Source organism: Euleptes europaea, chromosome 8 (assembly GCF_029931775.1).
Source record: "Euleptes europaea isolate rEulEur1 chromosome 8, rEulEur1.hap1, whole genome shotgun sequence".
Classification (NCBI taxonomy): Eukaryota; Metazoa; Chordata; class Lepidosauria; order Squamata; family Sphaerodactylidae; genus Euleptes; species Euleptes europaea.
Genome location: NC_079319.1, coordinates 7,388,446 through 7,460,359, shown reverse-complemented (window position 1 = coordinate 7,460,359; position 71,914 = coordinate 7,388,446). Strand labels below are relative to the sequence as shown.

The following is a 71,914-nucleotide window of genomic DNA, read 5'->3' as shown; positions in this document are numbered from 1 at the left end:
GCAATTGAACTATACGGCATTGAAGTCCCTCCCCTCCCCATACCCCGCCCTCCTCAGGCTCCCCCAAAAAACATCCCGCCGGTGGCGAAGAAGGACCTGGAAACCCTACCTCTGGTAGATATGAGAGTGCAAGGTTGTGAAGGGCTTCAAAGTCAACACCAACGCCTTCAACTGAGCATAGAAGGAAATTGGAAGTCAATTGAATGATATGAAACTCGGGGTTTGGCACATTTCTAACTCCTGAACTATGACAACATTCTAAACACTTTCTTCTGCACCAATTTTACCTTCCGAATTGTCTTCAAGGGCAGGCCCACACAAAGCATGCTATAGTAGTCCAGCCTTGAGTTTACTGTAGCATGAATCAATACCATATGAAGTTAATACAAGGCACTTTTTGCAACCAAATTTATTGGCTTTTCCAGAAGAGTTGGATCCAGCAGAATTCCCAGACACTTGAGTCTCTTAATCATACAGGCATACCAGTGGTTAGTAATTCCCTCCAGAATCTCAGCCTCTCAAGTGCTATAGAAACAAGATGGCCATGAGAAAGCAGGAAAGCAAAAGCTAGGGGGAGCCATGGATGTCTTTACTGAAGAGACAGGAAAACAGCAGAGGGTCAGAGTAAAAAAAGAAAGGCACAAAAGAGGCAAATAATTGATAATTAATAATTGACAAGTATTTCATCAGTAATCGGGGTGCTTTCGTCTACATGGATACCATATCTTGGCTTTTTCTAACAAGTAGCTTCCCCACTTTGGGATACACGTTATATGACACCATTTCAGAATTCTCCAGTCATCACGGGTTGCCAGGTTCCCCTATCCACTGGTGGAGGGTGTGTGTGTTGCCATCTCTAGGTTGGGAAACTCCTGGAGATTGGGGGTAGAGCCTAAGGAGGACAGGGACCCCAGCAGGGTACATTGCCATAGAGTCCACCCTCCAATGCATCCTTTTTCTCCAGGGGAACTGATCTCTGTAGTCTGGAGATGAGCTGTAATGCCAGGAGATCCACAGGCCCCACCTGGAGGCTGGCATCCCTGTCAGGCTGTTGTACGTGAATTATTTTGGGAGCTGAGATAGCCATTTAGGCCGAATTTTGATTCCTGCCTCCTCCAGAATATTGCTCATAATTCCACTACACCACGCTGGCTCTCACGTGACCTACAAAGTTCCAAATTTGTCTCAGAAACAGTCCACTCCAATGGTTAGAGCTACCTGGCCATGGACCATTAGGACTTTCCAACAAGGATTTTAATGTCATTTAACATTTTCCCCTTATTTTAATTAATTCAGTGTTGTATTGATTGTCTGACACCTATATAAAACCCCTAAGTGATCCATGCTCCCCAAAGCACCAGGATTGGGTCCAGGAGAAGTCTAGCATTTTTACTCTGAGGAAGAATCTTTAAAGAGAAGAAAAAGAGATGGTTTCCTTTCTAAAAGGGTTAGAGTAGCATATCTTACCAAGTGTCTTGTAGTGTCATGAGACTGGAGAGGAGAATTCCTCATTGATGTTTACCAAGTTAGGCCAACTAGGAAAATTATCCATCCATGGTGTAGAACAGAGATATTTGTGAAGATATTTCTATGTCTATAAGTGGTTTCTAGATCAAATCAAGCCTGAACTGTCCCTAGAAGCTAAAATGACTAAACTTGAGAAGGCAAGAGTCACTGGAAAAGACAATTGTGCTAGGAAAAGTTGAAGGCAGCAGGGAAAGACGAAGACCCAACAAGAGATGGATTGACTCTATAAAGGAAGCCACAGCCTCAATTTGCAGGACCTGAGCAAGGCTGTTAAGGACAGGATGTTTTGGAGGACATTGATTCATAGGGTTACCATGAGTCGGGAGAGACTTGACGGCACTTAGCACACACATTCTATGTCAGCTCCCCCACAGCAACATTAAAATGTTTAACACTGTGATGTCATAGAGACACTTTGAAATGACAAAGGAGCATGCCTGGTATTTTTTTCAACAGTCTGTAAGCATAGCCACGGAAGCATAATCGGTGAACCCGACAAGGTTCATATATTTTCCCTGTAACATACAGGTGTGACCGGGGTCCAGGGCCTATGGTGCAGAATGACCCCAATGGTCAGACACCTACCCAGAAATTCCCAGTGCTCATGAGCTCACCTCAGGGAGAAATTCTGGACTTCTAGTGGCAGCCTGACCACCAGAAGACCATATGAATAGTGCCACTGGCAACTTATACCGGACAAAAGCAAAATGATATGATTCTGAAGCACGAGCAGTTAGTAAGAGAGAACTTATTGCATTCTCCTCTCTCAGGAATTTCTGCATATTGTATCTCCTGTCCATCTTCTTCTCTTTTTCTCCAGAGTGCTCCTTAAGTAGCCTGAATGCATTGTTCAGGAACTTTGGCACACACAGACCTCTGCTTATGACTAAGAAAGAGCTGAATGAATCTGGAACTTGATCTCTCAGGGAGAGTTGTGGATCAGAGTTGGGAGTTGTGGATCAGAGTTGGAAGTTGGGAGCTGTGGATCAGATTTGCTTCAAATTGCCCCCAAATGACAGGTAATCCTGCACCACGTGGATCTGTTTTTGTCCATTTTCCATCCAATGCAAGGGAAATGCCAATAACAAAAGAACTGACTGTTTAGAACAAAACATTTCAATGAAATTGATTATGCCTTAATGTAAAGAAGAAGAAGAGTTGGTTTTTATATGTCGACTTTCTTTACCACTTAAGGAAGAATCAAACCGGCATACAAACACCTTTCCTTCCCCTCCCCACAACAAACACCCTGTGAGGTAGGTGGGGCTGATAGAGCTCTAAGAGAACTGTGACTGGCCCAAGGTCACCCAGCTGGCTTCATGTGGAGGAGTGGGGAATCAAACCTGGTTCTCTAGATTAGAGTCCACCACTCCAAAATACCTCTCTTAACCACTACATACAACCACCATAGTGTATCCTTTTACTAGCCTAGTATCTAAAGATTCATTTGCCTTTCATGGAAAGTTTGTGTGAAAACAGCACTAGACATTCTATTGAAAGTTTCCCACACTGGTAACAGATTTTAAAAATGATAAAATGGACTAGACCAACACAGAGTTGAATTCTGGCTGCATCATTATTTCATCTTTGCAGCAGGAACTGACTTTCCCTCACTTTGTATGTTTTATTTTAGCTGGAGTGTCGATATAGGCAGAAGAGACCCCTAAGAGCACATTCGAAGCATGATGACCAATTCCAGCCTGACAGCTCACATCCCAACAGTGGCTGGACAAGATAATGATATCTACTACTTGTTTAACAACACCGAATGGGAGCAGAAAATTTATGAGTATGTCGAACAAAGGATTTTCTTCGTCTTTGTTATTTTGGTCAGCGCTTTTGGATTTCTGGGGAACGGATTTGTCATCTGGCTTCTCGGCTTCCGCATCAAGAGGAATTCGTTCACCATCTACATCCTGAACTTGGCTGTGGCTGACATGGGGGTTCTCGTATCGATGTCGATATTTTTTGCCGTAGGACATACCTTTTCGACCTCCCTCTGCGAGGAGTTCATCATATTCACTTACAGCACTGGCCAGTTTCTGCTGACCGTCATCAGCATTGACCGGTGCGTGTGCGTCCTCTTCCCCTTTTGGCATCAAGTCCACCGACCGCCTTACTTGTCCTTGGTGGTGTGCGCCGTCATCTGGGCCCTCTCCTTCCTGCTTAACGCAATTCACTTCGCCCTCCTCCAGAATAGAAAGCTGGGAAATAATAACCATGTAATGTACTTCCAGTTTTTTGTCAATTCCCTGGTTTGTGTCCCATTCATGGTCATCTCCGCTGTGACCCTGTTGGTCAAATTTTTTCTAAAACGGCAACAGCGCTGGCGAGGGAAGCTTTTGACGGCCATCTTGGCTACGCTCCTCTTTTTTCTTCTCTTTGCTTTTCCTCTGAACGCCGTTTACTTGCTCTCTACTTTGACCCAAAAAACTCTTCCGACTTCCATGCGGTATGGCTTGTTATGTGCCTCACTAAACAGCAGTGCTAACCCACTGATTTATTTCCTTGTTGGGAGGAAGAAGAAGAAACATCCCAGGGGGGGCATGAAGGCTATCCTCCAGAGAATATTTGAAGATGAATAAAGCCGTGGAGAGCAATTAGAGTTCCCAGTTACAATACCTCAATCAGTAGGGTTGCCAACCTCCAGGTACTAGCAGAAAATCTCCTGTTACAACTGATCTCCAGTCGATATAGATCAGTTCACCTGGAGAAAATGGCCGCTTTGGAATTGAAGTTCCTCCCCCCAAACCCCGCCCTCCTCAGGCTCCGCCCCAAAAACCTCCCGCCAGAGGAAAAGAGGGACCTGGCAACCCTATCAATCAGACCCAACACTTCAAACTTTATGAGTGTAATAGAGATCCACAAAGGTTGCCAATTCCAGTTTGGTCAATTCCTGGAGTTTCTGGGGGTGGGACTTCAATGCCATAGAGTCCACCCTCCAAAGCTCCCATTTTCTCCTGGAGAACTGACCTCTTGTCATCTGGAGATCAGCTGTAATTCTAGGGGTTCTTCAGGCCCCACCTAGAGTTTGGCAACCATAACATCCACAGTTGTGTGCAAAATTATCTTGCACATTCAAATTATTATTTTTAATACAACCTGGTCAGAGGGTGGCTTACACTCATGACATTTAAACAGAGGAGAATACACTGGGCTGGATCCTACCCCGTCCTCCCACTCCACTGAGAAAAGTTTGAAGCCTTCTTCATGCATAAGAAACCTGCTTGCAACTTCAGTGGCACTCCTGTTGGAGGAAGAGCCACTTACGCTGGACAGCATTTCAGGTGGGTAGCTATGTTGGTCTGCCATACAAGAGCAAGATTTGAGTCCAGTGGCAACTTAGAGATCAACAGTATTGCTGGACAGAAGCTTTAGAGAGTCAAAACTCTGTTCGTCAGATAAGTATCTGATGAAGGGAGCTTTGACTCTCAAAGGTCAATACCCCAGAAATCTTGTTGGCCTCTAAAGTGCTACTGAACGTGAATCTTGTTCCTAAACCGGACAAACAGTGCAATACTGTGCTGATTTACCCCAAGCTACGCTCCTTGAAATCTATGGGTTTAGCCTGGAATAACACTGTATAGGATTGTACTGCCAATTTCCTTAGGCTGTAGAAACGATGTTGGAAGCTGGATAGATCCACCCCATTATGAGGAATTATCACGGCTAAAAAGGGAATTCCAACAAAAGGCCCTTTCTACCTTTCGGTGTACCATAATCTCCAGATGGGCAGCTTTCCCCATTTATTTCCTATCTTGTTTTCAAATTTGATTTTCTATTATTCCAGTTTAAGATTTCTACATTGATTCCAGAATATGGCATGTAGCTTGCTGCAGTTTTCCCAAATGCCATCTCTCCATTTACACTTTTCCCTTTCATGCTACCCATTCTTTTGTGCATATTGATCAAATATTGCAACTTCCTCCAAATAATAATGAGTGAAACGTTCATATTATTGCTTCAATGTGTAAGAATTTGTGTGCAGTCATTTACTCCTGCTCATTGGTAAAATTGTTCTTGAACACATGAAGTTGCCTTTTACTGAATCAGACCCTCGGTCCATCAAAGTCAATATTGTCTACTCAGACCGGCAGCAGCTTTCCAGAGTCTCAGGTAGAGGTCCTTCACATCACCTTCTTGCCTGGTCCCTTTAACTGGAGATGTCAGGGATTGAACCTGGGACATTCTGCATATTTCTACCACTGAGCCACAGCCCCTCCCCTCTTACAATTGTATATCAAGGTTGTTTTTTACTGGCTATTGGTCAATGAATACTTACATGTAAGTAAGATAAAGGAGAGGTAGATGCACCCAAGATCAAGTTAATTCATGCCATAGTATTCCATATTTATGCATGGGTGTGAAAGTTGGACAACAAAGAAAGCTGACCAGATGAAAATAGATTCCTTTGAAATGTGGTGTTGGGGCTTGGCAAAACTATAGAATATTATGGAGCGTATGTGTGCACCTTACTCTTGTATACAGTACATTGTTTGATTTTTTTCGTGACAGCATAGCCATACTTTGAGGTCAATTGGACAACTTGTAATAAAAAAAAACTGATTAAAAATAAATATGGTGCTGGAGGAGAGTGTTATGGATACTGTGGACTTCCAAAAAGTCAAATCATTGGGTTCTAGACCAAATCAAGCCAGAACTTTCCCTGGAAGCTAAAATGAATAAACTGAGGCTATCATACTTTGGTCACATTATGAGAAGAGAACACTCACTGGAGAAGACAATAATGCTAGGAAAAGTTGAAGGCAGCAGGAAAAGAGGAAGACCCAACATAAGATGGATTGACTCTATAAAGAATGCCACAACCCTCAGTCTGCAAGACTTGAGCAAAGCTGTTAAATATATGATGTTTTGGAGGACATTGATTCATAGGGTCGCCATGAGTCGGAGGCTACTTGATGGCACTTAACACAAAGAGTGCACATAGAGCAGAAAAATGGCATTTACACTGCATTGTGGGAATTAAAGAAGCTTGCTCCTCAATATCTGGGAATGGATGGTGCGATTGGTCATAGCCACATGGAGGAATGGAGCATGGGGCTCATGTGGGAAAAGAGCTGCATCATTGCCTCATGCAGCCCTTCCAGTAGGATACAAGGCTGGGACAGCTTCATATGCTCCCAATACTTTCTGAGTGCAGACTTTTCACCACAGCTCCTGACCCATCAGCTCACCTGCCCACAGCTCCTGACCCACCCGACCAAGAGGGACTACCTGGTCACTCTTAGTAGCCAATCAAATATTGGGGGGGGGTTGTTTCGGTTGATACAGGAGGGTTTTTTAGGTGTGTTTTTGTTTTGCCTATTCCACATTCATTTCTGAATTTAGGCCGATAATTACAGGAAGAAGTGGGTAGGGTCTAATTAAGAGGGCAGGAATAATGGGGATTGCTATTTTATCCGTAGGGCTACCTAGCTGACAAGCACCCAGAGACATCAAAGAATGACTGGATTTTTACCCCCAAACCAGCCCTTCATGGGCTTATTTGACAAGGGCAGCACTGGTCAAACCCTTAGTTGCTTGAATAACACGTTGGTATAGGATTGAGGCTTAGCATCTCTTGGGAGAGTTTTCTGTGTTGGCTATGATAAAGCTGGTGGCAGCATCAGTTGAGTTTTGAACAAGAGTAAAGTTGACCAAACGCTGGCAGCCAGAATAGTCTGCTTGTTGGTATTAACCCACTGTAAAGGAGGTGTATATAGTGTTGTAGATCAGCCATGAATAAAACCAAGTTTAACTTACAGTTTTGTGTCTTGCGTCTTCATTCAGGAATGGTAAGGGCAAATGCAGAAATATGGTGTATTCCTAAAACACATCTTCCATGGCAGAACAAGGTGAGGAACATGCTCCTTTGCCAGATGTTGGCTAAAAGACAGAAGTAATGTTGGTTGAGAAGGCCTTAAAAGACATTGTGCTCTCCACTTCTGATGGAGTTCAACTGACCCTTGCTGACTTGGTTAAGAGCCATGGGGTTATACTGGACTCAGTGTTATTGCAGGAGAACCAAGTTAATGCAGTTGCAAAAAAGTATTTTTCCCAACTCAGCCTAGCTCATAAGATGGCCCTTTACCTTGATGTGGCCTATCTGGCCACCTGGATCCATGCCATGGTGACATCCAGACTAGACTACTGTAATGTGCTGTACATTGGACTTCCCTCAAAATCCTTCCCATTGTGGAGATATAAGGGGGAAAGCATATACGGTAGCTGCAATGAAAGAGGTATAGACTTACTTAAAAAAAATAAAAGATGAGAATTCAGAGAATCTGGTATGCATACTGTTGTAATGTTACACTGATATTTAACTGGTGATTTAATGCACCAAGTGGGGCATGGGGGGTGGAATGACTACTCTTGGGGGATGAGGATGGAGAAACTATGGGGAAACCTGCCATGTGAAAGACCATTGCCACTTTGCATTATTGACAGAATACTAGCAATGGAGGAACTACACACATCTGTGCATTCCAAAATTACTAAGCCAAACATATACTCACAAATCACTGTTTTCAGTTGACTATCTATAATGGTAACGCAAATCCCAAATTCTTAAGCATTACAAATGGTCTTCCTCCTAAAATTCATGTCATTTTTTGTGTTCAGGTCCTTGCCATCTTAGCAGAAATTTTTCTTTGATTTTCACATGAAGAAGAAGAGTTGATTTTTATATGGCGACTTTTTCTACTACATAAGGGAGACTCAAACCGGCATTCAATCACCTTCCCTTCCCCTCTCCACAACAGACACCCTGTGAGGCAGGTGGGGCTGAGAGTGTGTGTCTAGCTCAAGGTCATCCAGCTGGCTTCGTGTATAGGAGTGGGGAAAACAAATCCAGTTCACCAGATTAGCCTCCGCCGCTCATGTGGAGGAGTGGGGAATCAAACTCTGTTCTCCAGATCAGATTCCACTGCTCCAAACCACCACTCTTAACCACCACACCAAGCTGCCTTATACTGAATCAGACTCTTGGTCCATCAAAGTCAGTATTGTCTGCTCAGACCAGCAGCGGCTGTCCAGGGTCTCGGGTGGAGATCTTTCACTTCACGTATTGCCTAGTCCTTTTAACTGGAGAAGCCGGGGATTGAACCTGGGACCTCCTGCATGCCAAGCAGATGCTCTTCCACTGAGCCATGGCCCCTCCCCATTCTCCTGATTTCCTGGGCAATGACATTTCTTCCTTCCAACGGGATCCTTGTAAGGGATTATCAACGCACTCCCAGCCAGTCACCATTGGAGATGAAGTTTTGTTAAGGTGGCTCTCTGTTTGCAAAGATTGCAGGGACAAGCCACACAGGGTCAGTTCTGTACAAATGAAGATTTCTGAATCCATGTTTTTTAAAGGAAAAGCAATAAGAGACCACAGCAAGAAAGAATTGCAAATGCAGAGTTTTCAGCACAAAGGTATTTTTTTTTTAATAGTCAATCACTGAAAAATTACCTGAAGGTCATAAGAACATAAGAAAAGCCCTGCTGGATCAGACCAAGGCCCATCAAGTCCAGCAGTCTGTTCATGCAGTGGCCAACCAGGTGCCTCTAGGAAGCCCACAAACAAGACGACTGCAGCAGCACCATCCTGCCTGTGTTCCACAGCACCTAAGATAATAGGCATGCTCCTCTGATACTGGAGAGAATAGGTATGCATCATGACTAGTATTCATTTTGACTAGTAGCCATGGATAGCCCTCTCCTCCATGAGCATGTTCACTCCCCTCTTAAAACCTTCCAAGTTGGCAGCCATCACCACATCCTGGGGCAGGGAGTTCCACAATGAAGTTCTCCTCATTCTTTCTCTCTCATTCTCCACTGGGGCAAGCCAGGTTCAGTCCCATGGCTATTCAACATGGACATAAACATCTCTCTCAGGAGATGTATCTTAGCATTATAGAGAATGAGTTCATCAAGAGAGTGCCAATGAGAATATATTCAGCATTGAATAATCCTAGCAATATGTGTAGAGACTGATTTGTTCAAATTAGTAGTTCAGTTAATTGTAACAAATAAATGTATTACATACCAGTTTTACGTAACTTATTTTTGAACTGTCTTTTTGGCTGTCACTGGGGAAATTTATGTTTGAGACAAACTGCCTTTTTAGGATATAGACTTCATACATAACCATAGCCTCCTCCTCCTAAATCTACTGATTGCTGTCTTCATAGCTGATAAGAAAACTGTTCCATGTTTTGTCATATGATATTGGCACGCAGCCCAAGAATAGTCAAAGTATCGGTTGCATCTCCTATCCATTTGCACTGAGTTCAATGAGAGAGACATTTCCTCCCCTTTTGACTTGTGAAATTTCTTGCAAGTCTTCACCTTCCCTTTCATCACCTTCCTTTCCATCACCAAATACCAGGCCAGTTTTGAATTCCGCTTGCCATATCTGAAGATCTGTAATCTGCGACTGCGCACAGGTATGTGAAACTCTCAACTTGAATTCGTTGATTTTTCAAGGCAGAAGAGATAGAGTAATTGGTTACAGACAACCCCTTGATCTCTCCCTTGCCTGTCCTTTGGTCTATTTCATGGCATAACAGATATTGAGTGTCAGGGCTAGGGAAGACGCTCTGTTAGACCTTGGAGACAGATCACAATGGGTAGCCATGTTAGTCTGTCACTAGCAGTAGAAAAGAATAGGAGTTCAGTAGCATCTTAAAGACTTAACAAATTTTCTGGCAGATTATGAGTTTTCGTGATCCGCAGCTCACTTCTTCAGATCTGAAGAGCTGTGGCTCACAAAAGCTCATACCCTGCCAGATATTTTGTTAGCCTTTAAGGTGCTACTGGACTCCTATTCTTTTCTGCTGTTAGACCTTGGAGAGCCAATGACAGTCAGAGGAAATGATTCTGCGCTATCCTCTAACTCCGTAATATTCAGCTTCATGCTTTTGTGTATTTAAAGACAATCAACTGTACTCCAAGGCAAAAAAACAAAACAAAAACCCAACAACATGGAATTGGAAGGGAATCACCAGGGCCATCTAGTCCAACCCCCTGCACAATGCAGGAAATTCAGAACCTCCCCCCCACACACACACACCCAGTGACCCCTACTCCATGCTTCTTGCTCCCATTTGGTTGGATTCTTTGTTTTTGTCTACTTGTTTCCCTTAACGGGACACAAAGATTAGCTATGCTGCAGCACTTGGAGTATAAACGCTTATGGTTATGCTGGAAATTAGACTTTGGAGAGGAGAGGCACTACATTAACCATTTCAAACCAAAACTGTAATTGGCAGAAAATTCGATGGCTGACATGATAAGAATAGGAAGGTTGTGCTAGGGACATTGAACAGTGGATTATAGGATGAGATAGGAAGGAGAGAGGGGGTGGTAAAGAAGAGAATCACAAATGAGCATTTAATCACTAATGTACCTGTCTTCGACAGGTATGTTATCTTTCACTTTTCTGGGTTAACTGGTTGTATTGATTTCTTGTATTTGATTTCTTAAAACTAATATTACAGGATGTGGTAAAATGACACCTCGCCCACAGACACCTGGGTAAAAATTGCAACTTTGGAAGGAAAATGTTAAAGCACATTTTCAATGGTCAAAGTTAGCCACTTTCACAAGTTGGTGGGTGGCGGGGGGGTGGGGGAGAACTTGCAGTTCATGTTTTTTCTAGCTTAGCCCTTCAGTCTGCTTGGGTGTGGAAGACAAACCTTGTTGCCAACAGATCAAATAAAGTACCTCCCTGAAAAGGAAAGCATTAGGAGCCATTTTTCTTTGTTTATTGAAACATTTATACTCCACCTTGCGCCTTGTGGTTCAAGGCAGTTCACAATATAGAGCAATTAAGTAATATATGTATAAAGAGAGATGCTAGCAATTTTTGAACTGCTAGGATAGAAGAGATCTGAGGGTGCTTAAAGGGATAATATTTCAGAAGTGACCAGTAAAGAAACTGAGGGCGATGGAGATCAGTTCACCTGGAGAAAATGGCTGCTTTGGCAACTGGACCCTATGACATTGAAGTCCCTCCCCTCCCCCCAACCCTACCCTCCTCAGCTCTGCCCCCAAAACTATACACCAGTGGCGAAGAAGGACCTGGCAACCCTACATATCAGTAACCGCACCCTCCCAAATCGAGTCATGCCAGGGCTGCCAACCAGGTTGGGAAATTACTGGAGATTGGGGGTGGAGCCTGGAGAGGTGTGGGATCTCAGAGGTGTAGAATCCCATAGAGCTCACCCTCCAAAGCAGCCATTTTTCTCCAGGGCAACTGATCTCTGTAGTCTGGCAATCAGTTGGAGTTCTGCGAGCTCTCCAGACCCACCTGGAGGATGGCTACCTCATTCAACGCAAAAGGCCAGCAATACCAGCTTGATGTTTTTTTGAGCTGCATTGTTTGTTCAGCTTCGCTGCGAGAACTCAATCTCCCTCCTCTGCCTCCTTTCTCTTTGCAGGGCTGTCGGCCCAAGAAGAGCAGAAATCACCTTCACAAGCCGAAACCTACCATGAAGGATATGTTCAACCTTAAAACCTTTTTCCCTTCCTATGATGACGAAGATTTGCAACGGTACAATTTCATTGGGGATCGAATTATCCTCTCTGTCTTCATTATTTTCTTCTGCATTGTCGGACTGGTGGGGAATGGAAATGTAATCTGGCTTCTTGGATTTTGTATTAAAAGAAAACCTTTCGCCATCTACATCCTGAACTTGGCTGTTGCTGATTTTGGATCCCTTCTGTTTCTGCTTCCTTTAAATATATGGGTCAACCCGCCATATTTCCATGGACATTTGAACCATCCTACACTTGTTGGGTGTTTTCACAGTCTCCACCTATTGATGTATAACAGTTCTCAACTTCTCCTGACAGCCATTAGCATTGACAGATGGGTGTCTGTCCTCTTCCCAAATTGGTATCGATGCCACCGGTCTCCAGCATTGTCCACCACGGTGTGCGCCTTCATGTTTGCTCTCCCTTTTGTGCTTGATGGAGCACGCTTCATTCAAGAATTAACTACGTTGATGCCAGGTTATGAAAACTCAATTCTGGGGGAGTATATTGCGAGTAATTTGATTTGCCCCTTGCTTGTGGTCATCTTCGCTCTGACCCTGTTCATCAAAGTCTTCTTTAAATCACAATGTTGTCAGCGTGGGAATCTTCTGAGAGTGATCTTGCTTATGTTTCTCTCTTTCCTCTTGTTTGCTATCCTGATAAATGTCTCTGTCTTTGTGGAACTCTTCATTCCACTACCATATTATTTCTTATGGGCCTCCCTCAAGAATAGTGTAAACCCACTGATTTATTTATTGGCTGGGAGACACAATGGGGGTAAATTTCAGGAGAGAATGAAGGCTATCCTTCAGAGAGTTTTCAAGGAGGAGAGAGACACCAGGATGGAACTGCAACCACGCACCCAAACACCATCATGAGGCCATGAGAATATCTAGTCTGTAGATTGTAGAACATCGTTAAAATGATCCCACTTCCTTTAGACTTTTCATGTAAAGATGTTAACAGAGGTTGTCTGAGCTGCCACAGATCCCATGGCTAAAAACAAAGATACCAATATGGTCACTCTTCACTTCTCCCATGATGTTCTGATAGGTAAGCTGGAGCACTCCAGACTAGACTCTAGGGCAGTTAGGTGGACAGGTAACTGGTTGGAAAACCACACCCAAAGAGCAGTTGTCGATGGTATTTCATCTGATTGGAGGGAGGTGTCCATTGGGGTGCCACAAAGCTCAGTTCTGGGCCTGATATTTTTCAGTATTTTTATAAATGATCTGGAAGGGGGGGGTGTAGGGTCTACTCACTAAATTTGCAAATGACACCAAAATGAGAGGGGTAGCGAACCCCCCAGAAGATATAGAATTCAACAAGATCTGATCACACTAGCAAATTAGGTGGATGTGAACAAGATGCAATTCAACATGGACAAGTGCAGAGTTTATCACGGAGTACAGCGTGTTTACCAGTTGGTCCAAAACACTCCACCAGACTTCAGCTACTATAAAAGTGCTTAGTTTATTTACAGTGTATAAAATATCCAGCATACACTTCCATTCAGTATATTCTCCAGCATAGCCTCCGGCTTAGTTCTCAGCATAACACCCCAACAATGAGCCCTAGAGGCTATTCACTTATATACATATCACCATCCAGATATCTATCAGGCCACCTGCTGTTACACCCACAGCGTTGCATCACCCTTCTGGCCATATCTGGTTTAATCCAGTTTACACTGATGCTTCAGTCCATTTCAACCTCTTGCATCAGCCCAGATCCTGCTGATCTGACAGGTACTGACAGCTCTCACTGACCAGCTGTCTGTCACAATATTATAGCATGCTTGTATTTCCGACAGAGTTATACATCTGGGTAACAAAAATGAGATGCACACCGCATGGAGGATACACTTCTTGGTAGCACCGTGTATGACCAAGATCTAGGGGTACAAGTGGACTGTAAGATGAATATGAGCGGCCACTGTGATGCAACGGCAAAAAAAGACTAATGTGATCTTGGGGTGTATCAACAAAGGCATAACATCCAAATCACAAGATGTCATAGTCCCGCTGTACACTGCAATGGTCAGGCCACAACTTGAGTATTGTGTGCGGTTCTGCAGCCTCGCTTCAGAAAGGACGTGGACAGAATTGAGCGGGTGCACAGGAGAGCGACAAGGATAATCAGGGGCCTGGAGACCTAGGAGGAGAGGTTGAGGGGCTTGTGAATGTTTAGTCTGGAGAAGAGGAGGTTTGCCCAAACACCAGTGTCCCCATGGTTGTTGGCGATACAGTTACATTACTTCCAGTGCACGCCAAAAATGATGTCATTGCATTTCAGACACCGGAGGCCACGGAGTAAGTTTACTGCTCTAAGTTCCTCCACTGGCTGGCAGAACGGAGCCAGGGGGCGGGGGGCTAAAGCAAGGGACCCCTCGCTAGCAATGGGGGGCTGGCAACCCTACTTCTGTGTGGTGAGTTTTGCACTGTGCCTGAAGAGTTCGGAGATCACTGAAGAAGGTAGTTTAATGCAATAACAAAGACTTATTTATGTACAGATGTGAATTTTCTTTAGAGCTTGTAGGTACCAGGTCTGCTCACCATCAGAGGCAGGCCCCCCAACTCTGTCTTCTCTTGGAAGTAGAGTTAAACCACTCTACCTCACCACTAGCAAGAGCGACGCACACAATTGTCTGCCCCTTGCTGAGGCAATTCCCCTCTCCTGCCTGCGCCTTCCTACATCCTCTGCAGCCTGTGAGCGTGTGGGTCGAAGTGTCCATGCACAGCTCCCTTCTGAACTTCATGTTATGATACACTTATTTCGTAGTTTTAATGTGAGAGACGTTGAAGTGGCTTTCAGATACATATTCAATAAAATTACTTTTTTACAGACTTGGATATTTTGTGTTTTTGGCGCTTCCTTTCAACCTTTTGGGTTTTCCTGATCTGTTATTTGGGTTGTGTTTCCCCCCCCCCCCCTCTGTCTTTGCAGTTGATAGCAAAGGGCATTTGTTTTTTGCCACCAGGTTTACCGGTTTTTCCAGCGGAAGAGCCGTTTTCCACAGAACTCCCAAACTTGGGGAGGGGCTGTGGTTCGGTGGTAGAGCATTTGCTTGGCATGCAGAAGGTCCTAGGTTCAGTCCCTGGCATCTCCAGTTAAAGGGAGTCAAGTAGGTGATGTGAAAGACCTCCGCCTGAGACCCTGGAGAGCCGCTGCCGATCTGAGTAAACAATGCTGACTTTGAAGGACCAAGGGTCTGGTTCAGTAGAAGGCAGCTTCATGTGTTCAAACTTTTAATTGAGTCTATTGGTCATAAAGGTAATATAACCCATCAAAGGTAAGAAAACTAGGTTGCCAACTGTGGTCTGGAAAATTCTGGGAGATTTTGGGGTGATCCCTCTGGAGGGGAGAATTTGGGAAGGGATTTCACCTAGAATCTATATCATATGCTCCCCCTCAGTCCCCCTCACTTACTTTGTGGAGGGCTTGTTATTCTCGGGAGTCTGCTCTGCTGGGAATTGAGGGCACCACCTTATTTGTCTTTTATGGATTTTAATCTGTTTTGTTTGTTTTCAAAATGTATTTGATTTGTTGCTACCTGCCCTGAGCCGTGCTGTAGTGGAGGGAGGGGAGGGGCCGCAACTTAAAATATAAATAAATACATAATTCTGAAATATTGTGGGTAGGCAGCAAGACCCAGAGGTTTCAGATCAGGGGTGGAGAACCTTTTGTCCGCCAAGGGCCATTTGGATATTTCTAACATCGTTCACGGGCCATACAAAATTATCAACTTTAAAATTAGCCGACCAAGCCCCAAGCAGGCAGCTGCCCCAGATGACCACCACCCCCCGGCGTGGGCAAGCGGGGAGGCATCCAACCGGTGGCGCACTCGCCCACCTGGTGGCCCAGGGTGGTCTGTTGCACCAGCCGGGGTAGCCGTTGAGCCCGAGGCCGGAGTTGCTCCTACACCACATGGTCGGTGCCGGATTCTACAGCCAGCTCCTGCTACCTCCGCCTGCAGGGGTGAAATGAGGACACACTGGCTAAGAACTTGCCCCCCACACACACACATTCTGGCCCTGCCCCCTTTAACCCCTCCATTGTCGCCACTTCCCCCCCCAGCCCTCTTGTAGTACAGAGGGAATACGTTTCTCCATGGCCCGGGTGGGAAAGGGTTAACACAGTTTCTTGGGCAGTCCTAGCAGTTCCATAGCTAACGACTCTTCTGCAAGGGGGGGGGAAGGTTCCTTTTCTCGGCAAAACAAACTCACATCCGCCTTGAATTGATGCTATTCCTGTCCGTGGGAGGGGGCGGATCGCCAGTCTTAGATCCTTCTGAGCTGGAGATCTGCCAGGACCCATGAAGGGCCAGACCAAATGATTTTGCAGGCCTTAAATGGCTCCCGGGCCTGATGTTCCCCACCCATTTTAGATAATGCCTACGCTCTGATATACTCTCAGCAGCCGAATTCTAGGAAACCGTTATCTATCATGACAGCGTCTTATGAAGATGTACAGTTGAGATGTGTTCATGGGATAGAGATAAAGAAAATACACAACCGAGGTCTCATGTAATGGAAAAGTGCAGAATATGCCTTTATTCTTCCAATTATTATTTCAGCGTTCCCTTAGGCTCACCTGGTTGAGCTCATAGCAAGAAATATCAACTATCACGTCAGTAACTTGGTTATAATCACACCCCCTCATGTGGCTCTCAAAGATCTGGAATATGCTCACTTGCAACCGCTCTATGAAAGAAGAAGAATGCAATTTCTAGCAGAGCAGTGTGGTGTAATGGTTAAGAGCAGTGGACTCTGATCTGGAGAACCAGGTTTGATTCCCCACTCCTCCACATGAGCAGTAGATGCTAATCTGGTGAACTGGATTTGTTTCCCCACTCCTACACATGAAGCCAGCTGGGTGACCTTGGGCTAGTCACAGGTCTCTTTGAGCTCTCTCAGCCCCACCTACCTCACAGGGTGTCTGTTGTGGGGAGGGGAAGGCAATTGTAAGCCAATCTGATTCTTCCTTAAGTTGTAGAGAAAGTCGGCATATAAAAACAGACTCTTCCTCTTATTCTTCTTCCTAGCATACTAGCTACACAGAGAATCACAACCTGGTGGTCCACGGATGTAGTTTTTGCTATGGAATTAAAGCGATTTATTTCGCTTCTAATTTTTTTCCCTATTTCTTATTTCTATCTCTTTTTTTTTTCCTTCACAAAAGCAAATGTGTAACACTAAACAGGCACTGTAGTGATACCCTCTTACATGGTACCCTTTAGCCACATATTGTCAACATGCGAGACTGGAGCTCCATGGCAATAATCATTTTAATAATAATAATCAATTCATCAATCAATAATCAGTATAATAATCATTATGCAAGGGCTTGCTTCCCAATGAACCTGCCAAAACCAGCTTTCCTTCCATTTCTTTGCGAAAACAAAGCAAACCCCTAGAGAAACCTATTTCATAAGAGATACATTCAAGGACTATAAAGTTGTTTCCTCCTTTCGTAGTGAAGCTCTAACCTCTTTCATCACATTTAATCTTTTAAAGTAAATCCTACCATGGTTTAAAGTTTTACCTCAGACTGAACACAGACATGACTATTTAAAACAAACAATGATATCCTCAGCTATTCTGAAGACAAGGGCAACCGATCACCTGTGTGGACATTTGATCAAAATCTAAAATGGAAGGAGAGACTCTCAAGACAGGATATAGTTTCTCAGTTAATCCAGGATGGCTTTAAAATCTTCACAGAGCAATGGTTCCGTCACCTTCTGTAGCAGCTGCATGGTAGCTTCTGGAATTTTCCGGAGCAACCATCTTTTATCTATAAAGGTGGAGCAAGCAGTCAGCCAATGTTCAGACAAACAAGTGTTAAGAATATACATGGCAAGGCTTCAGAGACAAAAAAGAGCAGAACAAACAAAAGAGCCTTCTCCTCTTTAGGGTATGTTTAGCCTGAAGAGGAGAAGGCTGAGAGGGGATATGATAACCATCTTCAAGTACTTGAAGGGCTGTCACATAGAGGAGGGTGCCGAGTTGTTTTCTGTTGCCCCAGAAGGTCGGACCAGAACCAACGGGTTGAAATTAAATCAAAAGAGTTGCTGTCTCGACATTAGGAAGAATTTTCTAACAGTTAGAGTGGTTTCTCAGTGGAATAGGATTCCTCAGGAGGTGGTGAGCGCTCCTTCTCTGGAGGTTTTTAAGAAGAGTTTGGATAGCCATCTGTCAGCTATGCTGATTCTGTGACCTTAGGCAGATCATGTGAGGGAAGGCATTTTGGCCGTCTTCTGGGCGTGAAGTAGGGGTCACTGGGGTGTGGGGGAGAGGCAGTTGTGGATTTCCTGCATTGTGCAGGGAGTTGGACTAGATGACCCTGGTGGTCCCTTCCAACTGTATGATAGGGGCGGTGTGGGCCCCTGCGCCGACGGAGACCTTAGTCGGCCTCCTATGGGCTTTCAGCCCAGTTCTCAGGAATGGGCCCTTAGTGTTATTCTTCTAGTATTTAATTATTGCCCCTATAAATTTTGCCACAGAGAGAGTAGCCGCGTCACCTGCGCCCTCGTACTGCCAGATGCCTCGCTGGACCTTTCGATATTTTTAAATAATGGAGTAATTAAATGGGCCATCAGCTCTATTCTCTGACATGCTGGATTTTATTTTCGTTATCTGCTACCGATGGTTTTCTTGCTCCCTTGAATTTTCAATGCTTTTGGGTGGTACCAACTGAAAATGACTACTTTAGACCACTTTTGAATCAGTTTGGATTTTTAAAGTATGGGCCTGTTGTAGTTTACCGTGTTTGAATTATTTATTTGCAATACCCGTGGGAAGCCGGCAAGAGAGCATTTTTTGATATGGAATGTGTGTGTGTTAAGTGCCGTCAAGTCGCTTCTGACTCATGGCAACCCTATGAATCAATGTCCTCCAAAACGTCCTAACTTTGACAGGCTTGCTCGGGTCTTGCAAATTGAGGGCTGTGGCTTCCTTTATTGAGTCAATCCAACTCTTGTTGGGTCTTCCTCTTTTCCTGCTGCCCTCAACTTTTCCTAGCATGGAATAGATGCTTAAAATTGAGATACAGCACTCATCTAGGATCGGTAGGAGTCACAATATTAGATCTCCACACCACACATCAGATATCCTGTTTCTCTGTGGGCTCATGGCCAGGGAGGGGGGGGAGGGGAGAAGAGTATACACAGAAGACTGAAGTTACAGTTCAGAAAACCTTACCAAGTTTGAGCGGTATTAGAAGACATTTGTAAATCACTCTGTGATGTGCCAGTTTGGCACTGAAGGCATGATAACAGAGCCACTGTGCAGCTTCGAAAGTCAGCAGCGCTGATGGATCGGTCGCGGAAGAAAAAATCCCTATGATGAAAGAAACAGACATGAAAGTGTGACTGGCCCAACGTCACCCAGCTGGCTCCATGGGTAGGAGTGGGGGAAACCAACCCAGTCCACCAGATTAGTGTCCTCCGCTCTTGTGGAGGAGTGGAGAATCAAACCCGGTTCTCCAGGTCAGAGTCCTCTGCTCCAAACTACCGCTCTTAACCACTACACCACGCTGGCTCTCTGCAGAGGAAGAGCAAGATTCAGTCAGTCAGCCAGTGCAAAGTAGTGGTTAGAGTATCAGACTAGGACCTGGAAGACCCAGGTTCGAATCCCCACTTGGCTATGGGAGCTTGCTGGATTACCTTGGGCCAGTTAGACCCTCTCAGCTTAACCTACCTCACAGGGTTGCTGTGAGGATCAAATGCAAGAGAGGAGAACGATGTAAGCTGCTCTGGGGTCTTTCAGTGGGGAGACAGGCAAAATACAAGTGAAGGAAATAAAAGTCTTATCCTTCTTTTCTTAGATGGATTTGGTTGGGGAAGAGGAAATATATGGAATGAGTACTGATCCATTAACAGCTGCTGAAATGGAGACAACTAACTCCTGGAGTTCAAAAACTGAACTGACTGTAGTTTATAAGAAATGTGAGAAATGGCCAAATTAATGAAACCAACACATTTGGTTAGCATTACAAAAGAATGTCAGAAAATTGGGGGAAATCACGTTTTTACTATAATGATAATTTTGAAAGACTAGACAACCTATTATAGGGAGCCCCATGGCGCAGAGTGATAAATTGCAGTACTGAAGTCCAAGCTCTGCTCACAACCTGAGTTCGATCCCGACGGAAGTCGGTTTCAGGTAGCCGGCTCAAGGTTGACTCAGCCTTCCATCCTTCCGAGGTCGGTAAAATGAGTGCCCAGCTTTCTGGGGGTAAAGGGAAGATGACTGGGGAAGGCAATGGCAAACCACCCCGTTAACACAGTCTGCCTAGTAAACGTGGGGATGCAACGTCACCCCATGGGTCAGTAATGACCCGGTGCTAGTGCAGGGGACTACCTTTACCTAGACAATGTACACATTCTGCTTGCACAAGGAATCCATTCTGGGAGGGAAATACTTGGATCAAAACCATATGCACTTGCCTACAATTCTTAACACACCTGCTTCTGCGTATATATATATATATATATATATATATAGTCAGGATTACACTGTTAGTAGGGGAGAATTCTTTACTGAAATGAATGCTGGTATCGGTGAGTAAACATGGGCAGGATTTAGCTGTCAGTGTGCCATGTGCTGTCTTGATACCTAAAAAGGTCATGTTCCCCAAAGGACCTATTACAAATCTGAGAATGCCCTCCGACAGTATACATACTGCACATACTTCTAGAAGTTTCTTTTCTTGCAGAGATGCAGTGTGGTAATATGGAATTCAATTCTCCGTGGAATGAGAAAACAGATCAGAAAAACGCTACTGCCCCAATCACACCCCCAGAAGGGGATTCCGGACTATACTTTCAAGACATTTTTCACACCAACCTGCATTTTTGGCTTTCAAAATGGAGAAGCAGCATGATGTGGAATCAGCGATGAGCCTCAAGAAGAAACCGGGGTTATTTTTAACTGGCTGGTTAAAGGGTAGCTGGACAACACATGCATGAAACCTGAAATTGGAAACAAGAAGAATAAAATCCAATATTATAGGGAGGCAATCTTAAACCCCATGATTAGAAGGAAGTAAATCCCACTGAACTTGGTGGAATTTTGTTGACAAATCCTACAGGCAGTTAAACCACGCAGCTCCTCTGAACAAGAAGAAGAGTTGGTTTTTATACCCCACTTTTTTTCTACCTTTAAGGAGTTTCAAAGAGGCTTACGATCTCCTTTCCTTCCTCCCCCCACAACAGACACCTTGTGAGGTAGGTGGGGCTGAGAGTTTGGAGAGAACCGTGACTAGCCCAAGGTTACCCAGCTGGCTTCACATTGAGGAGTGGGGAAACCAGCCCGGTTCACCAGATTAGAGTCCACCGTTCATGTGGAGGAGTGGGGAATCAGACCCAGTTCTCCAGATTAGAGTCCACAGCTCCTAACCACACCACCACGCTGGCTCTCGGCGTGGTGTAGTGATTTCTCACTTCCACCTTTACATGGCATCTCTAGCTGTATTCAGACAACATGTTAAGCTGACACTGTGTGTCTTGTCACTAGTCCTGAGAAGGTGCCCATTCCCTCTTGGAATGAAGAGTGCAATGAAGGAATCCTGGTTTAAAACAGCTTCCAGAATATGCCGATGCTTAAAGCAGCTTCCAGAATATGCCGATGCTTAAAGCAGCTTCCAGAATATGCCGATGCCTGGTTGAACCAGTTGTACAGTACCATCCTTATGTCTCTCTCTCTTTCTTTCAGAGATCATCATGACACATGTCAAGAAGGCAAGGGCTGGGATATGAAACATCCCAATTCTCCGATCCACAGCACCTTGTAGTGGCACTTTGTCGTTCTGAAGCTTCGGAAGCTGCTGCATAGAAGATGTACCTGTAGGCTTGCAGCAGAAATATCTTGTAAAGGTTGATACAGACCGTCCTAAGACTGTTGATCTAAGATTTAAAAAACAACAACAATTAAAGGTCACATATTTGTCTCCGACTAAAATAAATGGGCAAAAAAACCCAATTATACTGAAGAGGTTTTTTTGGGGGAGGGGGCCTTTTTTGCCGTTAAATTATAGCTGACTTATAGTGACCTTGTAAGGTTTTCAAGGCAAGAGACATTCAGAGGTGATTTGCCATTGCCTGCCTCAACGTCATGACCCTGGTATTCCTTGGAGGTCTCTCATCCAAATAATAGTCAGGGTCAGGGCTGAGAGTGTGTGACTGGCCCAAGGTCACCCAGCAAGCTTCTATGGTGTGCATGGGGATTTGAACCTCAGGTTTCCCAAAGCCTAGTCTGACACCTTAACCACTACACCATGCTGGAGCAACCATACACACACACAAGGTGAGACATGGAAGCCATGTTCTAGTATATAAGGAAAAAATAACTTTACAGGAAGCTTCATTATACTAGAAGGGCTTTTATATATTTTTCTACTGTGCCTTATGACACTATTATATTATTAAGATGTGTACTAGAGTACAATTCTATGTCTGACCACTGAGGAAGGCCTATTTTAGGCCAAAACGCGTTTGGTCCTTATTGGGTCCTACTTTGGTCATTGTAAGACTTTACATCAAATGCGTATGAGTTTGTATGTATTTACTGACTGTGAAAGACTTGCCTATATTATAGGCCTTATGTTTTTAACTTTACTGTGCACCTTATTAAAATTTATATGTTTGTAATTTTAGCATTTTCTAGCTCAACCTCTTCGGTTTGGATTCAGCATTTTGGTTGAGTTTAATTTGGTTCCCACCCCCCGCTTTTTGGTTGGGGTGAATGCCACCCCCAAACGGGTGCCATAGGAGGCAAAGCCAAAACACAACACCTCCTTCCTCACTTTGCAAAAGAATCACAGAATAATTTTTTTTTAAATTTTTTATTGATTTTTACAATACAAAAAAAAAGAAAAAAGAAAAAAAAAAGAAAAGAGAAAAAAAAAAGAAACAAACATACAATCAAACAAAATACATATATATAAATCTAAATGGGTATTCACATAACATATTGAATACATTTCATTTTTTAATACACTCATCAAAGAAATACCCTATTCCCCCCACCCACCAAAAGTGACCCATCACCATGACTTCCGTAGAAGTATCCGGTAGCTTTGTTTATTAATTATCTAAATTCTAATATTGCTTAAAAAATAATTTTCTATAACTCACTAAATAACAGAGTAAAATCCATTTTTGCCAACTTATCCCAATATGAGGTGGCCTTAGACCATGTTAACTTAAATTCTTTCAAATCATTTCCGTGCAAAATTTCCGTTAATCTGGCCATCCTCATATATAACCACAATTTCTCTCTCCATTCTATAATTGAGGGTTTACTTGTTTGTTTCCAAACTCTAGCTATCACAATCCTTGCAGCAGCAAAACTATATTGACAAATAATCCTATCCCGATTATGAATATCATTTGTGGGTATTCCCAATAGACAAAATAGTGGTTTTCTTTTCACTTTACTATTAATCAAATTATTTGTTTCTTTCACTATTTTTTTCCAAAATTTTTTAATTTTTTTACAAGTCCACCAGACATGCATATAAGATCCTCTTTCTTTTCCACATTTCCAACAAATACCTTTATCTTGATTATTCATTTTAGATATCATAATTGGCGTTATATGCCATCTATAGAACATTTTATAGAGATTTTCTCTAATTTCATTAGTTATTGTGAATTTAAACTCTCTTTTCCATAAATTTTCCCATTTATCCAAATCTATATTGAATCCTAAATCCTGCATCCATTTAATCATGACTGGTTTAATTCTTTCTTGTTCTAAATTAATTGTTATCAATAATTTATACATCCTACCAATCAATCCTTTATTTCCTTTATCTAATATTTTTTCTAACTCGGATTTATTTTTACTAAATCCAAGTTGACTATCTTTATTGAAAATATCTTGTAATTTATAATATAAAAACCAGTCTTTTATATTTAATTCTTCCCTACTTTTTAAGACCCATTTACTCTCCTTCCATTCAATAATACCCCTATACATCTCTATATCTAAATTTAACTGTGTTCCCCTCTTCATATAAGCTTCTATTGGGTTAATCCACCCCGGAGTTGTTTTTTCTAAAATCTTCTTATATTTTATCCATATTTGGAATAACCCAGCTCTAATAATATGGATTTTAAAATCCCTATTTATTTTTTCCTTTTCATACCACAAATATGCATGCCAACCATATCGAAGGTTATACCCTTCTAACTCTAATAATCGATAATTTTCTAATTTAATCCAAGTTCTTAACCAGAGAAAACAAGAAGCCTCATAATATTGTTGCAAATCAGGCAAACCTAGTCCTCCTGTTTCTCTTAATTGAATCAAATTTTTATATGCTATTCTATGTTTTCCTTTTCCCCACAGAAATTTTTGGATATCCTTCTTCCAAATTTTAAAAACTTTGAACCCCTTAATAATCGGTAAATTTTGAAATAAGAAAAGCATCCTGGGTAATATCATCATTTTAATTACCGATATTCTACCCCACAATGATAAAGGTATTTTTTCCCAATTTGTCAGATCGATATTTATTTGTTGCCATGTTTTTTCGTAATTATTTTTAAATAGGTTAAAATTATTAGAAGTTAACCATATTCCCAAATATTTTATTTTATGTTCTATACCAAACCCTGTTGCTCTCACTAGTTCTTGCTGCTGCAAGGGTGTGAGATTTTTAACCAATATTTTAGTTTTATTTTTATTTATTTTAAAGCCTGCAAGTTTTCCGTAAACCTCAATCATTTTGCTCCATTCGACTATCTGAGTAATAGGATCAGTTAAAAAACACACTAAATCATCTGCATATGCCTTAACTTTATAATGATTTCTCCCTATTTTATAACCTACAATCTCTACATTCATTCTAATTTTTCTCATCAATACCTCTAATATTATAATAAACAACAATGGTGAAAGAGGGCACCCTTGTCTGGTGCCCTTTTGTATTTCGAATTGTGATGATAATTCTCCATTAATTACTAGCTTAGCAGTTTGACAAGTGTAAATATTTCTAATAACCTTTTGAAAATTATCACCAAAACCCATATATTCTAACACTTTCCTCATAAAATTCCAATTTACATTGTCAAACGCTTTTTCTGCATCTAAGAATATCATTGCAAAAGGTGTATTATCAAATTCTGCATATTCTAATAAATCTAACACAACTCTTACATTTTGGTTAATTAACCTCCCCGGAAGGAATCCTGCTTGATCTTCATGTATAATAGCATTAAGAATTTTCTTCAGTCTGGTCGCTAAAATCATTACAAACATTTTATAATCATTATTTAATAATGATATTGGCCTGTAATTTTTAACTTCTAGTAAATCAGCATTTGGTTTAGGTATTAAAACTATATTTGCTTTCTTCCAGGTATTTGGAATGGGTCCTCCCTGTATACAGTTATTCATCACTCTCAATAAATTTGGTGAAAGTTGATCCATAAAAGTTTTGTAATAAAGATTTGTAAAACCATCTTCTCCTGGTGCTTTATTTAATTTACTTTTCTTTATTACTGAATTTAACTCCTCTAATGTTATTTCAGCATCTAACAATTCTTTATGTTCCTGTGAAATTTTATCCCATACAAATTGTGTTAGGTATTTTTCTATCTCTTTTTCTGAAACTATTCCCTGTGTGTAAAGATTGGAATAATAATCTATAAAAGTTTCTGTAATTTTTTGTTTATCTAATAAAATTTTTCCATCCTTCCTTATTTTCAATATTGGCTTTCTCCTCTCTTTATATTTAAGTTGCCATGCTAACATTTAGCCTGGTTTATTTGAATGTTCAAAAAATCTTTGCCTATTATATAGTATTTTTCTTTCTATATCAGTAGTTAATAAAATCTCATATTGTTGTTGCAAAGTTTTTATTTTATCAACCTGTTCTTGTTTTAATAATTTAGTTTGTGCTTTTCTTAATTGTATTTCTGCCTGTTTAATTTCCTCCAATATTTTTTTCTTTTTTGACTCTCTTTCTCTATACCACCTCGAGTTTTGTTGTATAAAAAAACCTCTTATCACTGCTTTTCCCGCATCCCAAACAACATCTTCAGATGTGCCTTTATTTATATTATCTTGAAAATAATGTTGTATTTCTGATTTTATTTTATCTGTAATTTTCTTATTTTTTAATAAATATTCATTAATATGCCAAGATTTATTTTTCTTAATTCCCACATTCATTTGGAACAACACTGCGTTATGATCTGAAAGAACCTTCGGTAAAATTTCAAGATCATCTAATTTACATATAATATCTTTAGATAGCCATATCATATCTATTCTAGAGTGAGAATTATGTCTTGAAGAGTAAAAGGTATATCCCTTTTTGTTACCTTTTTTCATTCTCCACGCATCAAACATTTCCCATTGTTCTGTTAGATGATCAAAGATACCAGGTATTTTACCTTCAGATTTCCCCCGTTTTTTTTTTGCTGATCTATCTAAACGAGGATCTGTTACTCCATTAAAATCACCCATCCATACCATATTTTCCGTGGCATATTCAGCCAATATTGGTATTAAATCCATATAAAATAATTTTTGGTTATCATTAGGTGCATATATACCAACTAATACTATTTTTTGGTAACCACATAGAACCTCTACCATCAAGATCCTTCCTTCCCTGTCTTTATACAACATCCTTGGTTCAAATATTGAAGGAATATACATAGCTATTCCATTGACCTTTTTCTTATCATTACATGAGGTAAACAGTTTACCTAATTTGTTTTGTTCTAACCTTAAAACCTCCCTTGTTAAAATATGTGTCTCCTGTAGACAAAAAATGTTAGCTTTTGATTTCTGTAGATAAAATATTTTTCTCCTCTTATTTGGAGAATTTAAACCGTTAACATTCCATGATAATATTTTCATTTTTTAATTAGTAACTCAGTTTCCCCCAAATATAATACCCCTCCTCCCCTCCTCCCCCAATGATGACCCCATCTCCTTCTCATAAATCCTCCGACCCAATTCAGTCTGTATCCTCTTCTTCCGTCAATGATTTTCCTCCTGATGCTTCTGCAGCCTTCTCATTCTCTGTAAGATTCTTTTCAACCAGTTCTTTAATTGGTTGTTGTGGTGGTTTACTTAATTCTCCTTCATATCTCCGAAAGAACTGATCAACTTTAGCCATGTCTGTAAGTTTGAACCTCTTTGATTTGAATATAAATGAGACACCTTGAGGGTATTCCCATCTATGTTGTATTCCGTTGTATCTCAGCCTTGCCACCAACTCTGCAAAATCCTTTCTTTTTCTCAGTAGTCTCCCTGGGATCTCCTTCATTAGTCTCACTGGTTGACCATCTATTGTTAGAGGATTATTGTAGTGTTTGTTTAGTATCAGGTCCCGGTGAGATCTAGAAAAAAGCTGTACCAAACAATCCCTTGGGACTTTGTTTCTGGCTGCATAAGCAGAATTGACTCTATAAGCTGTAATTATCATCCCTTCCACTATTGCTTCTTCTTCTTGCAAAAAGTCAGTCAAGAGCACTTTCAGATATTCTTTCAGATCAGAGCCTTCAGTCCGTTCTTTAAAACCGCGTATACGAATCCAGCTCTCCTTTATCCTCATTTCTAACATCGCCACATTATCTTCTTGCCGTTCTTCACGTTCCTGGCGAGCCTCCATTGTTAGTTCCATGGTGTCAACCTTTTTTCTGGTTTCTTTATTTTCTTTTGATTGCTTCTGTTGTTTTGCCTCCAGCTTATCTTGCTTCACAGTTAAAGCTGAAATAGAGTCCTGCAATGTTGAAATAGCTGCAGTGTTCTGATTAAGGCCTTGCTTCACATAATCCATATCCTGCTTCATTGACACAACTTCAGATTTTACTTCTGTCACTTCTTTTTTAACTTCAACTAATTCTGTTTTTACTGATGTCACTTCCTGAAGTGTTTTTGTTAACAGCTCTTGCAAGGAATTCAGCGTGGCATCAGCTTTCTTAGTCATTTTTGCCAAGGAGGTTGATCCAGTAATTGGAGAAGAGTCTGGAGAGATAGCTGGACTAGTAACAGATGGCCTTCTTTTTGGTTGTATAGATAGTTGAGTCTGAAGGGTCTTGGGGTCTTTAAAGACCCCAAGAATAATTTTTTTTAAAAAAAAGAGCCAGAGGAAGGAAAGAAAGGAGAAGGCGTAGGGGCAATGGAAAGAAGGAAAGGCTTAAGGGGGGGTGGGGGTGGAAACACACGCCTAGATGTTTACTAGCCCTCCTGATCCTCCAGTGGCTGCTGTCGCTTTCGCCATCCATGGGCTTTCATTTTCACGAGGGCAACCAATAACAAGCCCTGCCTCACAAAGGCCCCACCCACTTCCTGAAAAGGTTGGTGGGCTCCAGGGGAAGTACTGGCAGGTGCGGTGGCGCCCACAGGCCCCCTGTTGGGGGACCTCGCGTCACATGCTAGGATTTGGCTTCATATTGGAACTGCTTCCCTCGAAAAAGTTCCTCTCCAGACTCGCAGCTGGCATTGTGCGTGCCCTTACCTGTAAATCTAAAAACAAGGGGTGGCATTTCAGCTGCAGGACGGCAAGCAGTTTATTTCTCATGTTCACCCCGGCTCTGCTGCTACAGTTGAAGGAGAGGCTTGCCCCGATAGACGTACAGGCGTAACTGCAGGAGGTAGAGACGCAGAAGGAAGAACTTCAGCAACCCTCAATCCAAGCAATGATCTCATTAAGTACAGAAGAAGAAGAGTTGGTTTTAAATGCTGACTTTCTTTACCACTTAAGGAAGAATCAAACCGGCTTACAAGACTCTACCACTTAAGGAAAACTCAAACCTTCTCTTCCCCTCCCCACAACAGACACTCTGTGAGGTAGGTGGAGCTGAGAGAGTGTGACTAGCCCAAGGTCACCCAGCTGGCTTCGTGTGTAAGAGTGGGGAAACAAATCCAGTTCACCAGATTAGCATCTGCCGCTCATGTGGAGGAATCAAACCCAGTTCTCCAGATCAGAGTCCACTGCTCCAAACCACCACTCTTAACCACTACACCAAGCTGGCTCCCTAAAGCCACTCCTACTTTTCTTCAATACAATTAACTGGCTACAGTCAGTGGTAGAGCATCTGCTTGGTATGCAGAAGGTCCCAGGTTCAATCCCTGGCGTCTCCAGTTAAAGGGACTAGGCAGGTAGGTGATGTGAAAGACCCCTGCCTGAGACCCTGGAGAGCCGTTGCCGGTCTGAGTAGACAATACTGACTTTGATGGCCCAAGGGTCTGACTCTGTATAAGACAGCTTCATGTGTACTGCAAGAATAGCCTGGACTCTACCAAGTTTTCCTTGTCAACAGCGTTTTGGCAAATGTGGCTTTTGCTAGGAGAGTTCTGAAAACTGCATCAGACCAAATGCGATGCAATCACAAGTCCTTCACTGTGCGAAAAGCAGCAAGGTTTTGGCCTAATGTACGGTATTTAGAATATCTACTGTGTTACACCACCTTGTCTGTGTGTGTGTGTGTGTGTGGTCAAGTCACAGCTGAAGAAGAGTTGCAGGAGACCTGGTTTTTATACCCGTATAAAAGGAGTCCCACAGCGGCTTACAATCGCCTTCCCTTCCTCCTCCCCACAACAGGCACCTTGTGAGGAAGATGGGGCTGAGAGAGTTCGGACAGAACTGTGACTGGCCCTTGTGATTGATTTTCTCAGCCAGTATGAGGCAGAGAGAGACGTTTAACATGCTGCAGCCGTTCAGATTTGGTCTAATTTTAAAAATATTTTTGCTATCTGCTTAAAACTAATAAGTTAGAATGAGGTAGCGAGAGAGAGACGTGCTGCAATCTATGTTATGCCCTGGTCTCGACAATTTTAGAACTGCGTCTAATCTTGCTGCGTTTTCACCATCATCATTCCTTTATTGGCATAAAATCACAATACAAAAGGTTGCAAAAGGAATGGAAATATTAAAAAGTGCCCTTTACAATATGGTTAAAAGACAGTTACATCGAGTAATACTGTTAGTTGATACTGTCATCTAATTAATTGTTTGGCGGACTTTTAAAACAAAATATTGTCGAAGGCTTTCATGGTCAGAGTTCATCGGTTCTTGTAGGCTACCTGGGCTGTATGACCGTGGTCTTGGTATTTTCTTTCCTGACGTTTCGCCAGCAGCTGTGGCCGGCATCTTCAGAAGAATAACACTGAAGGAGAGACACTGTCCAAAGTAGAAATAATGTTGGCTAAAGTGACAGATTGTTCCTACTTACCTGGAGTAATCACAATACACTTCAAGGGTCTGGGTATTAATTAATAAGCCACACCACGGGAATATACTGTGAGCTGGTAACTGCTTGAATTCTGAGCAGCCTGGGATATCCTCATCCAGAGGAAAGTTCACCATGGTCTTAGCTGGATTTATTGTGAAGCCGTACTCAGGAATGCCCGCAGCCAGTGTCCTGAATTAAAGGCAACACCAAGGTAGAAATATTATTTACACAGGCAACAGGATACTTTTTTCTTCAGATGTGACTATCGTATGAAGAACCTGATCTTCCCCTCTCTCCCCAAATCTTACTTGGCTACCGCTCTGATTTCTGAGATTCTAGCAGACACGGCTTATGCACACAGCCAAGAAAATCTTTATTTTTATTTTAAATTTTTATTGTATAAAATAACAGGGATACAAAAGAAAAGCGGGGGAGGGGGGAAATATTAATATCAAACGTAGGTTTTATCTAAACATTAGAAAAAACAATTCTAATGCAAAACAGGCTGACGACATTACCATAATTTCATCACTTGGGCTGATTATATAAATGGCATAATCATTTTCTATAGCTAATGAATGCATTATCGAGACTAACAGGCTAAAAATAAAGCACTGATATCAGACCTAAGCACATCTCTGAATCAGTAACCCATTTAATGCCCAGGACATACCTCAGAAAGGTTTTGGCTCCTGCTAAGTGAGGTGTCACGAATAAAAAGTCATCCGTTAGACGCATCAGCACCCTGGAATGTAAAATCGATAAACCTTTCTTGGAGAACATTTTTCATTTTTCCATTAGTGCAAAGTTTATAGAATTCCCATCTTCCCATCTTGTCTCTGTGTGTTTTGCCATCAAGCCACAACACTGCTCGAACAAACTCATGAAATAGTACAGCCATCCTATGTATATGAAAGAACTCCCACTGGGATGGATCTTACGGGGATGTCCTTGGGGTGCTCGTCTTTTGGGGGAAAGAGCCCTTCCCCTGATGCTTGAAAGAGAGTTCGGCATCAGGAGAAGTGTCCTTCCACCAGAGGAAAAGTGCCCCCGATAGTGGAATGAATTTGCAAGATCCAACCCATCATAACCCAGTTCTCTCTCACACATGAGGAGGAATCAAATCTTCTCTCCACCCTTGGGTGGGATTATTTTCGGTGTTGAAGTCTTTAGAGGGGAAAGTTACACATGAACACATGAAGCTGCCTTATACTGAATCAGACCCTTGGTCCATCAAAGTCAGTATTGTCTACTCCAGACAAGCAGCAGCTCTCTGAGGTCTCAGGCTGAGGTCTTTCACATCACCTACTTGCCTGCTCCCTTTAACTGGAGATGCTGGGGACTGAACCTGGGACCTTCTGCATGCCAAGCAGATGCTCTACCACTGAACCACAGCCCCTCTGAAAGAATGGCTGCATTGGCCGGTTGCAGAAGATTAACGCCTACGAAGCCTTGAGACTGCATGAGTCCAGATTTCACCTCTAGGGATAGCTGGCTTCCTAAGAAAGAACTGTTCCCTTACCCGTCTTCCTGCACACCAGGCAGCAGCTTGTTCTCCATGTCTCCATAGCAGAGGTTGCAAAACAAAGTTGACAAAATGGAGCCCTGGGGGATGCCGCAGCACTGGACATAGTATCTGGAAAATATTCAGAAACAAAAATTCACCATCATAAAAATTTCAAAAGCCACCGAAGGACTACTGGGAACTTTGTTTTTTGCCCGGAATACAATGCATTAAAAAAGCATAAAGGGGATCTATCTAGTGAGAGCGCAGCAGGACCTGCCGATGCTAAGTGTCTCCCCCTTCCCCATTCTGCACCCTCCCAAATCATGGTGGACTCCTGGGAATGGTAATAAAATCCTGTGCCCCATCAAGCTGCAACCGACTCACGTAGGGTTGCCAACCTCCAGGTACTAGCTGGAGATCTCCTGCTATTACATCTGACCTCCAGCTGATAGAGATCAGTTCACCTGATGTGGGGGGGGGGGGATATTTCCTGCATTGTGCAAGGGGTTGGACTGGATTACCCTGGTGGTCCCTTCCAACTCTGATTCTATGACCTGGAGAAAATGGCCGTGTTGGCAATTGGACTCTATGGCATTGAAGTCCCTCCCCTCCCCAAACCCCACCCTCCTCAGGCTTCGCCCCAAAAACCTCCCGCTGGTGACAAAGAAGGACCTGGCAAACCTAGACTCACGGCAGCCCCAGTACCACAGGGTTTTCAAGGTAAGAGATGAAGAGGGGGAGGTTGCCACTGCCTCTCTGCATAGCAACTCTTGTCTTCCTTGGTGGTCTCCCATCCAAGCACTAACTGTAGCCGACTCTGTGTAGCTTCCAAGCTTGGGTTGGTCTGAGCTAGTTAAGCTGCTCTGGAAATGGTACAGGAGGAAAAAAGAGGTCTGTCGTAGAAGGGGAAAACAGGAGGAAGAGGAGGAAGAGGAGGAAGAAGAGGAAGAGTTGGTTTTTATAGGCCAACTTTCTCTACCACTTAAGGAAGAATCAAACTGGCTTACAATCACCTTCTCTCCCTGTCCCCACAACAGACACCCTGTGAGGTAGGTAGGGCTGAGAGAGCTCTAAGAGAGCTGTGACTAGCCCAAGGTCACCCTGCTGGCTTCATGGGGAGGAGTGGGGAATCAAACCCGGTTCTCCAGATTAGAGTCCACTGCTCCAAACCAGTGCGCTTAACCACTACCATGCTGGATCACACTGATTGCTTTTTCGGCTGCCAAAAACGTCTTCCGCCATAGGAAGACACAGTTAGGATCCATCCTGATGTTATCTCAGATCACAGCTCACAAAAATGAAGACTTGCTGCGTTCTCTTAGCCCGAGATATATTTTTCTGATTTTGAGATGCCTGGCTTCAAACAGAAATGATAAGCAAACCCTCTCAAATCCTGACAATTACATGAATTGCCATGCTTCATCAGACTGAGATTTATCTAGCCCAGTATTTTCTTCCCTTGTCTCTGGAAGCTCAAATCACAGTGTGAAGGAGATAGCGGTTCACATTTGCTCTCCGCATCCTGCAGCCAGGCAGAGGTTATGGAGCTTTGTAGACCAACGTCCTTAATACAAATTGCGGGAACAATAGAAAGATTCCTAGCACTTTGTACGGCTGAGCAACATTTCCATTAACTCAGTGGCATGCAGACTATAATCTCTCAGTGGAGTCCTCCACAGAAGCAACTGTGTCAAAGTAGAAGGTATCCAGCCCAATCACGTGCTTTCAGAAGCTTTTTGCTGGCACAACACGGTCGCTGGACCAGTTCTAGTGAATTATATGGCCATTCCTCATAGCTGTCAATCTACCGATGTGGGGACCTTCTGGAGACCACATTAAATCCACACACACCCGCGAAAATAAAATAAAATGGCAAACCACCTCTGAGCATCTCTTGCCATGAAAGCCCCACTAGGGGTTGCTATAAGTCAGATGTGACTTGACAGCAACAACACCCAAAGATAAACGCTTCCTCTGCACTGCTAACAAGCCGATAAAAGAGACAATTAGAAGAAGAAGAGTTGGTTTTTATATGACGACTTTCTCTACCACTTAAGGGAGACTCAAACTTGCTTACAATCACCTTCCCTTCCCCTCCCCACAACAGACACCCTGTGAGGTAGGTGGGGCTGAGAGAGCTGTGACTGGCCCAAGGTCACCCAGCTGGCTTCATGTGTAGGGGTGGGGAAACAAATCCAGTTCACCAGATTAGCCTCCGCCGCTCACATGGAGGAGCGGGGAATCAAACCCGGTTCTCCAGATCAGAGTCCACCGCTCTTAACCATGACACCACACCAGGAAACAAAACTAGTTAACCCTCCTGATTCCTTGACAAATCCACATGACACAGGAGCACAGAAATTCTTTACCTGTTCTCTATCTTCAGGATGCTGTTACGGATTAGCTGCTGGGAAAACTCCAACAAACTGGAACATCTTTCCTTCAGAGAAACACTCTAAATTAAAAAAAAAAAAGATATACGCTAGAAGGGATCATCTGTTACAGCTAAATCAAGAACATGCTAGCATTTCCCGTCTGTGGCAAAAAGAAGCATGATCCAAAAAACGCTTAGCTGGGCGGGGGGCAGAGCAGGGAGTAGCTCATAAACATCTACCTGTTCAACTATTACCGCATTCCGCAGCGGGGTGCTCTGTTGAAGATGACGAACAAACAGTCCCATGTCTGGCATATAGTCCTTCCCAGTTGATACCTGCAAATGCAATCTGGTTAAAGTACTGTAGACAGTTAAAGAGCTAGATTCGAGACTAGTAGCGTCATAAAGATCAACAAGATTTTTTTGGGGGGGGGTATAAGCTTCTGAGAGTCAAAGCCCTCTTTGTTAGAAACAAATCAGAATGAACACATGAAGCTGCCTTCTACTGAATCAGACCCTCAGGCCATCAAAGTCAGTATTGTCTACTCAGACCGGCAGCGGCTCTCCAGGGTCTCAGGCAGAGAGAGGACTTTCACATCACCTACTTGCCTAGCCCCTTTAACTGGAGATGCCAGGGATTGAACCTGGGACCTTCTGCATGCCAAGCAGATGCTCTACCACTGAGCCACAGTCCCTCCCCAAATGGATATCCCTGAGTCCTTACATCCCAATCAGAAGGAGGGGTATTACAAAGAAGAGAGTCAGGATGCAAAGGTACAACACACATTGTTATCAGCATGATTAGAGAATGGGAGAAATGCTGAGGGGCAGAAAATTAGCATCTGTAATGAGGTAAGAGAATATTATGTCCTTATTCAGCCCTGGGGGGTCCATTATTTTGAATTGGTGAATGAACTCAAGTTCTGCAATCTCATGTTGTAATCTCCCCTTGAAGCTTCAGGTGCCTCTAGGAAGGCAACAAACAAGACAACTGCAGCAGCATTATCCTGCCTGCGTTCCAAAGCACCTGATATAATGGGCATGCTCCTCTGATCCTGGAGAGAATAGGTATGCATCATGACTAGGATCCATTTTTACTAGTAGCCATGAATACGATAGCCATCTTCATGTACTCGAAGGGCTGTCATATAGATGGTGTGGAGTTGTTTTCTGTTGCCCCAGAAGGTCAAACCAGCGGGCAGAAATTAAATCAAAAGAGTTTCCGGCTAAACATTAGGAAGAACTTCCTGACAATCAGAGCGGTTCCTCAGTGGAACAGGCTTCCTCGGGAGGTGGTGGGCTCTCCTTCGTTGGAGGTTTTTATGCAGAGGCTACATGGCCATCTGACAGCAATGCTGATTCTGAGAACTTAGGCAGATCATGAGAGGGAGGGCAGGAAGGGCTGTGTCAGTGCTTGACTCTCATTTCCCTTTCTTACATGCCCAGGGTAATGCTAATCGCCACTCTGGGATCAGGAAGCAGTTTTCTTCCAGGCCAGATTGGCGAGGGATCCGGGAGAGCTTTTTTGCCATCTTCCAGGCATGGAGTACGGGGTCACTGGGGGTGTGGGAGGAAGGTAGTTGTGAATTTCCAGCATTGTGCAGGGGGTTGGACTAGATGACCCTGGAGGTACCTTCCAACTATATGTTTCTAGGATAGTTTCCATGAAAGATGATCTAACAAGGGCATACTTTGAATACATAACTTATTAGTCTTCGGCTTTGTTTTGAAAACAACAGAAAAGAGCACTGACAACATGGAAGAGAGAGTAGAGCCGGCCGTACGTGTCTCCGATAGTATTTTCTGATCTGCCCATTCCTCGTCCTTATGATCACGGCATAACGTCGAATACAGTAGCTGGTCTTGTTGTGGGGACCAAGGATCTGTGAGATCACTTCCACAAGCTTATTATGGGGAATTGTCTCGTAAGCCCTACTGACATCAGCCTGGAAGACAGGGAGGAAACAAGAATTTCTTTTTACGGGCATCTGACAAAGGAGGAGGAGGAGAGTTGGTTTTTTATATGCTTATTTACTCTACCTTTTAAGGAAAATCAATCTGGATTACAATCTCCTTCCCTTCCTCTCTCCATAACAGACACCTTGTGAGAGAGGTGGGGCTGAGAGAGTTTGGAGAGAACTGAGAGAAGCCCAAGGTCATCCAGCAGGCTTCATGTGGAGGAGTGGGGAATCAAACCCGGTTCACCAGATTAGAGTCTGCCACGCCAAACCACTGCTCTTAACCACTACACCATGCTAGCCGTTAGGGTGACACAACAGACAAAGGTGTCAGTGGGTGCTAGGTTAGAGTGCAAAGAGGGGAGACCCAGTTTCAAACCTTGGGCCAGTCCTTCCCTCAGCTTAATTTATGTCCCCCATAGGTTTTTGTAAGAATAAAATTTGGGGAGAGGACACCCATTTCAACTGCCTATTTATTTATTTATTTATTTATTATTTTTACCCCGCCCTTCCTAACCCAACTCAGGCTCCGGGCAGCTAACCACAATAAAATATACAGTTAAATAAACACCCGATACAAATGTACAGGCTAACAAAATCCTTGCCAACCACTCAAAATGCAAGACAGCACCACATAAAACTAAGACTAACAATACTGATGAGGAGAACTGTCAGGGAGGTGGATTAGGGTTGTCATGTCCCTCTTGGGAACCGGCAGGAGATTTTGGGGACGGAGCCTGAGGAGGGTGGGGTTTGGGGAGGGGAGGGACTTCAATGCCATAGAGTCCAATTGCCAAAGCAGCCACTTTCTCCTGGTGAACTGATCTCTATCGGCTGAAGATCAGTTGTAATAGCAGGAGATCTCCAGCTGGTACCTGGAGGTTGGCCACCCTAAGGTGGATGGAGAAAAGGGAAAGGGAGAAGGGAAGAAAAGAAGGAAGGGAAAACAAGGGGAAATGAAGGGGAGGAGAAGGGCCAGGGGCAGAGAGGTCAGCTAGAGTGAAATGGGTCATTCAAACAATCATTTATTTTATGGTCATTTGACCAAAAAAAGAACAGATCTAATCAGAAGTAACAGAAATTTACAATAAAAACAGTCAATCAGTCAAAGAATGCACAAAGTAAGATATATCAATAAAACCCTGTAACTAAAGAGGCAAATACGCAAGTTTCTAAAATGTTTATTGAGTGAAATGGGTCGCTGCCTTCAACCAAAGGCCCAGTGGGACATCTCAAGACTTGCAGGCCCGGTGGAAATGAGCTAGGACCCGGGTCTCATTTGACAGTTTCAGCAGGCTGGAGCCAAAGCTGGGAATGTCAAGGGCAGCAAGATACTTTCTGGGCCAGGGACCACCAGTAAATTGTTACCTGCCGAGCATAAAGCTTTTTGCGGGGGTATATCGAGAGAGAGGCGGTCCCACAGACCGCGTCTTGGAAGAAGGACAAGGAGAAAAATGGGAGAGAAGAGTACCTTCACAAAATAGAACGCAGGCATTGGGGCGTTTGATTCCAAAACTTTCACGACAAACTTCTTCCACATGGCATAGATATCATCTCTCCCGAAGGCAGACGAACCAAGCAGGCTGGGGTTCTTCATTCGCTCGTACTGAAGCACGCTAAATAAATTTTTAAGCTGTGTGTTGAAGTACTGAACCTAAGGAAACATAATTCAAAAACTAGTTCTAGGAAGTTGACACAGGACACGCACGTTCGTTAAATGTCTGCAACTAAAGGAGTCACGTATTTGGAACTTTATATGCAAATGTCATGCCGAAACGCTAATTCAAACAAATGAACACGGCCCGAATCAGATGACTCCCAAGCAGCAGATCTTCTCTGCATGACAGAAAAGCAGATATGTGCCACCCTAGCCTGCTATGTACATAGTGTAAGTGGAAAAAAATGGGGTGCACTTTGTACTTAACATAAGAACATAAGAAAAGCCCTGCTGGATCAGACCAAGGCCCATCAAGCTTAGTAGTCTGTTCACATAGTGGCCGACCAGGTGCCTCTACGAAGCTCACAAACAAGACGACTGCAGCAGCACCATCCTGCCTGTGTTCCACAGCACCTGATATAATAGGCATGCCCCTCTGATCCTGGAGAGAATAGGTATGCATCATGACTCGTATTCATTTTGACTAGTAGCCAATCCAGTACAATTTTATTCGGTACATGACCAGCAGAATTACAAAAAGTCTAACACTCAGTTGTATCTAACCCACCATCCAAACACAATGGATGAGATACAACACCCCACAATAAAATGTGAAGCTGACTATAAATATAAAATACATATAAAGCCCAGCAAATTGCCTAAATAAAGTTATCTTTACTAGGTAGCCCCTTATTTAATCACCACTTTATCTTTGCGAATTTTAAGCACTATAGCTAAAAATCTAGCACAATTCAATATAAGCTCCGGGTTTGTCTCAAATAATAATTTCTGGTTTATCAGTAACTCCATGCCATTTCTTTATTATTGGAGAAATAAGCTTCATTCTACTTGCTCCATAAAACCTGCAGTGCAATATAATATGGTCCATTGACTCGATCCTCCCTGATCCACAGGGACAAAACCACTCTTCCAGTGGTACCTTTTTATACCGGCCTTCTGTTATGGCTGAGGGGAAGGTATTACATCTTGCCATTGTATGTGCCCTACGGTGTGATGGGACCTCCAAGAGTGAAAGATATAATGCTGGGGCGGCTACATATTTTATTGTCTGTTGAGCCCAGTATTTAGGAACACATGCAATGTCATTCTGCCTTTCTATATCATACAGCCTTTGCTTAACAATGTCCCTGGCCCTATCAATCAGCATCATCTGTAAAGACTCAAATGAGAACCCAAGTAAAGATATCCTATGATGAACAGCCTTAAGCCAGGCTGAGCAGTGGCTGTCACTGAGAATTATAGAGGTAAAATCAGAGGAATTATGACATAGCCTTAACCAGGTGATTATAGATCCTAAACCTATCCTAGCCTCTATTTTAATCAAACCTGTTTCTAAGTGAAGGGCAGCATTAGAGACACTACATGGTACTCGAAAGATGGATCTTAAAAATTTTGATTGGATCTTTTCCGAAGTTACTTGTGGTGGAAGGGCCCAACAGGACCCCGTACAAGAATTGCGGGATTACCTTGGCTAAGTAAAGCTTAAGACCAACAGGAATGGAGTGTCCCCCTTTTGCTGCAACAAACTTTGCAATGCCAAGCGCTGATTTACGACTCTTATTAGTGTTGTGCTCGAGGACTAGTAGCCATGGATAGCCCTCTCCTCCATGAACGTGTCCACTCCCCTCTTAAAGCCTTCCAAGTTGGCAGCCATCACCATATCCTGGGGCAGGGAGACCCACAATTTAACTATGCAAACTATGTTTGTGTGAGCCCCCCTGGGGGTCCAATACATCGAAGATGCCACATGGAGTGCTGTATTAACTTTCGCAGGAGAGGAGGAGGAGAAGAAGGAGAGTTGGTTTTTATATGCCGACTTTCTCTACCACTTAAGGAAGAATAAAACCGGCTTACAATCACCTTCCATTCCCCTCCCCAAAACAGACACCCTGTAAGGTGGGTGGGCCTGAGAGAGCTCTAAGAGAGCTGTGACTAGCCCAAGGTCACCTAGCTAGCTTCATGCAGAGGAGTGGGAAATCAAACCCAGTTCCCCAGATCAGAGTCCACTGCTCCAAACTACGGCTGTTAACCACTACACCATGCTGACTTGCGCCTCCACCACACAAAAGATCCCATTCAGGATACACATCCCTGCCCAGATATTAGTGAATGAATTCAAGGGAGAATCACCTTTTTGTCTCTGTCCTTTCTGCAGAACTTCCCCGCTCCCACCAGACTATTCAGCTTGACCACCGGCCGCAGCCCATTCATCCTGGGGATGAAGCGGAGCTTGGCTGCCAAAGGGACACACTTCCTCCGCTGCAGGCTTTCCAGCTCCTCCTTCGACAAGGCGCGAAGGTGCACTTTTGCAAGATGGCTCCTAGAAGAGAAGCAAATGTTTATTTCCCAAACAGTAATGCCATTCTTCAGCCTGTCTTGGCAACCATGAGAGAATCATAAAATCAGAGAGTTAGAAGGGACCTCCAGGGTCATCTGGTCCAACCTACCTGCAGAATGCAGGAAATTCACAACTACTTCCTCCCTCCACACCCGCAGTGAGCCCTGCTCGATGCCTGGAGGAAGGCAAAAAAACCCTCCAGGATCCCTGGCCAACCTGGCCTAGAGGAAAATTCCCTCTGGGCCCCAAAGTGGCTATCGGCATTTCCCTGGGCATGAAAGAAAGGGCCACAAGAGCCAAACAATGGCTCATCCCTTCCTGCCTTCCCTCTCATCATCTGCCTAAGTTCACAGCATCAGCCTTGCTGTCAAATGGCCATCTAGCCTCTCCTTGAAAACCTCCAAAAAACTAGCAACATGCTTCTACACTCACTTCCACAGCCACCAGTGGGGAAAGCCACCTCTCCCATTACAGCTGGGTCAAGAAACGCCAATAAGAAGGTGCTTAGTTTTTGTGGCACAACCCATGGGTTCTTCCTGGCCTTTGCACATGGGCTGGTGACCTCTTCCACTGCACCTCTGTCCCAAAGAGACTTCTTGCAAGAAACATGCCTGTTGGGCGAAGGCACCTTGGGCTGTAGGAAAGGCTTCAGACACCACAGGTTAGGAGCCAGAGTCTCCCAGAAAAGATCTGTGGCTTCAAATTCTAACACCTGGAAAACAAGCCACTTGAAAATATTGTCGAAGGCTTTCACGGTCAGAGTTCATTGGTTCTTGTAGGTTATCAGGGCTGTGTAACCAGCTGACAAAGGCAATGCCACAGTGATCATGAAAACAGAAGAATACAAAAAGAAGATTGAGGAACTTCTGGACCCTGCCACATACAAAAAACTAAAACGAGATCCAACTTGCAAAATTACCAGGAAAACTAGCATTCTGATCAAGAATTCCACTCTTCATCCCGACACACACAGAAAACTATGCAAGACTGAAGCACAACCACCACGATTATATGGACTACCTAAAATTCATAAGGATTCCGTTCCACTCCGACCCATCGTGAGTGCCATTGGTTCCCCAACATATGAATTCGCTAAATATTTGACCACCCTCCTACAGGACCACATTGGAAAAACCACTTCTTACATCAAAGATTCAACTCACTTCATCAACAAAATCAGTCCGTTAAGACTCAATCCAAAGGATATATTAATCAGTTTTGATGTTGTATCCCTCTTTACCAAGGTTCCAGTAAAAGACACAATCTCATTGATTAACCAGATTTTTCCAGAAGATATAACAGCCTTATTTCACCATTGTTTGACAACAAGTTATTTCCTATGGGATCAAGAATTTTATGAACAGACTGATGGAGTAGCTATGGGAAGTCCACTCAGTCCAGTAATAGCAAACTTTTACATGGAATATTTTGAAAAGACAGCATTAGAATCAGCACCTTACAAACCTACAGTCTGGTTCAGGTTCGTAGATGATACATTTACCATTTGGAGCCATGGTGAAGAAAAATTAATGGACTTTCTAAACCATCTTAATAATATCCATCCAAACATTCAGTTTACCATGGAAAAGGAAATTGAGGGTAAACTCCCATTTCTTGATACCCTTGTCATCCGTAAATCAAACCTTCAGTTAGGTCACAAGGTCTACCGGAAACCAACTCACACAGATCGCTACTTACACAAAAACTCCAACCACCACCCCCGACAGAAAAGAGGAATAATCAAAACATTAATGGACCGTGCAAGACGGATCTGTGAACCACAGTTTCTCAAGGAAGAAACTAATCATCTAAATCACGCACTGCTAGCAAACGGCTACTCCAAGAATGAAATCAGAAGGGCCATTAAACCAAACAAAAATCAGAAAACTCAAGAAAAACAGTCTCCCATAGGAAAGGTATTCTTGCCATTTATTAAAGGAGTCACTGATAGGATGGAGAAACTTTTGAAAAAACATAACCTACAAACAGTGTTTAAACCCACCAAGAAAATACAACAAATGCTACGATCAGCAAAAGACAAAAGAGACCCCCTCACCTCTGCAGGAGTATATCGTATACCTTGCAGCTGTGGAGAAGTTTACATCGGGACCACAAAACGCAGCATACAAACAAGGATAAAAGAACATGAAAGATACTGCAGACTTGGCCAACCTGAGAAATCAGCAGTGGCTGAACATGGACTGACCCAAACAGGACACAGGGTCTTATTCCAAGACACTGAAAGACTGGACAATTCTACCAACTATTTTGTCAGATTGCACAGAGAAGCCATTGAAATTCATAAACATCAGCACAACTTTAACAGAAAAGAGGAGAGTTTAAGAATGAATAAGGCTTGGCTTCCTGCCCTGAAAAACCTCCAGACAAAGACAGCATTCAACAATAGCCATACAGATTAGCTTTGGATTACACACATTAACAGATCACTTCAGGATACAATGGTTCCATATTAACATACCATACCCTCATTAGCACATTATCTTGATACTTACAGGACAATACTTTTGCAGGACAATACTCAGCTCAAACCCAACCCCTTTCTGACTATATATTACTCTTCCTACACCCTTGACACTGAGAGACACTGTCCTTCAGTGTTACTACTCTGAAGATGCCTGCCACAGTTGCTGGCGAAACGTCAGGAAAGAAAATTCCAAGACCACGGTTACACAGCCCGGATAACCTACAAGAACCAAAGCCACTTGAAAGTTCAGGGAACAGAGTAGATTTTACCTCGCCAGTATCTGGCTGCTGCTGGCGTACCCAGAGTCAGTTTAAATCCCTGGTATGTTGTGAAAGAGAGCCAGCGTGATGTAGTGGTTAAGAGCGGCAGACTCTAATCCGGAGAACCGGGTTTGATTCCCCACTCCTCCACATGAGCGGTGGATGCTAATCTGGTGAGCCAGACTGGTTTCCCCCCTCCTCCACATGAAGCCTGCTGGGCGACCTTGGGCCAGTCACAGTTCTCTCAGAACTCTCTCAGCCCATGCAGAGGCAGGCAACGGCAAACCACCTGTGACTTGACGGCTCTTTCCACCACTACCATGTTGTTAAAAAAAAACTCCTTGGGAATCCTAATAAGGGTAGGGAAAGCAAATATCTAAATTTAAAGAGCAAGAAGAGAGCCTTCTAACTGGAAAATACCTCACTCCGACGCTCTGCAGCTTGCTCCAGACAGCCTTTCGGAAGAAAACGAGCAAGTTCTTTTGAAACATGGTCTCTGTGATGTAGAAGAAAGACCGGAGGAGTACAGCAACATAGGAGTCCATCAGCCAGTACAAGAACTTGGAAAGCAGAGCTGTACGAAAATGGTGTTCTGAGGGAGGAATGGAGCGGCCACTATCTACAAGAAGAAGAGTTGGTTTTTATATGCTGACTTTCTCTACCTTTTTAAGGAGAATCAAACCAGTTTACAATCTCCTTCCCTTCCTCTCCCCACAACAGACATCTTGTGAGGTAGGGCTGAGAGAGCTCTAAGAGAACTGTGACTAGCCCAAGGTCACCCAGCTTGCTTCATGTGTGTGTGTGTGAAAAGTGCAGTCAAGTCGCAGCCGATTTATGGCGACCCCTTTTGGGGGGTTTTCATGGCAAGAGACTGACAGAGGTGGTTTGCCAGTGCCTTCCTCTGCACAGCAACCCTGGTATTCCTTGGTGGTCTCCCATCCAAATACTAACCAGGGCTGACCCTCCGGCTTCGTGTGTAGGAGTGGGGAAACCAACCTGGTTCACCAGTTTAGAGTCCACTGCTCACATCTAGGCATGGGGAATCAAACCTGGTAGAGTAAGGTCATTTATGCATGGGAGGTTTTGCCTTGGATTTGCCATTCTCTAGATGCACATTTTCCCCATCCGAATTCTCAAAACTCTGCATGGGGGCTTATTGCTGAGTTTTGAAAATTCAGATGGGGAAAATGTGCATCTAGAGAGCGGCAAATTCAAGGCAAAACCTCCCATGCATAAATGGCCAAAGTCGGCATATAAAAACCAACTCTTTTTCTTTTCTATTGTTAATGGATTTTACCTACTCATTTTAACACAACTTATGTACCACTTTATGTATCAATGCTGTACTTCAGAATTTATCAGAATTTATTACAGAGCGTAATAAATATTATTATTTTGAAGTGTAAGGATGTGTCACTGGCCACCAAGATTAGATTAATTCATGCCATCGTATTCCCTATTACTATGTATGGGTGTGAAAGCTGGACAATGAAGAAAGCTGATAGGAAGAAAATAGATTCCTTTGAAATGTGGTGTTGGAGGAGAGTGTTACCGATTCCATGTACTGCCAAAAAAAAACACCAGTGGGTTATAGATCAAATCAAGCCTGAACTGACCCTAGAAGCTAAAATGACTAAACTGAGGCTATCGTATTTTGGTCACGTCATGAGACAAGAGTCACTGGAAAAGACAGTCATGCTAGGAAAAGTTGAGGGCAGCAGGAAAAGAGGAAGACCCAACAAGAGATGGATGGACTCAATAAAGGAAGCCACAGCCTTCAATTTGCAAGATCTGAGCAAGGCTGTCAAAGATAGGACATTTTGGAGGACTTTCATTCATAGGGTTATCATGAGTTGGAAGCGACTTGACGGCACTTAACACACACAACACACAATAAACAATTCATTCCCTTAGGAGTCATTCCCTTAGGAGTCATCCCATACCTTTGGTCAGGCGAAGCCAGGCACAATCGCTCACCCTCATTTTCCACATCAATTCCCGCAGAGAAAAGGTGGCCAGCTTCCCCAGGGAGACGAGTTTTTTTACATTTTTGTAGAAGCGGCATTTGTTGTGGTTCGAACCCCAAAGTGCTGCGGGGACCACCCTTTCGAGACATTCCCTCACGAAGGTGTACACTTGCCAGCGGCTGCTGTTTTGCTTCAGGAGCGCCAGGAAACTGGTCCTGGAGGCGTCTCTGGGGGTTGTCTCCTCACTTTCTCCTTGACTCAACTCGACGTGTTCGCCAATTCTGCTTGAACTACTAGATGTTTCTGGGATGAAGAAGAAGAGTTGGTTTTTATATGCCGACTTTCTCTACCACTCAAGGAAGAATCAAATTGACTAACAATCACCTTCCCTTCCCCTCCCCACAGCTGACACCCTGTGAGGTAGGTGAGGCTGAGAGAGTGTGACTAGCCCAAGGTCACCCAGCTAGCTTCATGTGTAGGAGTGGGAAAACAAATCCAGTTCACCAGATTAGCCACTCATGTGGAGGAGTGAGGAATCAAACCTGGTTCTCCAGATTAGAGTCTACCACGCCATACCACCGCTCTTAACCACTACACCACGGACACAAATCATCCCGTACACCTCTGAGGCAATCTTCAGCGCCGACCTGCCGCTTCCTTGATAAGCTCTCACCTTGCTTTCTTACACCAATTTTGTCTGCAACCAAAAGAGGACAATTCCTTTTCAACACTGCTGGATACGGACACCTCGCATGGTTCCACAGCAGTTCTTGGAACACGTCTCTCATCTGCCAGTAACGCTTCGGAAGCCTCTTCTTCCTCCGATGGGGACTTGGGGGACAGGAATTGTTGGGCCGCCGCAGAACTGTGTCACTCAAGAAGATAGTTTCGACAAGCTTTCGTCCCCCTGCCCCATAACCCTTTAAGCGATTCAGCACAAACAGTTTAGGTAAATGCTCTTTCCGTGGCCAACGAGAATACAGGAGGTCATGCATCTTAATTTCTCCCGGTGCGTCAGAAGACTCCCCAACTGAACACCACGTGTTCTTTTTAAGGTGTTCATCTGTAGTAATATTTTTTGCAATTACTTTCTGCGTGGGAGAAGCTCTAAGGACGCCTCTTCCAACCTGAACGTCAGCCCTGGCGTCTGGGAGTGTTTCCTTTTCACTTTCTACCCTTAAGGCCTTACCACACGCAACGAATTTGTGATTTGCCAGAGTCTTGGAAGGTGCGCCAGAGGTGTGTGCTCCAGAATCACGTTCTTGAGCAATGTCCTTCACAGGGACGTCCGCCAAACAGGACCTCACACCCCCTCCAGGTTCATTTCTGCCACCATTCCCAATAAATCGATCATGGTGCTCGGAGAGAGACGTTTGTTTTCCTGACCCTTCGTCCGCCGGTGTGGTTTTAATTCTCTTTCCAGGCATTTCACTGCAATTCTTCAGTCTCCTTTTTAGTGACACTGCCGTAAATGATGACCGCACACTGGGACTTCGCTGGCTCACCAGATAGTCCCCGATCCTTGTGACTGGCTTGCTCTCTGTACAGTTCTGGCCAACCAAAGGAGAACCCAAAGAGTTACAATCTAAACCTTCCTGTGGGTCCTGTCCTCTTATTTTAGATTTGCGCTTCCTCTGTTTTGCCTTGCCTAGGTAACGCGCACGAGACCGAAGCCTTCCTCGCAGGTACCTGGATAAAACATTGTGGGATGGGGTGAAATACCTCTGCCTAAAGAACACAGGAGAGGCCACTGTGGTCCCTCCGGTGAGCTCATAGATAGGTTGCCCACAGATCTGGTAGCAGCAGCTAGGAGACACCAGGGCGAAGAGCGCACAGTGCTCCAACAGGTACATCATGAGCTCGTCCCCAACTCTGCTGAGGACCATTTCCCAGAGGACACTCTGGCAAATGGCTTCGGTTGTGTTATTAGGCAGAAAGCTCCAGATGGCGGGCGAGCCGGGCAAGGGGTGTTTGTTCTCCTCCAACAGGGCATAGCCAAAAGCCAAGACGTTCCTCTTATGCTTCTCACAGACTCTCTGAATGACCCTTTCGACAACATCGCGGGGACTGGAAAGCTGTAAGCAAAAAGCAAAGAGAGACATTGACACAGCAACAATGGGGCTCTTCAGAGCCAGCGTGGTATAGTGGTTAAGTGCAGTGGTTTGGAGTGGTGGACTCTGATCTGGAGAACCGGGTTTCATTCCCCACTCCTCGACATGAGTGGCGGAGGCTAATCTGTGAACCGGGTTGGTTTCCCCACTCCTCCACACGAAGCTAGCTGGGTGACCTTGGGCTAGTCACACTCTCTCAACCCCACCCACCTCACAGGGTGTCTGTTGTGGGGAGGGGAAGAGAAGGTGATTGTAAGCTGGTTTAATTCTTCCTTAAGTGGTAGAGAAAGTCGGCATATAAAAACCAACTTCGGCATATAAAAACCAACTTCTTCATCATCTGTTGAGATTGGATGGAAGAGGGAAAGGCCCCGTTTAGATGTCGTGTGCCATACATGGGAGAGCAGTCTGGGACCTCCAAGGACCTCGAAGGGCATGAAGCAAAAGCCGCAATGACTTTTCTGCATCCAAAGGGAGCCAGGAAGAATCATAGCGTTGGAAGGGACCACCAGGGTCATCTAGTCCAACACCCTGCACAAAGCAGGAAATGCACCACTACCTCCTCCTCAACCCCAGTGACCCCTACTCCATGCCCAGAAGATGGAGGGGGGACCCTTCACGATCCCTGGCCAATCTGACCTGGAGGACAATTGCTTCCTGATCCCAAGAAATGATGAGAAAGGAGTGACAGGCGTAGACCCTGACCAGTCCGCAAAATGTCTGTGTGTGTGTGGGGGGGGGGGGGAGTCCACACAGCTCCTCCACTGCACAAGTAGCAGCTCCCATCAGCAGCTTGGAAACTGTCACTGGGGTAATAAACCGCTAAGGGTTTAAGATTTCGCCTTCCTTTATTTAGATCACTGCCATGCTGCCTCGCCAGAACTTGCTCCAGGCAGCTGACAATGAAAATACTAAAAACAAAACAAGCCAAATGAACAAGTTTCTACCACTCCCAGGACTTAAAAAATACATATGAAGCGGCTGGTCAAATTTTAAAGACCTGGGCAATTTGCTAATTAAGACTGGCCATGAATAAAGGTCAACAATTCTGCATTTTAACAAATAATAATAACCTATTTGCATTTAAAATGTTTATTTATTTGGTTTGCTTCCTGCCCTTCATACAAGGACCTTAGGGCAGTCCCTGCAGATCTCCCCTTTGGGTTGCCACCCTCCAGGTGGTGGCTAGAGATCCCCTGCAATTACTGATTTTCAGGTGACAGAGATCGGTTCCCCCTGGAGAAAAGGGCTGATTTGGAAGGTGGACTCTATGGCATTATACCCCACTGGTGTCCCTCAATTCCCCAAACCCCACCCTCCTAAGGCTCCACCCCCTCCCAAATCTCCAGGTATTTCCTAACCTGAAGCTGGCAACCCTGTCTCCCCTACTTCATTTTATCGTCACAACAACCCTGAAAGGTAGACTAGGTTGAAAGGCAATTGTATGGGAAGAAGTCGGCTCTTGTCCTTTGCAATAGTTTGGAAGGTGGACTCTATTATTATTATATCCTATTGAAGCCCCTCCCTTCTCAAAATCCCACCCTCCTCAGTCTCCACCCCCCAAATTTCCAGGTATTTCCCCAACCTAGAGCTGGCAACCCTATCTCCCCTAATACATTAAGGGGTGGGGCTGTGGCTCAGTTTGTAGAGCATCTGCTTGGCATGCAGAAGGTCCCAGGTTCAGTCCCCAGCGTCTCCAGTTAAAGGGATTAGGCAAGTAGGTGATGTGAAAGGCATCAGCCTGAGACCCTGGAGAGTTGCTGCCAGTCTGAGTAGACAATACTGACTTGGATGGACCCAGGGTCTGATTCAGTATAAGATAGCTTCACGTGTACATTGTATTCTCACAACAACCCTGAAAGGTAGACTAGCCTAAAAGCCAATTGTGTGGGGAGAAGTGGGCTCTTGTCCTTGGCAATAGTTTGTTCATCTTTAAGGTGATGCAAAACTAACCCCATGCTTGTCTCCAGCCAGCCCAAGGTCCCCTCCTTGACACACAGGGCGACTTGTGTCTTCTGGGAGGCAGCCCAGCACTCTAACCATTCTCCTGCACTACCACCCCCTTCACTCAAAGAAACACCACTCCCCTCTTAAAGCCTCCCAAGTTGGCACACATCCCCACATCCTGGGGCAGGGAATTCCACAAGTTAACTATGAGTTGTGGGAAGAAAGACTTCCTTTTATCTGTTTTGAATCTCTCACCTTCCAGCTTCAGCAGATGACCCCGTGTTCTAGCATTACGAGAGAGGGAGAGAAACTTCTCCCTGTCCACTTTCTCCATACCATGCATAATTTTATAACCTCCATCATGTCTCCCCTTAACCGCCTTCTTTCCAAGCTAAAAAGCCCTAAGTGTTCCAACTGTTCCTCCTAGGTAGGGTTGCCAGGTCCCTCTTCACCACCAGCAGGAGGTTCTGGGGGCAGAGCATGAGGAGGGTGGGGTTTGGGGAGGGGCTTCAATGCCATAGAGTCCAATTGCCAAAGGGGGCACTTTCTCCAGGGGAACTGATCTCTATCAGCTGGAGATCAGTTGTCATAGCAGGAGATCGGCAGCTACTACTGGAGGTGGCAACCCTGGGGAGGTTTTTGGGGTGGAGCCTGAGGAGGGCAGGGTTTGGGGAGGGGAGGGACTTCATTGCCATAGAGTCCAATTGCCAAAGCGGCCATTTCCTCCAGGAGAACTGATCTCTATCAGCTGGAGATCAGTTGCCATAGCAGGAGATCGACAGCTACTACCTGGAGGTGGCAACCCTGGGGAGGTTTTTGGGGTGGAGCCTGAGGAGGGCAGGGTTTGGGGAGGGGAGGGACTTCTTTGCCATAGAGTCCAATTGCCAAAGCGGCCATTTCCTCCAGGAGAACTGATCTCTATCAGCCGGAGATCAGTTGCCATAGCCGGAGATCGGCAGCTACTACCTGGAGGTTGCCCGCCCTGCGCTCCAGCCCCCTGATCCTTTCGGCCGCTCTTTTTAGCGCTGCAAAACGAACCCCGCGCTTGTTCCTGGCCCGCCCGAGGCCAACTCCTCGGCACGCAGGGCGCTCTGACCATTGCCTCGCACTGCCCTTCCCCTTCATCCAACGCAACCCCAAAGACCCGCCACACACACACACACAGGCCATTTATTCATGGAAGGTTTTGCACTGGATTTGCCACTCTTTAGATGCACTTTCCCCCCATGCATAGTCCCAAAACTCAACAGTAAGCCGCCATGCAGAGCTTTGAGAATTCCGATGGGGAAGATGTGCATCTCTAGGGTGGCAAATGCAATGCAAAACCTTCCATGAATCAATGGCCACACACACACACCGGTACCTGCTGCAAAGAGAACCGAGGAGAGGTCGCCTCGGCCGGCAGCCCCACCAAGCAGCCGCCCACCAGGCTGCGGTAGCATGGGGGGTCCCAGTCCCGCACCAGCGGCTCCGGCTGGCCCTGGACGCCGGCTTGCAAGCGCTGCACGGCGGCTTCCAGGGGCAACACCGCCGCATAGCAGCTCCGCAGCGTCCGCTGCAGCGGCCGCCGAATCCCGGGCCGTTCCATGCCGGCGGCGGCTCCGCCTCGCTCCGCTCCCATTGGCCGCCCGGCCGCCGAGCCCGGGAAAAAGCCGCGGCCGCCGCGGCTTTTTCCCGGGCTCGGCGGCCGGGCGGCCAATGGGAGCGGAGCGGGGCGGAGCCGCCGCCGGCATGGAACGGCCCGGGAGGCCAATGGGAGCGGGGCGGAGGCGCCGCCGGGATGGAACGGCCCGGGATTCGGCGGCCGCTGGCTCAGTGGTGGAGCCTCTGCTTGGCGCGCGGAAGGTCCCGGGTTCAATCCCCGCCGTCTCCAGGTAAAGGGACCAGGCAGGTCGGTGGTATGAAAGGCCCCTGCCGGAGGCCCTGGAGAGCCACGGGGAGGGGTCGTGACTCGCGGCTCAGTGGTGGAGTCTGCTTGGCAGGCAGGTCCCAGGTTAGGGTTGCCAACCCCCGGATAGTCAGTACGGGAGCGACAATAATTTAAACAAAGTGCAAAAAAATAAAAATAAAATTATAAGCTACTACCTGAATGTCAAGACAACACGAGACAAAGTGTCCACAAAAGACCTACAAAAAGCTTTTGTCTTACTACATGATAATTGTCTTCAAAAAAGAAGGAATTTGTACTCATCTCTGAGACGACTTTGAAAGATTTGAAAAATTACTTTTATTGTACAACTGAATACTTATAGATGGCTTTTGTAGGTCTTTTTTGTACACTTTGTCTTGTGTTGTCTTGACATTCATGTAGTAGCTTATATTTAAAAAACCCTTTGTTTAAATTATTTTCGCTCCTGTACTGATTTCCAAATCTCCAGATACTTGTACAGTGGTGTCTATTTTCTCTCCCAACCTCCAGGTAGTAGCAGGAGATCTCCTGCTATTACAACGAATCTCCAGCCAGTGGAGATCAGTTCGTTGCGAGCCCAATTATCATAGAGTCCAATGATTGACAATTGAGAGGAGGTTGGGTGAAAGCTAACAGCTCTTTGTCTGATCAAAGGTAGGACCGGGTGTTTAGTTCCGCGCCCAAACGCAGGCGGGAGACTGACCCACACTCCAAAGAGGCAAGCAGTAAGATTTATAACTTCAAGCAATTACGTTTTACAATAAAGATACATTTTCGATCATGCGATGCTTCGTTATTCATTGTTCTCTACTTGCAATACATATTTCAGCGATCAGCAATTCTCTAAGCACAGCCGTGTCTGAGCTTGTCAGTTTCACCAGCCGGTAACATACTGTGCTCTATCTCAGATTAGAGAGTTTTGCACGTTCCGATGAGCGGGTCATGCTTGTGTGTGTGTGTTTACTGCTTTCAGGCACTTAAGGGAGGGGGGTTTGGGTTATGCTTGGTGCTTGCGTGTCTGCTTATACCTGTGTCCATGTGAATGCTAGGAACCATTACACAGGCACTTCACTGGAGGAAATGGCTGCTTTGGCAATTGGACTCTATGGCATTGAAGTCCCCCCCTCCCCAAACCCCGCCCTCCTCAAGCTCCACCCCAAAAACCTCCCACCGGTTGTGAAGAGGGACCTGGCAACCCAGGTCCAACCCTCGGCATCTCCAGTTAAAAGGAGGAGGCAAGGAGGTGATATGAAAGACCCCTGCCTGAGACCCCGGATCTACTGGTAAACTAATGAAGTTTAAGCTTCAAGACCCCTAATCCCAGAGGATCGTAGCTGGGTGTGCTGGGAAAGCGGTGGCTCCTCCTCTTTGAAAACTCTTTGGAGGGTGACCCTCATGCTTTCCTGTTCTTGACTACTCTTCCATCTCCCAACCAAGAAATAAATCACTGGGTTAATGCTGCTCACCAGGGAGTCCCCTAACAAAATGTAGAAGTTGTTAATGGGAATATCCACGCCAATAAACATGGTGATTGAAAAGGCATCCACCAGAAGGAATAAGGGTAGAGTCAGCAAGATGGCGGTTGTTAATGTTCCACGTTGCTTTGGTTGCGATTTAAAGCAGACTTTGACAAGCAGGGTCAGAACGGAGGTGGTCGCCACAAGAAAGCAAATAAAGAATGTTCCAAAAAAACAGCACAAGAAGAGTATAAAAATAAAATACCCTTCAATAACCAGGAGGGTTAATTGGATTCCAAAGACGAGGAAGGAGAGGACCCATATTAAGGAACACACAACAGTGGGGAAATTTGGTGACTTGTGGCATCGATACCAGTTTGGGAAGAGAACAGACACACACCTGTCAATGCTGATAGCTGCCAGGATCAAGTGATCAATGGTACGCATAAATATGAAAAGGTGATTTAAAATTGGACCAATATTATGCTTGTCAGTGTCTCCATAAATACCAGTTACAATTACATAAACATATGTATGAAATAGGAACAAAAGGAGCCCGAATGAATTCACATTCAAGTTCAAGAGGTAGGTGGCGAAAGCATTCCTCTTAATGCTGAAAGCAAGCAGCCAGAGGAAAATCCCATTTCTCACAAGTCCAAAAGTGCAGATAAAAATAGAGAAGGTGCTTATAATAATTGTATCCGCTCGAAGCCTGTTCATTTCTGAATCATGTTCGTTAGTTAAATTAAATTGTAGGAATCCAAAACTGAACTTGTTCATCACCCTCATCTTCTGCTTCAGATTTTCCCCTCCTCTTCTTGAACAACCTCTCCTGCTGGGAGAAAACATAAAAAGTTTGGTCTCAGTGGCAGTGATGGAGCACATCACATTGAACACATTTGACTTGAAATGACTACTGCTGAAAGTTAAAAGAGAAAGTGCCAAAGCAGGACTACAGCTGAGCATCAAGAAAATGAACATCAAGTAATGACTACAGGAGAATTACACAACTTTAAGGTTGACAATGAGGAAATTGAAATTGTTGAAGACTTTCTATTCCTTGGCTCCACCATCAACCAAAAGGGAGGCTGCAGCCAAGAAATAAGAAGGAGATTGAGACTAGGAAGGGCAGCCATGAAGGAGCTAGAAACTATTCTTAAGTGTAACAATGTGTCACTGGCCACCAAGATCAAGTTGATTCATGCCATCGTATTCCCTATTACCGTGTATAGGTGTGAAAGCTGGATGTTGAAGAAAGCTGATAGGAAGAAAGTAGATTCCTTTGGAATGTGGAATTGGAGGAGAGTGTTACGGATACCGTGGACGGCCAAAGAACAAAAACAAATCAGTGGGTTATAGATCAAATCAAGCCTGAACTGACCCTAGAAGCTAAAATGACTAAACTGAAGGTAGCGTATTTTGGTCACATTATGAGAAGACAAGAGTCACTGGAAAAGACCATCATACTAGGAAAAATGGAGGGCAGCAGGAAAAGAGGAAGAGCCAACAAGAGATGGATGGACTCAATAAAGGAAGCCACAGCCATCAGTTTGCAAGATCTGAGCAAGGCTGTCAAAGATAGGACATTTTGGAGGACTCTGATTCATAGGGTAGCCATGAGTCGGAAGCAACTTGACAGCACTTAACACACACACACACACACACACACACACACTGGCTTCTTCTCTACGTATGATGCTTTAAGTGGCTTAAAATAAGTAAGTAAGTATTTTAATTTGTAGATAGCCAAAAGCCATTACAAGGTAAATTAATCTATAAAAAAAGGAAATTATACAATAAAGGTAAAGATAAAATACAAAATTCCATATAAATTATGATAAAATACAATATAATTAAAATATATCCTAGCTGGCTATCATTCTGGCTAGCTACATTCTTTGGCACCAGTTTGGCTCTTAACTTTCCAGCAGCAACAGCAAAGAGTGACAGCCTATAAGTGATAAATGAGTCAGTATCTTATAATAAAAATACTAATTTATTGGAATCAGGAAATGAGTTTAGCCCAGTTAATATGCTATGAAGGAATTTTCCCCTAGGTATTGCATAAAGAGGACAAGCTAAAATATAATGGGGTAAATCCTCTACAGCAGAACCAAAAATGCAAATACATTGACAATTGTGCTAGTGGTACTTTATTATATTGTCCATCCAATATTGCAGTTTGCATTGTTTAAAAGCATAGAGATGTGAAAGCCATTCTGAGCTTTTGGACTGAGATGTTAACTAGATATTTGGTTCTGAGATGGTCTTTTTTTATTCATTTAAACCATGGAGAAAACTTAGATTGGAGAATTAATGAGCTATCAGTCAGAGTGTCACCCTTATTTACCCAAATGCACAATGTAGAACTATCTGCTGAAGCATCCAGCAGGTCATCGGGGACAGAATAACTAAAAAGAATATTATTAATAATGCAAAGGCGAGTGGCTTAAAATAAAATCAATAAATCTATAGATTGGATCCAGTCAGCTTTTTCACCAAAATTATGGAATTAATAAATCTAATCTGAGTCTTTACTTACATGCAATTCTGTCCTCCGTTGGTGGAACTCTTCTGTTAAATTTCCTTAAAAAAATTAATGTCATTCGTCTGCAGAGTGTATATAAATTGCATATAAAGGATAAATGGTAGAAAACGGTATACAATAATGAACAGAAGGGGGAAAAGGTATTCAGTGGAAGGGAACTCAATTGCAGGTTGACATGCATTGATTTATTTTGATACTTGGTTGCTCATGCATGACTGAAAAGACAGAGAAGTCCAGTGAGGCAAGCATACATACTTGTTGAAAACTGACTTTCTTGTTCTAGTCAGAAGCAACATGGAGCTAATGCTGCTCAGGTGACAAAGAATCCGGCCTAAATTCTGAAACCTTAGGGTTTTTTTAAAGTTACACAAATGGTGGGAAAGTGTTGCGTTGAACATGTTTGGTGGGAGAACGTACCTTGGTCAACAGCTTACAGCTGTGATTATCTGTGAGCCGAGTCTTGAAGATCCCTGTCTTCACACCGTATAGTTTTTGGCTTCTTCTCTACATATGATGGTTGAAGTGGCTTAAAATAAAATCAATAAAACTATAGGTTGGATCCAGTCAGCTTTTTCACCAAAATTATGGAATTAATAAATCTATATGGAATGAATGAAGGATGTGGACAGAATCGAGCGGGTGCAGAGGAGAGTGACAAGGATGATCAGGGGACTGGAGACCAAGCCTATGCGGAAAGGCTGAGGGAGTTGGGAATGTTCAATCTGGAGAAGAGGAGGTCAAGGGGGGACATGATTGTTGTCTCTAAGTATTTGAAGGGCTGTCACTTAGAGGAGGGCAGGGAGCTGTTACACTAGATCCTGCATTAAGCAGGGGGTTGGACTAGATGGCCTGCATGGACCCTTCCAACTCTGATTCTATGTGGCTGTATAAGAGATATGTCGTAGGAGTTTCATTCCCTTTCCCATTACAGGGTTTTTAATCCAAAACATACAGCATACAATGCTGATTGCTGGTGTGAAGAACTCATTGCTCTTCACTTTATATGTTGTGAAGGACTCGCAACCTCTGTTTCTATGAGTCCCAGGAGTACAGAAAGCCCTGCTTCTATCTTGGGTCTCTGCCTGACAATGCCAACAGTTTCCTTTACTCCAGGGGTTATATTTAATTTCACTGGTTATTAACTGCTGCCACCAGCAAATCTATGCGTATCTCCTGCCAGACAGATTTGCACACCTAGCACTCTGTATCAGTGTTGCCCTTTAAAGGCAATGACTAGTTTCTGCTTGTCTCATTTTGTTTCTACAAACTAATGTGGGGTTAATTTATCACACCTGCAAACCTCTGAGCAATCTCACTCAAGGGATGGTGAGCTTACCTGCTGCCTCTCCCTTGCAACACTTTTTGAATAGGAAGTCTTGGTGTGTTTACAGAGATCAGGCTGTGATCATTCAAAATATAAGAACATTTAATGCACAAAAATAAAGAGACAACACACCATCTGCTGAAGCATCGGACTGAGCAAGGATACAAAGAACCATGCAATCCTCCTATCCTATACATGGTACTTATTCTAAATGATGTTTCATCAGTATAGGCTAGTAATTCTTGAAGTCGGAACATTCAAAAGCCCACCATTACCTTACTTCTCAGTGTTGGGACTGCTCCCCATTGTGCCTCACCATGTGGACAAGATGGAGTTCCTTGAAAGAGGTTTAGTCCTTCATGGCTTGACCCTCCCTGGTCAAAAGCCAAAAGATGAGAGAGAGATTCTTCCTCATATCCTGAGAATTGATATGTAACCTTTGTCGTTACTTCAGCCAGAGCCATTAGCATTTGTAAGGACTGAGCATTTGGTGCTTGGGGGGGATGGATGAATTATCTCTCGTTCTCTCCCTCTCTGTCAGCTACAGATTTGCAGTTGGTATCTGGAGCTTGGATACAGAATAAACTGAATTGTGTAAATATAAATGTGATCTCTAGGATGGAAGGCGTTTCTCCCTTTTCACTTACCTGTGAGTTATTTTGGGAAGCAGTCTTCAAATACAGTGAGTGAGGGCCCTTTATCTTCTGCTGGGCTGGCAGGTGATGGGGAAATCGTAGGAGAGTTGAATACCTAGAGCAATTATTTTGGTATTTCATCAATGTTCCTGTACGATCGATGGAAAGGCCAAGCTAAATACACACTGCCTATTCTTCAGTTTGCCAACATCATCTGATGAAAGATGGAACAGTTCTTTTATCAGCCATCAGGTTGGCCATCAGATGGCGGAAACTCTTGCCATGTAAAGATTCTAAAACGACACTCATGAGAAGAACCAGTTTGTAAGTGATAAGGAGTTGCAACTAACCTCACTATTATCTGGTGGTGGAAAGTGCTGTCAAGTCACTGCCGACTTATGGAGATCCCTCAGGGGCCCTGGACTTCCTTGGTGGTTGCCCATCCAAGTACTAACCAGGGCCGATCTGACAGGACAAGGCGAGCCTGGACCATCTAGGCCAGGGCCTACTGTTATTTAGTGACATTGATTGTGTTGGTTAATTTTGCTTTCTGTCATTCCATTTCCTTGTTCAGTTGGTGTCAGGGTAACCAACGTGTGATTACACAGAAACAAAGCGGGAGGGGAGGCAATTGAAAAAGGGAATATTATAAGTGGCTTATGGTTTAATAGATTAAAGTTAAAATGATCATTAGTAAAAATTGTCTGAATCCACATGCTGATTATTCAGGAATTAACCATGTTCAAGTACTTGAAGGGCTGTCATATAGAAGATGGTGCCGAGTTGTTTTCTGTTGCCCCAGAAGGTCAGACCAGAACCAATGGGTTGAAACTAAATCAAGAGTTTCCCTCTAGACATTAGGAAGAATTTTCTAACAGTTAGAGCGGTTCCTCAGTGGAACAGGCTTCCTCGGGAGGTGGTGAGCGCTCCTTCCCTGGAGGTTTTTAAGCAGAGGCTAGATGGCCATCTGTCAGCAATGCTGGTTCTACGACCTTAGGTAGATCATGGGGGGGGAGGGGGCACCCTACAGCAGTGCCATATTTTGGCAGCATCAGATCATAGTAGGGTTAGTTGCCCCTCCTTGTCACTTACAAATTTGTTCTTCTCATGAGTGCCATTTTAGCTCACAGAATCTTTACATGGCAAGAGTTTCCTCCACCCGATGGCTAATCTGATGGCTGTTACAAAAACTGTTCCATCAGATCACGGCAAACTGAAGAATAAAAGCAATGGGCAGTTAGCCTGGAACTCTTCTCAATCTTGCAGCGACTTCGATGGGAGTATAAAAAAATCCCTCTACATTTTCAAAGCCTCCTGCAATTTCTCCTCCCCCTGCCCGCCCAGCAGAAGACATTGGTCCACTCATTCACATTCTCTGAAGACGGCTCGTCACAATTATTCACAGGTAAGTTGCCTGGAGGTTCCCTGGAGGTTGGCAACCCTAGCCTCCGCCCAACTCATTCAAGTCACGGAGCCGAAACCACTAGCCCGAAAACTGGGGCTGTGTTCTTTGCTCAGTTCCATCACTGCCGCTGAGTCCAACCTTTTCTGTTTTCTCCTAGCAAGGGAGTTTGTTTAAGAAGAGGAGGGGAAGGATCCGAAGCAGAAGATGAGGGTCATGAACGAGTTCAGTTTTGGATTCCTACAGTTTAATTTAACTGATGAATATAATTTAGCATTCTACCATCGTTTGGCGGATGAAATTATGTTATGCATCTTCTCTATGTTTATCTGCCTTTTTGGACTTGTGGGAAATGGGATTTTCCTCTGGCTACTCACCTTCAGCATTAAGAGGAATGCTTTCGCCACCTACCTCCTGAACTTCAGCGTTGCTTCATTTGGCTTCCTTTTATCCCTGTTTCCTTTATATGCATGTATATTTTTATACGATATTGATGTGCCCGTTCATATTACTCGTTATGTCATCGATTTTTTTAGTCAGCTTCTCCTATTGACACATAACAGTGGCCAGTTGATTCTGACAGTTCTCAGCATAGACAGGTGTGCGTCAGCTCTCTTCCCAAACTGGTATCGACGGCACAAGTCACCAAATTTCCCCACCTTCGTGTGTTTCCTAATTTGGGTCCTCTCCTTCCTGATCTTCGGAATTAATTTAACCCTTGTAACCAGTGAAAGACTTAAACCCTATTATGGCATACTCTCGTGGCATTGGCTTTTGGGACCATTCTTGATTGGCCTTCTAGTGGTGACTACCACCACGCTGACCCTGTTTGTCAAAGTCTGCTTTAAATCACAGCCGCAGCAACGTGGAACGTTAACAACCGTCAACTTGCTGACTCTGCCCTTATTCCCCCTGGTGGATGCCTTTGTAATCATCATCATGCTTCATCGTGTAAACATTTACAATGCATTATTGTACGTTTTGTTAGGGGGGTCCATAGTGAGCAGCATTAGCCCATTGATTTATTTCTTGGTCGGGAGATGGAAGAGTAGTCAACTACAGGAAAGCATGAGGGTCACCCTCCAAAGGGTTTTCAAAGAGGCGGAGCCACCGCTTCCCAGTCACAACCAGCTACGATCTCTTCATTAGAACAGCTCACTTTTAGCTTGCCTGCTGAAGCTGTGACGGTCCTGATTCCTATCGACTTTCAATGGGAGGAAATTGGATAAGCTGCACATTCATTGGCTGAAAGCTAAGATACAAAGTTGGATGAGGCCACTACAATAGGCTACAAACTGGAAGGAAAGAATTGCCTGTTATCAGGGTTGCCAACCTCCAGGTGGTCTGCAATGGAGTCTCCAGTAAAAAAGTAGCAAAAAATTCTTATTAGTGCTTACACATATGAAATCAACAATACAAGAGTGAAAGATACATATAAGAACAATCAAAGTTATATACAGTATGTACAATCTAAGTAAGGTGCAGTCTCAGTGCACCAATTGCCATGTTCTTTCAAGTAAATGTTGTATTTTCTTCAAAAAGTCCAATAGCAGGTACTATCCCAAAAGCACACTTTTTGGGAAAAGGTGGGGGACGGCCATTTCGAATCTTTTCTTCAGCCCCAAACCTAAATTAAAGCATATGTACCTACTATTGGACTTTTTGAAGAAAATACAACATTTACTTGAAAGAACATGGCAATTGGTGCACTGAGACTGCACCTTACTTAGATTGTACATACTGTATATAACTTTGATTGTTCTTATATGTATCTTTCACTCTTGTATTGTTGATGTCATATGTGTAAGCACTAATAAGAATTTTTTGCTACTTTTGTACTGGAGACTCCGTTGCAGATTTTCTAACCATTGGTATTGGCACGGAGGTGCCTATTTTGTATTGTAACCTCCAGGTGGTGGCTGGAGATTTCCCACTATTACAATTGATCTCCAGGTGACAGAGATCAGTTCACCTGGAGACAAATGGCTGCTTTGGCAATTGGATTCTGTGGCATTGAAGTCCCTCCCTGCTCCAAACCCCACCCTCCTCAGGCTCCAACCCCAAAATCTCCAGGTATTTCCCAACCCAGAGCTGGCAACTCTACCTATGATATTAGGTGCTGTGAAATACAAGCAGGATGCTGCTGCAGTCGTCTTGTTTGTGGGCTTCCTAGAGGCACCTGGTTGGCCCCTGTGTGAACAGACTGCTGGACTTGATGAGCCTTGGTCTGATCCAGCATGGCCTTTCTTAAGTTCTTATGAATTACCGCAGCAGAGGTCTTGAGAAATTCCCTTCCTGATATATGCTCATACCATTGCTTCACATTTGAAAGGCAGATTTAAGTTGCCAAGATTGCTGAAATGTTAAATGGATAGATTCTCATGATAATATAACTGAAAATCATTGCAATGTCAGTATTTTATCAGAGATGCCTGCTTTAATAACTATGTACTGCCATTCCTGCCTCTTTGCAACTGCTGAATGAGAATGCCTAGCTTCCCAGAGAATTCCAAGGGCCAATAAACATTTCCACAAAATCTCTCTCAGGTATGTCTTTTGCTTACAAAGAGAAATGGGGGAGAAAACTAATGTGTAGGATCAGACTGTGGGAAACTAACAGCAGGTTCCCCATTACAGGACAGCAAGCAGGAACACTCCCAGGATTATGGCCATGGATCTGCTTGCCCTGACCCCTTCTTTCAAATGGTTTGAGGCACCCCTGGTCAAAACCGAAACATCACAGCCAACAAGAAGATGCAGAAAGGAGCCAGTCCTTAGCTTGGGTGGGGCCACAGGCGTGAGCCCTTGGGCATGTGCCAAAGGTCAAGTACCAAAGGGCTCTAGGTCCTTGGCTCATAGATCATAGTTTGCAACCAGTGAGAGCCTTGTGAGAGCAGAGAAAGTCAATGTGGTGTAGTGGTTAGTGTGTTGATCTAGGATGTGGGAGACCCGGGTTTGAACCCCCACTCCGCCCCTGGAGGCTTGCTGGGTGATCTTGGGCCAGTCACACACTCACAGCCTAACCTACCTTACAGGGTTGTGGTGAGGGTAGAAAGGAGGAGAGGAAAACGATGTAAGCCATCTTGGGTCCCCATTGTGGGGGGGGAGGGGAAGGCAGGATATAAATAAAGTAAGTTTAAAAAGAAAAACACCTGAGGCCTGAGGGAGAAAGCTCATTGGGTGGGGACCAGCTCAGATATGTCTGTCTGTGTGTTCGTGGGAGGAGTCTTTTTTGTTTGCCTGAGAGTGTAAGGTGGAATTTTCTGCAAGCTGCTTTGTTTCCATTCAGCAGAGAATGACTGGAATAAATGTGTGTCCTCAGGTTTTCCTTCATTCATAAGATCGGTTAGGTCTATTTTGATGCTCGCTCAAAACTGGTTTTCAAATTGTGACTTAAACAATGCATTTTCCCGATCCCGAGACTCCCGACTCCCGAGTCCAATGCAAAAGGGGAAATTCCACCCCCACCTGCTCCTTATGCATAGCTTGCACACCTTTGTCCCTTTCCATGGTTTGCAAACTCCCAAGGTCGCATCACGTGTTGCTTTGCATGGTTTTGCAAACTCCGAGTCCAAAGAGTCTATTTATTTCTATTCATTCCAATGGGGGTGACCCTTTCCGGGCCCCATAACTCCAGACCCCCTGACCCAATCGTCACCAAACTTGAGGGTTCTTGCAAGAATGGTCCCCTCAAGCTACAGTTAAAATTTGTGACCTCTACCTCCACCACCCCCCGGAGCCGCAGAAAGCCGCAAATGTGTTTGTAATGGCTTTATTGCAATGGGCAGATGGGGGACCCCCTGCCCCAATCGTCACCAAACTTGGGGGTTCTTGCAAGAAGGGTCCCCTCAAGCTACACTGAAAGTTTGGGACCTCTACCTCCAAACATGCCCCCCCCCGGAGCCACGGAAAGGCTCGAATGTGTTTTTAATGGCTTTAAACGGCCGAATTTTCCCCCGAACTCTAAATCTCGCGTCGAATTCCACGGACCAGAATCGGGGGAATTCAGACTTTGGCATTTCTCCAATCAAAACGGGCCAAATTTTGCCGAATCTGAATTTTACCGAATTTTTTTTCAACAGCCCTAGTGACAACGACTACTCTGACCCTGTTTGTCAAAGTCTGCTTTAAATTACAGCCACAGCAATGTGGAGCGTTGATAACAGTCCCCTTGCTGACTCTGCTCTTATTCATCCTGATGGATGCCTTTGAGATCATCATCATGCTTTTTCATGTAAACATTCAGAACCCATTTTTGTACGTTTTGTTAGGGGGCTCCATAGTGAGCAGCATTAACCCGCTGATTTATTTCTTGGTCGGGAGATGGAAGAGTAGTCAACTACAGGAAAGCATGAGGGTCACTCTCCAAAGAGTTTTCAAAGAGGAGGAGCCACTGCTTCCCCAGCACACCCAGCTACGATCTCTTCATTAGAACATCTCACTTTTAGCTCGCCGGTTGAAGTTGCGACGGTCCTGATTCCCATCAACTTGGATAAGATGCAGATTCATTGGCTGAAAGCGAAGAGACAAAGTTGGATGAGTGGAAGGAAAGGGATTACCGCAGCAGAGGTCTTGAGAAATTCCTTTGGTGCAACATGCTCATATCATCATTTTGCATTTGTAAGGCACATTTAAGTTGCCAAGATTGCAAAATTGTTAGATGGATAGATTCTTGTGATAATGTAACCGACAGTCATTGCAATGTCAGTATTTTATCAAAGATGCCAGTTTATATATATTAAAAAAAACCTACTGCAATGCTTGCCTCCTTGTAACTGCTGCCAAAGTTGTCTTGCCTAGCTTCACAGGGATCTCCTAGAGCTAATAAACATTTGTGCAAAATCCCCGTCTCTCTCTTTCTCTCAGGTATGTCATTTGCTTACAAAGAGAAATGGGGGAGAAAACTAATGTGTAGGATCAGTCTTTGGGGAACTACCTGCAGTTTCCCGATCACTACCTGCAGCAAGCAGGAACACTCCCAGGATTATGATTGTGGATCTGCTTGCCTTGACCCCGTCTTTCAAATGAAGTCTGAGGCAACCCTGGTCAAAACCGAAAGGTCACAGCCAACAAGAAGATGCAGAAAGGAGCAAGTCTTTAGCTTGGGTGGGACCACAGGCATGAGCCCTTGGGCATGTGCCCAAGGGCAAGTTCCAAAGGGCTCTAGGTCCTTGGCTCCTAGATCATAGTTTGCAAATAGTGAGAGCCTTGTGAGAGCAAAGAAAGCCAGTGTGGTGTAGTGGTTACTGTGTTGATCTAGGATGTGGGAGAGCCGGGTTTGCATCCCCATTCTGCCACTGGATGCTTGCTGGGTGAGGGTAAAATGGAGGAGAGGAAAACGATGTAAGCCGTCTTGGGTCCCCATTGTGAGGGTGGAAAATAAAATAAGGTAAAGCAGGGTATCAATAAAGTAAGTTTAAAAAGAAACTCATTGAGTGGGGACCAGCACAGATATGTCTGTCTCTCTGTTAGTAGGAGGAGTCTTTTTTGTTTTTCTGAGAGTGTAATGTGTAATTTTCTGCAACCTGCTTTGTTTCCATTCAGCAGAGAAATATCCCAATAAATAAATATCTATAAACAGAGAAATGAGCTGACCTATCAGGGTTGCCAGACAGTGCCCGCAATTAGCAGGAGTGCTGTTGATGGGGATATGGGAGCTGCACAAAGCCAGCTGCGGCATCATGTCACTTTTGGTTAAAAAAAATGCAAATGATATAGGGTTGTTCTAGGAATCTCCAAGAAGAAGAGGAGGAGGAGGAAGAGGAAGAGTTGGTTTTTAAATGGCGACAATTTCTGCCACTTAAGGAAGAATCAAACTAGCTTACAATCTCCTTCCCTTCCCCTCCCCATAACAGGCACCCTGTGAGGTAGGTGGGGCTGAGGGAGCTCTAAGAGAACTGTGACTATCCCAAGGTCACCCAGCTGGCTTCATGTGTAGGAGTGGGGGAACAAATCCAGTTCACCTGATTAGCCTCTTCCGCTCATGTGGAGGAGTGGGGAATCAAACCTTGTTCTACAGATCACAGTCCACCCCTCCAAATGACCTCTCTTAACCACCACACCATGCTGGCTCTCTATGGTAAAACCATAGTATGAAACTCTATGGTACAATATTAAATTCTATTGTAAAACCTATGTCACCTCTGGTTTTTTACTGGATGTGACGTGATGCTGCCACAGGTGTCAAGAGGTTGTTGTTGTTTTAATTCTCAGAGTGGCAGTGGGCAATAAGGGATGGGGGCAGGGCATCCCCTGCCCCAACCAGGCACTTATAGGGTTGCCAACCTCCATGTAAAGGCTGGAGAGCTCCTGGCATTACAACGGATCTTCCGCTGATAGAGATTAGTTCACCTGGAGGAAATGGCTGCTTTGGCAATTGGACTCTATGACATTGAAGTCCCTCCCCTCCCCAAACCCTGCCCTCTCAGGCTCCCCTCCCAAAATCTCCAGGTATTTCCCAACCCAGAGCTGGCAACCCTAAGTACCACAGATGTACAATGAAGAGTCTTGGAAGAAGGGGTGAATCCTCTTTACTCCTCATGTATTGTGAAGAGCTAACTGAAAATTAACAGGTTTGTCATATCCTGTCCTTCTTTTATTGATCCACAACTGCAGTGTGAAATATCCAGTTCCCTCTTCACCACCAGTGGGAGGTTTTTGAGGCAGAGCCTGAGGAGGGCGGGGTTTGTGGAGGGGAAAGACTTCAATGCTACAGAATCCAATGGCCAAAGCGGCCATTTTCTCCAGGTGAAGTTATCCCTATTGGCTGGAGATCAGCTGCAATAGCAGAAAACTTCCAGTTACTACTTGGAAGTTGGTGACCCTAATCACTAGGTAACAGATGGGTTAATTTCTACTTATCATTTACAAATTTGTTCTTCTCGGGTGCGCCATTTTAGCACATCTAATCTTTTCATGGCAGGGGTTTCCTCCCTCTGACGTTTAACTTGATGACCGATAAAAGAACTCTTCCATCTTTTATCAGATGATGTTGGCCAACTGTAGAAGAAAAAGGCATGGGAAGTTAGCCTGGATCTCTTCTTGATCTTGCAACGACTTTGATAAGATACCAAAAATTTTCTTTGGGCTTTCAAGGTTTCCTGCAATTTCCCCATTACCTGGCAGTTCAGCATAAAACTCGGCGCACTTCTGCCACCCACACATGTTATCTGAAGGCTGTGGTCTGCAATTACTCAGAGGTAAGTGAAAATCTCAGTCTGAAATAGTTTGAAGCAGAGCTTCCTTTGGTAAATGGTATACATTTAGACAGCACCTTATGTATCCCGTTACATATCCAGTTACTGGGCTGTAGATACCAGAGCTAAAGGCACTGCTAGTCAGAGGAAATAATACTCTGCTATGGTGTACCACAGTAGTATTTAGTTTTACATATTGATGTAAGACAGCCAGTTGTAATCCAAGTCAGGAAAGCTCTTGCTCCTATTTCATTGGGTTTAGTTTTCGAAATACAAAGCAAATATTAGATGTACTATAGTCATAATGTAATAGGCAGCAGCCCTTTTGCTGAACATAAAAGTGTTAGCATCACCTTGAAATAGTTCATTCATTAAGGCTTCAGTTTGACAGATGTCGCAGCCAAATTGCCCTCACATCTTGCCTGAGAGCCAGCTGTCAGGCTCCACGCCTTGAACGCAGGTGGTTTTCCAAGGACTCTCTGTTGTGTAACTCCGGGTCTGTGGCGAAACGCTGAACGTGATAACTGTAATCATGCATGGGAACCAGCTATGTCTATGATTTCTTTATAATGTTTTCCCTGCCAATGCAGGGAAATCATTAGAGTCCATGAACCGTTTCAAGTTGGTTTCTGCTCCTCACTGAGTATTGTCCTTAATAAATCAACTTTTAGAAGACCTTGCCTGGAAGTCTGTTTAATGGGATTATTCTGGTGAACCAGTGGTGTAGTGGTTAAGAGCAGTGGTTTGGAGTGGTGGACTCAGACCTGGAGAACAGGGTTTGATTCCCCACTCCTCCACTTGTGCGGTGGAGGCAAATCTGGTGAACTGGGTTAGTTTCCCCACTCCTACACATGAAGCCAGCTGGGTGACCTTGGGCTAGTCACAGCTTTCTTAGCGCTCTCTGAGCATCCCCTACCTCAGAGGGTGTCTGTTGTGGAGAGGGGAAGGGAAGGTGATTGTGAGCCAGTTTGATTCTTCCTTAAGTGGTATAGAAAGTCGGCATATAAAAACCAACTCTTTGTCTCCCATTTCTTATACTTATTTCTTGATAACTCTTTGTTTCTTAAGAGCATTTTTTTCTTGCTAGACTGAATTTTAAACCTTCTATGGTTATGCAAGTTAAATACATGGATCTACCATATTCGGAAAGGACCTGCCCTTGTTCTTCTGGTTCTATTGAGTCCCGTGCTCCTGAAATGTCATTTTTATGAGGATCTAAGATCAAGAGTCCGCTGCTCCAAACCACCTCTCCTATCCACTACACCACGCTCTGAGAGAATAGATAACTTTTTCTCCCTTTCCCTAAATACTAGGACTGGGGGCATCCAATGAAGTTGGTAGGCAGTAGATTCAGAACAGACTAAAGGAAATACTTCCTTATACAACTGGAAAAAAAGTGGAATTCCTTGCCACAGGACATGGTGATGGTTACAGGCATAAATCACCAACAATCAGTCTACTGATAACCACTAGCCATGGTGAATAAAGTAAACCTCTGAATCCCAGTGCCAGGAGGCAACATCGGGCGGCGGGGGCGGGGGGAGGCCTTGGCCTTTATACCCTGTTATTGGCCCTCTAGTCTAGAGTAACTGGTTGGCCACTGTGTGAGAAGGTATGCCGGCTTAGATGGACCATCGGTCTGATCCAGCAGGACACTTCTTATGTTCTAATGGCCTCAGCCTCTATGTAGGGTTGCCAGCCTCCAGGTAGTAGCAGGAGATCTTCTGCTATTACCACTGATCTCCAGTCAATAGAGTTTAGTTCACCTGAAGAAAATGGCCACTTTGGCAATTAGACTCTATGGCATTGAAGTCCCTCCCATCCCTATACCCCGCCCTCCTCAGGCTCCACCCCAAAATCCTCCTGCCGGTAGCAAAGAGGGACCTGGCAACCCTACCTCTATGCCCTCTAGAGTAACTGGTTGGCCACTGTGTGAGAAGGGATGCTGGCCTAGATGGACCACTGGTCTGATCTAGCAGGGCTCTTCTTAGGTTCTTTTGGACCTGACCCACATAGCTACTGAGTTGCCAGCCTACAGGACAGCCACTAGGACCAAGGTGGAGGAGTGAGAACACAATGGCCTGTAGAACAGATGCAAGTCTAGATGGATTAGGGTTGCCAGGTCCCTCTTTGCCAATGGTGGGAGGTTTTTGGGGCGGAGCCTGAGGAGGGTGGGGTTTGGGGAGGAAGGGACTTCAATGCCATAGCATCCAATGGCTAAAAATGGCTATTTTCTCCAGGTGAACTGATCTCTATCGGCTGGAGATCAGCTGTAATAGCAGATCTCCAGCTATTACCTGGAGGTTAGTACAAGAATGTGGGATATCTGGAAAAATAGTTTGTATTGGAGAACCAAACAAACAACAGCAAAGTGCTATATACAGAAGTGACAATTCACATCAGTGAAGTGCTATGTACATAAATTACCATAAGCATATACAGCAATCTAGGCATAAATTTTTTGTATCTAAACGCAGGTAGATGTTCAATGGATTACTGAAGAACAAGGTGGAATGCTGGGATACGATCGTTTCAGAGTCTTCTTCGGTCCCACATATTTCACCATAAATGTATGCATTCACTTCAAGGAAAATTAACAAGTTCCTCATATGGATACGTGGTCTTGCCGTATTCAGGTTTTATAAAAATCTGTAGTACAGTAGTCTCAAGAATTTTAAAGCAGACCAGGTGCACAGCTTCTTATTTGTTAATTTTCATTGAAGTGAATGCATACATTTAATCCCTAAAATAAAAGAACAGAAGAAGAGGATAAAAGAACAGAAGAAGAGGAAAACTGGTTGGTGGAAGGAAGACGAGAGAGGAAGTTCATAAAGAAGAAAAGACACTGCCAAAGTAAAAAAAAAAAAAAAGCAATGGAGCAACAGAGCAAGAAACAGGAATGTTGAAGGAGGACAGGTGTTGAGAGGAAGGGAGCAATGCAGAAGACAGATGAAAGGAGAAAGTGAGAGTGAGCTGGACAGAAGATTGGGAAAAGGAAGAGGCAGAGAAAGGAGATTTATTCCAATCTTTAACATTAATCCAGGACCAATGGAGAGCTTTATGAGCAGGGTTGGCCTCAAGGAAAGAGAGAAAAAAAATAAAGGAATTACGTCCCCAGCTTTCATTTTTGGGGACAGCTATCATAGGCTGAAAACCTGGGCTGGGTTATTTGTTCAGCTCCTTTACAGCCACTGAATCCACCCTTCTCTCTTTTCTCCTAGCACGAGAGTTTTCACAAGAACGCCCAAAGCAGACATTCAGCATGGAGAACAAGTTCAGTTTCGGATTCCAACGTTCTTATGCATCAGAATCATACCTGTTCAGATATTTTGGTGATAAAATTATGATGGCCATCTTCACTGATTTTATCTGCATTTTTGGACTTGTGGGAAATGGAATTGTCCTCTGGCTTTTTGGCTTCCGCATCAAGAGGAATCCTTTCACCACCTACATCCTGAACTTGACCATCTGTGACTTTGGGTTCCTTTTGTTCCTATTTCTTTTCAATATTTTCCCCATGATATACATCTTTTCTGTACACTTGGATACTGTCATTCTTGATATTTTGCTTGGATATGATACTTTTCTGAGTCTTCTCTTATTAATGTATAGCAGTGGTCAGTTTCTCTTGACCGCCATCAGCCTTGACAGGTGTGTGGCAGTCCTTTTCCCAGATTGGTACTATTGCCACCGGTCACCAAATGTGTCCACTACTGTGTGCTCCCTCATATGGGTATTCTTATTCTTGCTATGTGGAATGCAATTAACCCTGTTATTTACTGGAAACAACGATGATTTTCATCTAATGCTATTCTACCAGTATTTTGCAATTTCTTCTATATGCCTCCTGCTAATGACCATTTCCTCTCTGATCCTGTTCATCAAATTCCACCTTAAATTACAAACATGTCAATATGGAAAGCTTTTAACAGTCATCTTACTTACTCTGCTCTTTGCCCTCCTGTTTTCTTTCCTGACCAGTGCCTTTTCAATTGCCATGTATCTTCAGGTGGGCGCATTCGAACTAAGCATGTATATGATGATGTGCTGGTCTCTAAGGAGCAGTATTCACTTGCTGATTTATTTTTTGGTTGGGAGATGGAAAGTCTGCCAATTTCTGACAAGCATGAAGGCCACCCTCCAAAGAGTTTTCAAGGAGGCGGAGCAGCGACCCGCCATGTAAACAGGGTTGCCAACATCCAGGTAGTAGCTGGAGATCTCCTGCTATTATAACTGATCTCCAGCCGATAGAGATCAGTTCCCCTGGAGAAAGTGGCCGCTTTGGCAATTGGACTCTATGTAGGGTTGCCAACCTCCAGGTAATCAAACCAGTTCATTTGGAGAAAAGGCCGCCTTGTCCATTGGACTCTATGGCATTTAAGTCCCTCTCCTCCCCAAACCCTGCCCTCCTCAGGCTCTGCCCCAAAAAACCTCCCACCGGTGGCGAAGAGGCACTTGACTACTGTAACTCTATGGCACTGAAGTCCCTCCCCTTCCCAAACCCCACCCTCCTCAGGCTCCACCCCAAAAACCTCCTGCCTGTGGCAAAGAGGGACCTGGCAACTCTACATGTAAACCAAGTTATAATGCCATCATGAGAACTTCTAGATTCTAGCACTGCCAATGGAATGGTAATGGTCCAGATTCCTAAAGATTTCTTTTAATGGTATTAGAAAAGTTTGTCTGAACTGCAGATTCGCTGGCTAAAAATGGACAGAGATGATCCGTGCCTTCTAAGAGGGACAAGACTGTTGTAAGAGGCTGCCTAACAAGGGAGTAAGGAATTACTACAGCACAGGTCTTTTGCAATTCCTTTAATATCACGTCCTCTCACTGAAGCCTACAGTCCTGCCACTCAAGAAACTTTATAAACAAAGAATCCTTCAGTAGCTCAAAGCCTAACAAATTAACCAGAAAGTCACCAGTTCAAATCCCATCTCATCCATAAATAGCCTTAGGCAAGCCACCCCCCACCTCCTCCTCGGCAATACAGGATTAATAACAGTGCCCTACCTTACAGGGCTGTTGTAAGAATTACCCTGCTAATGCACATGAAATGCTTTGAATGCCCAAAGCCAAGTATAATTAGCAAGCGTCAGTATTATTTATTGTAGCAAAAGCAGTTTTACATGATTTTTTTAAAAAAAAACAACTATCAGGAGAAATCAGAAAATGAGTGATGTTACCCATTGAAGTCCCTCCCCTCCCCAAACCCCGCCCTTCTTAGGCTTCACCCCAAAAACCTCCCGCCTGTGGCAAAGAGGGATCACAAACCAATTGCTATGCACCGGCCATCAAAATAGATTATTCTTCAGTGGTACAATACAGACGCTTGGGGTGCCCTCCAATTTACCCTTCAGCGAAGCAGGAAGAGGTCGCACCTCTCAAAACCAATTGTGTACAGACCAGTTCTGTAAATAGTGTTAATATCACTTGAAGGCATACTTCCTGTTTTCTCTTCTTTCCCTAGAAGTTCTAGCGAAGGTTTCCAGTTCTGGGTTGCAAAATACCTGGAGATTTTTAGGGTGAAGCCTGAGGAGGGCGGGGTTTGGGGAGGGGAGGGACTTCAATGCCATAGAGTCCAATTGCCAGCTCTTGTGAAGATGTTTTCTCTGATAGAAACCCTCTGTGGTGTTGCACAAAAAATTATTGGTGTATAAGGCTGATGAAGCTTAGCTTTTGGCAGCGAAAACGTTGTATCCAAACCGGTGGGCACGTTCCCTGGAATTGCACCAGTCTGATTACCAAGCCACCAAGCTGGGAAGAAGGCTAATAAGAATACTGTTTGAAGACTTTTTTCATTATCAGATTGTGTTTGTAATCAGTCTGGTTAGTGAGCTACTCAGCTGATTGTATGGACTTTGCACACACACATATATAAAATTGTTATAGGTATATCGTATGTAGCTGTTGTGTGTCTGTGTTACATGTAATTAATTGTGATATGTGTTGTGTATAGTATTTTGAGTAGTATTTTGACTAATTTGAATAGATAGCATTGAATAATCATGAGCCCTCATGCTGGTTATTGTTATTGACTACGTTCATTACAGCATAGGTCATTTTTGTCGTTTCCCCCCCCCCCCCAGTACCTGGAAGTTGGCAACCCTAGTCCTAGCTCAGTGGCTTCGGTCACAGCTGTGTGCTCTAGAACTGGTTGTCTGTAAGCGGTTGTTGTTGCTCTCTAGTTGTGCTTGTATAACTTAATCTTTTGGTTTCCAATAAAGTGAGCTCCTGTTACCATTGTGTGAAGCCAATACTTGACCAAATTAATTGGAAATGAAGGTGTGTGTGTGTAAAGTGCCTTCATGTCGCAGCCGAATTATGGCGACCCCTTTGGGGGGGGGGGTTTCAAGGCAAGAGACTAACAGAGGTGGTTTGCCGGTGCCTTCCTCTGCACAGCAACCCTGGTATTCCTTGGTGGTCTCCCATCCAAATACTAACCAGGGCTGACCCTGCTTAGCTTCTGAGATCTGACGAGATCAGGCTAGCTGGGCCATCCAGTTCAGGGTGGAAATGAAGGTAGGATGCATTAAAGATGAGAGGGGGAGAGGAAGAATGG

The 71,914-nt window shown here is 44.2% G+C and overlaps 3 protein-coding genes across 3 annotated transcripts; 2 read left to right on the top strand and 1 right to left on the bottom strand.

Annotated features, from left to right (window-relative positions):
• Positions 1-3,209: 3,209 nt before the first annotated feature.
• LOC130481866 (proto-oncogene Mas-like) lies at positions 3,210-4,112 on the top strand. The gene has a single exon (XM_056854650.1). The coding sequence runs from the start codon at positions 3,210-3,212 to the stop codon at positions 4,110-4,112; it is 903 nt and encodes a 300-aa protein (XP_056710628.1).
• Positions 4,113-20,903: 16,791 nt separating this feature from the next.
• TERT (telomerase reverse transcriptase) lies at positions 20,904-50,469 on the bottom strand. Its single transcript, XM_056854044.1, has 14 exons — positions 50,245-50,469; positions 45,422-46,898; positions 44,800-45,132; positions 43,277-43,475; positions 39,904-40,093; positions 37,567-37,749; positions 35,922-36,083; positions 34,378-34,473; positions 34,133-34,218; positions 31,779-31,892; positions 30,930-31,001; positions 30,257-30,445; positions 21,900-21,961; positions 20,904-21,028 (listed from the first exon to the last, which is right to left on the bottom strand). Exons 1-14 carry the CDS (start codon positions 50,467-50,469, stop codon positions 20,961-20,963), a joined length of 3,456 nt encoding a protein of 1,151 aa, XP_056710022.1. The 3' UTR covers positions 20,904-20,960.
• Positions 50,470-68,698: 18,229 nt separating this feature from the next.
• On the top strand, positions 68,699-70,831 carry LOC130481865 (mas-related G-protein coupled receptor member H-like). The gene is made up of 2 exons (XM_056854649.1): positions 68,699-69,361; positions 70,823-70,831. The coding sequence occupies exons 1-2, from the start codon at positions 68,699-68,701 to the stop codon at positions 70,829-70,831; spliced, it is 672 nt and encodes a 223-aa protein (XP_056710627.1).
• Positions 70,832-71,914: the final 1,083 nt, after the last annotated feature.

Coding starts and splice junctions, on each gene's coding strand:
- LOC130481865 (XM_056854649.1), top strand. CDS start 68,699: ATGGCCATCTTCACTGATTTTATCTGCATTTTTGGACTTGTGGGAAAT.
- LOC130481866 (XM_056854650.1), top strand. CDS start 3,210: ATGATGACCAATTCCAGCCTGACAGCTCACATCCCAACAGTGGCTGGA.
- TERT (XM_056854044.1), bottom strand. CDS start 50,469: ATGGAACGGCCCGGGATTCGGCGGCCGCTGCAGCGGACGCTGCGGAGC. Junction 31,893..34,132: donor ATCCTGAAGATAGAGAACAG/GTAAAGAATTTC, acceptor AATATTTTCCAG/ATACTATGTCCAGTGCTGCG. Junction 31,002..31,778: donor CCTGGTGTGCAGGAAGACGG/GTAAGGGAACAG, acceptor TTTACATTCCAG/GGTGCTGATGCGTCTAACGG.